At 45.8% G+C, this 57,353-nt stretch overlaps 2 protein-coding genes, 1 long non-coding RNA gene and 1 pseudogene across 4 annotated transcripts; 3 read left to right on the plus strand and 1 right to left on the minus strand.

Annotated features, from left to right (window-relative positions):
- The first annotated feature begins 2,082 nt into the window (after positions 1–2,082).
- On the plus strand, positions 2,083–10,685 carry LOC133905399 (acyl-CoA-binding domain-containing protein 4-like). Of its 2 annotated transcripts, none has more exons than XM_062347157.1 (17): positions 2,083–2,527; positions 3,038–3,128; positions 3,755–3,833; positions 3,928–4,086; positions 4,189–4,266; positions 4,382–4,486; positions 4,911–4,977; positions 5,070–5,131; positions 5,213–5,352; positions 5,553–5,679; positions 5,757–5,871; positions 6,021–6,109; positions 6,356–6,439; positions 9,195–9,548; positions 9,622–10,077; positions 10,179–10,238; positions 10,382–10,685. In XM_062347157.1, exons 2-17 carry the CDS (start codon positions 3,091–3,093, stop codon positions 10,454–10,456), a joined length of 2,088 nt encoding a protein of 695 aa, XP_062203141.1. In that variant the 5' UTR covers positions 2,083–2,527; positions 3,038–3,090; the 3' UTR covers positions 10,457–10,685. The 2 variants fall into 2 exon arrangements, with proteins under 2 accessions (XP_062203141.1, XP_062203142.1); XM_062347158.1 differs by having other exon boundaries at positions 2,083–2,400.
- A 1,714-nt stretch (positions 10,686–12,399) lies between these two features.
- LOC133904565 (golgin candidate 6-like) lies at positions 12,400–14,993 on the minus strand (annotated as a pseudogene).
- A 264-nt stretch (positions 14,994–15,257) lies between these two features.
- LOC133905135 (uncharacterized) lies at positions 15,258–17,004 on the plus strand. Its single transcript, XR_009907570.1, has 2 exons — positions 15,258–15,671; positions 16,045–17,004. It is a non-coding gene; the product is annotated as an uncharacterized LOC133905135 (long non-coding RNA).
- Positions 17,005–18,563: 1,559 nt separating this feature from the next.
- Positions 18,564–31,271, plus strand: LOC133904566 (probable nucleolar protein 5-2). The gene is made up of 8 exons (XM_062346050.1): positions 18,564–18,630; positions 18,871–18,986; positions 19,091–19,176; positions 19,773–19,935; positions 20,011–20,187; positions 20,617–20,829; positions 29,706–29,795; positions 30,767–31,271. The coding sequence occupies exons 1-8, from the start codon at positions 18,564–18,566 to the stop codon at positions 30,857–30,859; spliced, it is 1,005 nt and encodes a 334-aa protein (XP_062202034.1). The 3' UTR covers positions 30,860–31,271.
- The last annotated feature ends 26,082 nt before the right edge of the window (positions 31,272–57,353 follow it).

A 57,353-nucleotide genomic window follows, 5' to 3' on the forward strand; every position in this document is an offset into this window, starting at 1 on the left:
CACCACCTAAGAAGACTACAATTGTCAAGAAGAAGAAATGAGCTTCTGAATCTAGATGGTCAACATTTTATGCAGTGCTTTTGCTCTTTTGGTACCAACAAACATCTCTGGTTGTTTGATGTGTAATAGGCCATGTCAGTTAGCAAAGTTATAGTTTAGTTAAGTTAAAGTAGGTCAAGTGCTCCAGATGGATGACCTAAAGTTATAGTTTAGTTAAGTTAAAGTAGGTCAAGTGCTCCAGATGGATGACCTAAAATCTCAAGTTTCAGTATTCAGAATATGTATGGTATACTCTATACAAATCAATAAAATTGCCACTTTGAGACATTATGCACAATTTATCATCTTTTTACTATGTGTTATTCATTCCAGATCAATTGGAACACATGATTGCAGAAAACTTGGGTTGCATTTCAGTTCAAAACACCAGATACATGCATTTTAGTTCAAAAACGCCAGATACATGCATTTCAAAACTACCATTGTCATTACTACTTTAGTTGAAGTACTTTAGCTGAAGGCAAACCAACAACACCAAACCAAACAGCAACAACACACATAGCTACAATTGCTCTCATAATCCATGTAATTTCCTTTCCTAAACCTAACAGTGCCATTGCTATGGCTATCAAAGCTGACAGTTCTTCTTCATTTCTTTCCCTTTCTTCTTTTGCAACAAAATTGAAACACTTCCTCTGATCAACAAGTTTTTGCCCACAAAATGGCTCTATCATCGGCGCCTGTCGACGACCACCACAAGCATTTGCAGTACCACCAGCATTACCATTAAGCTCCCCAATCGCCTTCAGGTACTTCAAGTAGTCCTCTTCCTAGAGCCAAAAATCACAACCCGACCCATCCCTCTACACAAAAATGCAAGGAAGCTCAAATTCAATAACACACGGTGCTCAAAACCAACTTCAATTCGATAGCAAACAAACTAACCTTATGATTTTGGCAAGTGTAAAAGATTCGATCTAGATTCAAATCGGTGTCCGCCACCAGTTCCAACAACAGGAAGGACAAAAGATAGTGGGGAGATTTGCCTTGCCCCTACGCCTAACTGATGAGCTCGAATCCACGGCCATGGCATCGATCTTATTTGGGACGAAGGCGACGATGGTGGTACAACAGGAGGCGGCGGGTGAGAGGGTGAGTGAGAGAGTGAGACTGAGAGTGGGGATTAGGTTAGAGTATTGTGCAGAAGCCTAATACTTGAAGGGCTAATATGCAAAATGTATTTTCCTCTCCTGACGCCAAAACTCCGCTATTCTACATGGGCCTGCAGTGCACCACTTAAAAAATTTAACGGCCTAGAACTGAAAAAAAAATTATAGACCTATATGATGCAACAAACAAGTTCATGGCCGCTAATTCATTTTACTTAAAATCCAACTATGCCCAAATCTAAACTAAATCACTCTAACTCAAGTAATGACAACAATAGTACAGTGTACTCGGATCTTTACTCACCAACACGAGGCCTCGAGATGCGTGCTAACGGGCATGCGAGTAACCGACGAGGTTTCTCAACAGGCAGCCGGAGACTGCTCTAGCTAGCATCTGCACAGAAGATCCCAGGCTTGTGCATATGGTTGGTACAACTGCATGGCTGTATGCGTGCTCGGATAAGATTGATTGCGGCTGTCGACTTGCTACACTCCAGATCCTCACGGAAAACGCCGTGCCCGTTCTTGTCTCCATCGCAACCAAGCGATGACAACAAAAAAGCTTAGGTCAAAAAGTTCAGCCAAAAGATTATCATGCAACAAAACGAGCTTAAGCAATGAATGAATCAGTGTACTAGCGCCGGTCCGATTTACTTCTGTTAGGTCAACATCAATCTATTAAACGCATCTTTGACAAAAATTTTCTATTTACATATCGATAAAAAAAAACCCATAAAAGTATAGCCGGGATACTTTTGACAGTGTTGCGACATTGACGACTCAGATTCTTGGATGATAGTGTTTATTTCCATCAGAGGTGGTAAAAGAAGAAGGAACAGAAACAGGCTTTGCTGATTTCATTTTTTTCTGTAGTTCACTGCAGTCAAAGATGCATCATAGAAACCAAGAACACACACGCACAAAAAAAAGGGTAAGAAGTTGCAAATAATGCGTTCCTGGCTTCTCCATGGTCCACGGATAAGTGTATTCTGTGAAACAGTATGCAGCTGTAGTGAAGAGTAATCAACCAGCTCAGCTGGGCTGACAAGCTCACCTGTTCTTCCCCCAGCCAAGGAGGAAAAGGCTGCCTGCCGCCGCCGCCACCGCTGCAGATCACACTACCTTTTCACAACCTTTGTCCAGTCTCTCTTTCTCTCTCACACACACACGGCTGGAGGAATCAGAGAGCAGTGCTCTCTCTCCTCGGACCACACTGCATCTTCGGATCTTGGTGAGTGTAGCTGCTGCATCCTGAAAGGTGAAAGCCACCCCCGCTTCTGCCGTCCATCGTTTTCGCTGCAGATTTTGGCTGCGGCACCGCGGCTGCGTTCTCTGTTCCTCGTGCTCCCACCAAACAGGTGGTGCTCTTGCTCTCTAATTCTTCCTAGGATCGTTCTTATTATCCTTTTGATTCTTTTACCCTGGCATGTCTGGTGTTTCCCGGTTCTTTTAGGAAAAAAGGTGGGGAGCATTTTCTCTGAATCCTTTCCGCTTCATGTCTGAGAATTTGTTTTGTTGGCAAATGCCACTTCTTGGTAGCTAAAAATGCAAATTATAAAAATCAATTCTTGCTTTTCCTCCCAAACAAGAGGTGTGCTTTCTTGATGCTTCTTCCCATCCTTGCCCATTTACTTTCTCTTTCACTATCTTCTTGCTCTTTCATGGATGAGTTTTTCTTCCCTTTTGTGGTTTCCTGTTCTTCCTAAAAAAAATGCTAAAAGCTGGCATTTTGGGGAAGAATTTTTTCCCTGGATTTGTCTCCGCTTCTTGGTTTCAGTCCCCTATTTTCCGCCATGATTTGGTGTCTCCACCAACCCCCGGTACATGTTTTCGTTTCTTAACTGATTCTTGCATTGACTTGTTTCCAGGTGAGATGCTAATGTGCTGCCCGGTGGTTCGGTTCTGAGCAAAATTGGAGAATATGTTTGGTTTCTCACGGCGCCGGGTGAAGCTTGGAAGGTGAAAATTGTGCCGCAGATTTCCTCAATTTTAGTAGTGGTGTTCCATATTGTATACACCCAGTTCTTTGATTTCGTCATGTGATGCTTTTTTTCCCAAAAAAAAAAAAAAAAAAAAAAATCTCGGTACCTGCTGTGATGGAAATCCGATACGGGGAGCTTGTTAACGCGAAATTTGGTCTTGGGTACTTGAATATCAGTACAACATTTGAGTTTTGGCAGTTAAATAGCCCCTTCACCTGATTTGATTCATCAATCATGACCATTTGCTCAATATGGTTGCTTTAGTGCATTTACATGTTACGCACTTGTCCTTCAAGTTTTCTGGTGAGAATATTGTTCTTTTGGTCGACCGTTAAATGATTTGGTTTTACTGACGACCAAACTGTTATCTTCAGAATAGAAGTGTTGATAAAAATTGATGAAATACATTGCGCATTTATGAAGTCATAGAGCTTTATGAAGCCCGGTTAACATATAGATTCCACCTTATGCCAAATTTCTTGTTACTTTTGGTGCTAACCAATCCTACGTGGACATTTACTTTAGTTTCTCTCTCGGTTGTCTCGATTGTATTGTTCCCCTGAGAATTTGCTTTCATGAATTTGCCTTCTTCTTCTTTTACAGGTTGAAGGACCACTCAAGTGATCCTTTGAACGGCTCTAGGAGTCCTGCTCGCCTTGCGAAGCACCTCAGCCTGCCCAATGTGAGCCTTTGTCACCGAAGCAATTGTCTCTGGTATTGACCTTGCTGTATTTTGGACACATCTAGATGATTAGCTCTTGGATTTCTTTTTTCAGGGGGATGACGTGGTTACGACTTCAGTGAGCGGCCGTGCAGATGATCTTTCTTACCGCTGCTCGTCTGATACTTTTGATCTTGATGGCCGTGTTTTCAGTATCTCAGATAATTGGGCAGTGTTGTCCACGGAGGGAGACAAACCTATTCCTCGTTTCTATGTAATCTACCGAGAATATAACTATAATTAAGCCCATAAGCCCACAAATCTTTACAAAATTTCCACATATATAATTAACTCATCTTCAATTTTGATTAAACAGCATGCGGCAGCCATTGTAGGTAGCAAGATGGTAGTGTTTGGTGGTGATTCTGGTCATCACTTATTAGATGATACAAAGGTAGTGGGATTTGTTTTTTTCTGTTGTTCTTCGGATTTAGGAACTCTGCACTGAGAAGAATCATGTTATTTTTTCACCGATTAACTTTATGATTCTACTTTCTTATATTAACCAGATACTGAATTTAGAGAAGCTTACCTGGGATTCTGCAGTGCCTAAAGTTCGCCCATCGCCAAGTGGGCGAACTACGAAGTTGCCAGCCTGCAAAGGTCATTGTCTGGTATAATTCTTGTAAATCACTGTTGTCGTGTGGTTCTCATTACCTGAGTTACTTATATGGTCATTCTTTACAAGTAAAAGGTTTCCTTGTATGGCCGGTCTTAGTTCTTATTTACCTTTTTCAGTTAGTATTTCGGTATGCATTTCAGATTATCGGTCAAGATTTTCTTACATTACGAGTCACTTATGTTATGCTTTGCTGATAATTAAGTACTTGATGATATGTTTAACCTTGACTAGCACTTTTATTTCATCTGAAACTCAAAGTAATACAAGCTGGAACACCAGGCAGGGTTCTGTTATCCAAAGAAAACAAATATTGTCCGCAATGATATATTTTTGTATGCACTCTTTTTAATACTGGAAAAAATATTTGTACATGTGAAACGTGATAAAACAAGAAGCTTGCTTCTTTTGATCTGCAGGTTCCATGGGGAAATAGTGTCATTCTTCTCGGAGGTAAAACTGAACCTGCTTCTGATCGTTTATCAGGTTTGCAGGCGCTACATGATTCTCCAGAACACTTGTAATTATTTGTTGTCTGACTCTACCAGATAGTGATTATTCATTCTGTTCTTCTGCAGTGTGGACTTTCAATGTAGAAACGGAGATTTGGTCACTTGTTGAAGCCAAGGGTGATATTCCTGTAAGTTATTTGCTATTGAGAGCTATGATTTGGCAAAAATTCATGTGAGTTGACAGAATTGTCATGTGGTCCTGAGTCAAGGCAGCTCGAAGCGGCCACACGATTATCAGAGCTGGTGCTACACTGATACTTTTTGGCGGTGAGGACACAAAAGGGAAGAAACGCCATGACCTTCACATGTTTGATTTGAAGTCATCAACATGGCTTCCATTGAACTATAAGTAAGTCATCCTTCTGAAGAATCATGAACCACTAAGGAAGCATTCATTAAATATATTTGTCTATTAGACTTACAGATTTTGCTACCGGTCTATCTTTATCCCCAACTCTCAACAGTCCTCATCTAAACGCATCTTATTTTTTAATTCGTTGTTCAAATTTTAAATGTATTCTTGGTACTGATTAAAGCTCATTGTTGTAGAGGCGCCGGACCTTCTCCAAGATCCAACCATGTCGCTACACTGTATGATGATAGGATCCTTCTAATTTTTGGAGGCCACTCAAAATCCAAGACCCTTAATGACTTGTATTCTTTAGATTTTGAGACAGTAAGTTTTGTGTGGTTCGGTATGCCTCTGTAGGTTTTGCATGTAGCAGGTTACTTACAATTTTCTCTTCCTAATAGATGGTATGGTCAAGAGTGAAGACCCATGGTCCTCACCCATCACCTAGAGCAGGTTGCAGTGGAGCTCTGTGTGGAACTAAGTGGTATATAGCTGGTGGCGCAAGCAAGAAAAAACGTACGCATCAACCTCTCAACTTATAGATATAGTATTTGGAAAATGAGTTGGTTGTTTTTATTTCTCATGTGAAAAATACATGTATTGTTAGAATGATGACCTATCTTTGGTTCTTTTACACTTTCTAATAAGAAATAAAAAATTCTCAGGACATGCGGAAACCTGGGTCTTTGATGTTCTACAATCTAAGTGGTCTGTTTGTGTAGTACCTCCTAGTTCATCGATTACTACAAAGAAAGTAAGTCCATTTGGTTTTGACTCTCTTATTCAATTTTGATAGTATTCAAATACTTTATGGAGCAGATACTAAAACAGTGCAAACAAATGTTATCCCTCATGTTCGAATTCTTACTCATAACAGTCGGATAGATTATCTCTTCAAAAGCAAAACTTCTTGCCTTCTTTACGTATCCATTGTGCTAAGTATGATTCTAGTGTCGCATACTCTCACTACTTTCCATTTTACAAACAACTACTCATGCAGGGTTTCAGCATGGTTCCTTTCTACCACAGGGACAAGATTGCTCTTGTTGCTTTTGGAGGTAACAAAAAAGAGCCATGCAACAAGGTGAAATAATTGAACTTTTTAATAAGGACCGTTTTCTTGTGTCACTGCTAAACAACGGACTGTCATTTTGAACAATTTAATTTCTCATGGTCTCAAGGCTCTGAAAAAACAACTTTATCATTCCGGTGTTTGATATTCACTTCAGAATGTGGCTCCATTTCTCTTTTAAATAAATATAGTGGGAGCATTATGTTTTCCTCTTGCTACCTCACATGAACAACATCAGCAGCATTTGTCCCAAGCAAGTTGGGGTAAGTTAGAAATGAAACCGGTAAGATCCAACTAAAAAGATAATGAGAAAACAATAATAATAATAATAGCAAGAGTAATAGTAAAAAATAAAAGTAATAACAGTACAAGGAGATTGATGCATAAGTTATGGTTCTGACACGTGGATCGCTAACTTTCATGCGTTTCTATCCGTGGATAGTTCTTTGAGGATATTCTATTTCTTCAAGTCTCTTTACATACTCCTCCCATATTATGTTTGGTCGACTCCTGACTCTCTTTACATTATCAGCGTGTCACAGTATCCCGTTATATACTGGTGACTCTGGAGGCCTCCATTGGATATGTCCAAACCATCTCAACCGATGTTGGATAAGCTTTTCTTCAATTAGCGCTACCCCTACCATATCACATATATCATTATTTCAGATTTGATCTTTTCTTGTATGGCCACAAATCTGTCGTAACATACGCATCTCTGCTACACTTAATTGTTAGACATGTCACCTTTTTGTTGGCTAACATTCGGCACCATACCACATCACGAGTCGAATCACCATCATATAGAACTTACCTTTCAGCTTTTACAGCATCCTCTTGTCACAGAGGATGCTAGAAGCTTGGCGCCGTTTCAACCATCTGACTTTGATTCTATGACTAACATCTTCATCGATATCACAATCCTTCTAGAGCATCAATCCTAAATATCGAAAGGTATCCTTCTTGGGGGCCTCTCCACCGAGACTAACATCTTCTCTCTTGTGCCTAGTAGCACCGAAATCGTACTTTACATACTCGGTTTTGGTCCTACTAAATCTAAAATCTTCCGATTCTATAGTATATCTCCACAACTCTAATTTCCTATTAACTCCTATCATACTCTCATCAACTAGCAGCACATCGTTAGCAAAGAATATAGACCAAGGGATATCTCCCTGAATGTCCCTTGTGATCTCATCCAACACCAAAACAAATAAATAAGGGCTTAAAGCTGACCCTTGATGTAGTTCTATTTTAAGCGGAAAATCATCGGTGACACCTTCACTTGCCCGAACACTTGTCACAATGTTATTGTACATATCCTTGATGAGGGTAATGTACTTTGTTGGAACTTCCGTTTCTCCAAGGCCCACCACATGTCTTTAGCTTCACCCATGCTTCCTTTGGTCACCCCAAACACCTCTAAAGCCACCTTCCTAACGCAAGTTGTCATCTTCATTCAAATGTCATTTGCATTCTTTCTTTCATGTCGTTTGCATTCTTTCTTTTCTCACAAGGGCCCTCGTTAATAACCTTCTCCTTAAAATTTTGTATCGCCTCTCCTTTGAGCTTCCACCACTTCATTCTTGCGATTTTGGAGCCCTTGTCCCGTCGAACACGTATGCGGAAGCGAAAGTCAGCCACCACAACAAACTTATGTTGAGGTACAACATACTCTACAGGTATCACCTTACAATATAAGCAAGCATGTCTATCCTCTCTTCTTGCAAGAACAAAATCAATCTGGCTAGAGTGGTGGCCACTACTAAAGATCGCTAAATGGGATTGCCTCTTTTTAAAGAAGGTGTTAGCCATTATCAGGTCATAGGCAACAACGAAGTTCAAGACATCCTCTCCCTCTTGGTTCCTACCGCCAACCCAAAGCCCCCATGCACCCTCTCGAACCTTACATTAGATGTACCTACATGGCCATTAAGGTCTCCTCCTTTGAAGAGCTTCTCGCTAATAGGCACAATATTAACCATGTCATCCAGGTCTTCCTAGAATTGTCTCTTAGCGCTCTCATTGTGACCTACTTGAGGGGCATACGTGCTAATAACGTTCAAAACCAAATCCCCAACTACCAGCTTAACAAGGATAGTCCTATCTCCATGCCTCTTGACGTCGACCACTCCGTTATTGAGGCTCTTGTCGATCAAGATGCCAACTCCATTTCTACCCGCGGTCCCCTTGTACCATAGCTTGAAGCCAATATTCTCCGCCTCCTTCGCCTTCTATCCCTTTCATTTAGTTTCCTGGGCGCATAGAATATTTACACGTTTCTTAACTGTTCTATCAACTAACTCTCGTAGCTTACCAATTAGAGACCCCACATTCCAACTACTTGGCTCGGCTAGCTTCCTTACCCTTTGCATTCGTCGAGACAAATGCGAAGACCTTTGCTCATTTTTCATTACACCCGGGCGCCAATGTAAGGATGCGACGACCCGATTCTTACTCACTTGTCACTGTATCTAGATCAAGATACAGCGTGTCACTAAGGGGGTGACAGCCCGGCCCTTGCCCATTTAATACCACACCCGGGTTCAGATATGGTGTGTCGCTAAGAGGGTTACTCCCCAACAGATTTCTTTTGGGTTTCATCTTCATAAGAGTGGCTGGGTTTTTTACGTTAGCTCGCCAAGCCTATCACAACCCTTCTCTTTAACCCTGGCTTGGGACCGACTATGTTGGTACAAAATCGTTTTGAAGGTTGAAGCTTTCATTTTAACTTGAATGGTATCACTAACCATATGACCTTGTGCAGGTTGAAGTATTAGTGGTGCTGCAAAATGAGCATTCTTTTAGTTGGCGATCTGCCCCAGATTCAGACCGTGTGCTGTATGAATATTCTCCGAGCAACAAGGAGCTTGCTGATCATCTCAACAAATGTTCCCCCTTGTACTCTAACAGTTCCGTGGCAAGGCATAGTCTCACTTCCGTGATAGAAAACCCAGCTAGAAGGGAAGCCCTCTCTGAGTCTTCGCTGAAGCACCCAAATTTGGGCACTTCTGTCCATGGGCAGTTGCATCAGGTACAAAAGTTCAGCTTAGCTCAGAAACCAATCGACGATGACAGATACGACGATGCCGATGACTCTTCTTCATGTCAAGAAAGCACTGTAAGTATGGCACCTGCAAGTCATCGGATGAACGTATTCTTTATTTCATCGCATAATAGATTGTTTCTTACAGCCGAAAGAGCATCGGGGCAAAAGGATGGGAACCGATATTCATCAGATTGACATGGCCGGAATTTTAGCCAGAAAGGCAGAAAATCCGGTGACCGGAGGATCAAGTGCGAGAAGGATAGCCAGATGCTCTTCAGACGTCAGCCAGAGCCATCTGTACAGCACAAAGATAGCAGACTTGGTCAGAAGGAACGCCGCGCTCGAAGAACAGCTTGAGACCGCACTGGCAAGCAAAGACCAGCTAGAGAAGAACTTGTCTTGGGTCATTCGCAGCAGGGAAGAGCTGGAAAAGAGGCTTGCCGGTAAGGATAAGGAAGCTGAGATGCTGAAGGAGAAGATAGCAGGCTTAGAGTCGGCGCAGGAAGAGTCAAACAACCTCTCCAACACAGTTCACACTGACAATGTGCGCCTTGAGCGTGAAGTGGCCTTCTTGAAAGCCGTCACGGATGAGACCCACAAGGCAAGGAATCAACTCGATTACCTCTAATAGAAAATGAGAAAATACACAAACAAAATAGAAGAATTAGTTGTGTTTATATTGAGTGAGTTTTGTTCATGTAGGAGCTGCATTCCACTCGCAGAGTTTTGGCGGGAGAACAGTCGCGCGCATTCCAGCTCCAGGTATGAGACCTATTTATATTTGCTTAAAGGTTAAACAATTTATTTTTGCAGACATGATTTCTGATTTATTTTTTTCTCTCTCTATTAACCGATGATTGCTGGAAACTCTAACAAACCAAATATCTGTCCATGCCCTTTGCCAGGTTGAAGTGTTCCATCTCAAGCAAAGGCTGCAAATTCTAGAGGGAAGATCAGGAACGCCCACAAAACAACCATAATCTTTAGTGGCCATATCTTTACATTTCTGGACAGCAATTGTTGCGAGTTTGTAAATCGATTTCGCCGTGAGTGTCATGTGACAATAGGTTTCGATGTGTTGATGTTGATCTGTAATTTGCGGAGATATCATAAATTGTAAGTAGGTGATGGATTGAGCGCAAGCTTATACTTGATCTTTCAAATGTACTTGTATGAAGGTTACTTAATAAGGTATTACTGTCACACATAGGTGGTATATGTTACAGATATATATTGCATCTAGGTAATATCTCCGTGTTATAAGGGGTCTTTACATATTGTATATATGTATATGTATGTATCGGTCTATGGTCTCTATAGAATATAAGTTAATATTTCTAACATAATATTAGAGCTAGGTTTTCTTTGAGACGTAGCAACTTCTTCCAACCCTAGCTCACTTGTTGCCCGTTTCTCTCTTCCCACCGGCTGCTCTCTACTGTCGTTGGCTTCTTCCCTTTGTCGGCCAACTTTCTCCCATCCACCTTGCTTGTCTGACTTGGTCACCCTTAGTTGGATCAGCCCGCCTCACCTGTCGGATTTGGTTCGTTGTGCTGCTCCCTTGCCCGGGCTTGCCATCGCTGAATCTTACCGACCTGCCTCTTCCCTAGGCTGTGCAACGACCCGTTGCTGCCGCCGCCGTTCTGTGGCCATCGAGTCTCCATCTTCTATTGCCACCAGGTTGTCGTCATCCCCAGGCCGCCGACCACGTCATCCCGCCATTGTTTGCCTCTCACCACCCATTCTTTGTTTCCATCTAACAAAGTCGCACCGGTTTTTTTTATAGAAAAAAGTACCATGTCTTGTTTATCAGCACCGTTTCAATTTCTCGTTGCTTGGTGCTTATCGATGGTGCCAACTATCGGGAGTGCTCTGTGATGATACTCCTTGCCTGCCTTCACCTGTTCTTCTAATAGAGCTTATGAAGCTTTCCGTCGATAAAGCAGCTACTGAAGTCGTCATTGATGCCTATAATAAGGTTGTCTCAGCCTAATAGGATGCCTTAGAGCTGTATCGAGATTAGTTGTCTAATTATGCTCATTGGATGGATGATGATGTTCATGCAACATCCATTTTGGTTGCTAGTGTTGAGCCCGTATTATTCCTCCGAGATTGTTGAGTTTTCTATAGTCTTTCATATGTTAACTCACCTTAGTCAAAATTATGAGTTGTCTGGAAATGCTCTAACTATCTGTTCACTAGGAGTAGTCTCTTCAACAGGATAATGCCACTGTTAATGTGTTCTACGCTCAGATGTTGGGAGTGTAGCGTTAGGACTCTCTTTGCGTTGTTGGTTGCCACTCCTGTAAGTGATGTTTGGACCTGCTTGTTGAAAAGATTTTTTTGTCGCCTCTATGAGTTCTTGACTCGTCTTCATCTCGAGTTTAAGCAGCGTCGTGCTCAGCTGCTTGCATATCATCCTCATGTCACTTGTGGAGGCTCTTATGGAGATGCATTTAGAGAAGACTCGTCTGTATTGTTCTAGACTACTGCCAATTCACTCAGTGCTAGTCGCTCGTCCACCTACTACGCCTCTGTCTTTGTCTACACTGCCACCTGCTCCTCATATCACTTCTTCACCTTCTGCAGCCTCCTCAGGGGGTGTTGGTCACCCTCACTATACCTACTGCAGCAAAGGAATGGCATGTTGAAACGAACTGCTATCAGAAGAAGCACCTTCGACAACCCTCTAATGCTTCTACCTCAACTACTTCGACTAACACTCAGCAGAAGATTATGATGCTTCTACCTCAACTACTTCGACTAACACTCAGCAGAAGATTATGATACTGCTTCGACATCTAGTTACTACTTCTGCCTCGTCAATTTTTGCATCACGGCAACACAAATTATCATTCTGGGCTGCATATACGTGTAAAGTATTTGTTACTTGATTAAATTCAAGGTTAGTGCTGCCTCCGAAAAACTGGTAAGAAAAATGTTGATGTTAATGTGTGAAAAGAATGGTGCATTACTAGGTGCAAATATGCAATCCGGCACTGTCACAAACTATGCTCCAACACTAGCCTTAAACATTATAAAATTGGCTCACCTACTTGGCTAGATATAATGTATTCAGAAAATCAAATTCAACCAGGAGTTTAGTAAAATCCTTCACAAATAACTTAAAAAAGGAATGATACTTTTGTCTACACATTATCCACTGTACATTTGTCATCACAACATCATGACCCAACATGAGGGTGGATCCGCATATTACACCAGGAGGCATTACTCTTCATCATCTTCATCTTCATCTTCGTCGTCGGCATCTGGTATGGCAGTGTCATCGCCAATACCTTGCAGCAGGGTATCCACGTCTTCACCGAGCTCTGCCAGCCTTGCGCTCAGCTTCTCAACCTTACTTTGTTCCTGGCCAAGGCAGACGAGCAGATCATTCAGTTCCACTTCGCTGTCCTTCTCGGCCTCTTCCTTAGCTTGTGCTTTTGTTGCTTCCACGTCAGGATAGGGTGCATTGCCTCCCTGCCGGAAGGTTTTCACCTCAGCATCTAAGCGGTAGTTGGCCTGCTCTAGACTGTTGTACGCGTCTGACAAGCTCTTGAGATCAGACTCCAATTTTACTGCTAGGTTTCTCTGGTTGGTGGCTTCAGCTTCAATCTGAGCCTTTTCAGATTTGAGTGCCTCTTATCTGTCGTTTCGATCCCTCAAGTTCTTGTCTGAGGGCTTCAATATGGACCCTTTCTCGGCCACTGATTGGTTTCTGGGAAGTATCTGCAGTGTTACCACCACCTCACCAAGTCTTCTGCTAACATTGCATTTCGGGCCAGCAAGTCCTGAAAAACACAATTAACAGTATCATTGTTAGCTTCTTCCTTTATCAGGTAGAGCAGTGTCAGAAAACCACAAGCAACAACAGCCACCCAGCTACCCCAGCTCCGAACAGTTTCAGAAATCCGTCAATCTAGAAACTAGGATTTATGGTCATTTACACCAAGATGGTACTACCAATGGGTTGTTCACAAGTAGTCTTGCAGACAACCATGTTATCCAAAATATTGTCTAAAAAAGGGAGAAGTATTTATATTTTCTGAGTCTACTGAATTTGCAGGAGCCAATGCCCAATTACGTAGCCAATTATCCACCTTACCGTGAAACAGGGTCCTCTGGTAATGGAGTACTAGACAACCCAACCTCAGCACTGGCCAGAACATTGGTCGATGGTACAATAGTGTCTAAGAGGCACGCTCTACCAAATGGGAAGTATAGGATTAAGTTTTTTTTATAACACTAGGATATATAACATACTGAATAACCTAGTTTAAGAACAATCACTTGCCGATGAGATCATGCCAAAAGATCCTTTTTATTAAAAAAATTGATGTTAATAAACTATAAACTATTGTTGGGTGTCCCAAAACAGTTCTGTCAATTCATTTTCTGGCAATGAGAGGACATTGCTTCTTATCTTGAAACTTTTAAAGTAATTCGACAAATTGGAAACTTTTGAGAGGGCAATAAGTGGAAACTAACCTGCATCTCATTGCATTGTTTCTCTACAAATGACTTCAATCGCCTGATATACTCTCCATCAACCTCCCCATTTTTCTGCTCCAACTCAGCAGGCAGAACTGCAGCTGCGGTTTTTGTCCTACTAAATACATCCATTATGTTTTCTCTAATATCAGCTTCAAGCTTACTAAGGAAATTAATGAATTGTGAATCAAGAATTTCTGAGAGGACAGGATGCTGATCGCCTTTGTTTGTTTCTTCCTCTTCAATCTCTTGGAAATCTGACATGCTATTTGCACTTGATCGGGAAAGCAGCTTGCGGTGCTGCTGCCCCAACGATGGATGTGCCAAGGTTTTCCGCAATTCATCAAACCTCAAAAAGTATTTAGTGAGGCCAATCTTTTGACTTATAGCATCTTCAACAGCAAAGGCATCATGGCCATTCTCACATTGTAAAGGACGCAAGCACCTAGAACAACAGCAGCCAATCCACGGACACAAGCAGTGTATCGTTTACTTGAAGCAAGCTCTATTATATAGTTCATATGTACTGCTCACCATTTGAACAATCCACAAGCAATGTGATGAGTAGTCGGAGAATAACAGGCTGGACATATGATTCTTCTGGTTGAGTGCTTTGGTCATTTTCTCCTTCTGTTGAAGCTGCAATGGACAAACATGTAACAATCCGATGCAGTAGTGGCTCAGTGCGTCCCAAGGATGGTGCAGGCTTCTCAAACTGAATTTGCAATACCTGAAAAAAAAATGATTAGAAACACTTCTATCATATGTTATACAGGCAGGAGATCTAAAAGAAATATGCAGATGAGACACCCTATTAAAGCTTGCCTTATGGTAACCATAGTACCATACAATTGGCAAAAACAGGCATTGAAGCCCATAGTCCACACGCCGATGCTTGGTGGGGCTGGAGAGGGGAAGGGGGAGGCGGTGGAGGGGAGGAAGACGATGATTTGGTGACCATGGGCAGAGGTGGAGGCGTGGGAGAAGAGGGGGCGTGGCGGCAGGGTTGGGTGTAATACCAATTTATTTTGAGAAAAAAAGAAGGGAGAGTTGACCCAATATTGACTTTGTGATCTGTGGCTCGTATGGACGATCGGAGACCGTGGTTGCGTTCATCTCGTCGAGACGAACCCATTTTGCTATTCATATATCCGTTCCGGGTATTTTGTGACCCGTAGCGAGCCCAATAAATTTAGACCGTTCGTTGTTTTGAAAAAAAAAGAAAAGAAAGAAAGATAAGTACTGGGCCATCCAGACTCTTCGCTCACCTTCGCGTTCTCTCTCTCTCGCTCGTTTTTCTCTCTCACTCGCGACTCTCTCTCTCTGTGTAGTGCGCCGGCCCGTGCTGCGCGCCGGACCGTCGCCGTCGAGCCGGCCGCCGCCGCCGTGCACGCGCCGCCGTGCTGCGCGCCGTCGCGCCTGCCGTGCGCGCCGTGCGTTGCCGAGCTGCCGTCGTCGCTGCTGCTGCTGCCGCCGTGCGCCGCTCCGCGCCGGGCTGCTGCCGCAGTGCGCCGCTCCGCGCCGGACTGCCGCCGTCGGCTGCTGCTCTCCCTCTCTCTCTGTGTTCCGACGGGAAGCAGCTAGCCGGCCGAAGCAAGCAGCACGGGAGAAGAAAGCCAGGAAGAAGAAGAAAAAAAGGAAAAGTTGGAAATTTCGGATTTTCGTCGGATTCGTCGTCAATCTTTCGAAGGCGATCTTTCGGTAATTTTTGGACGATTGTGGTTTGATTTAAATAAAATCAATCAATTCCTGTCGTATTATTTCATGTGATCAATAGTCTGTTTCGTTTCAATAATTGTTATTGATTCGAAGATACGATATCCGAGTCGAAGTATTCTTTTCGTTCATCGGAGCAACGTCTAATTAGTGAGAGCTTTGGTTCGACTCTGAATTGGAAATAGTGTATTATTTCATGTGATACAGTTTTCTGTATAGTTTTCTGAAATATAGGCGTACCGGTGGCGTTGACGTTATTCTTTTTCGGGAATTGGCTTAGGTGCTTTTGGCGTATTAGCGTGTGTCCTCTTCTTTTTTGTCGTTGTGGCATCTTTGTATTAATGGTGTGTTTGTTCAGGTGGTGCGACCTCACGTCACGACTAGTGCTCGGCTTCATCGTCGGTAAAGGCAAGTGATTGTAGTGAATGGCTACGCTTTAACCTCTTACTGGATTGCCTACATTCCTTAATTACAATGCATTCATCTAATCTGAATAGCTGATGATGAGATGGTTACTATGTTGTTTACGTTTCTAGAAGTTTACTCGATGATGGATTTATGAAGTGCAGTAAGCACGATATGCCATTATGCAGTTGTTCATTATTGTTTAATGCAATGTTTTATTTCGAAGTCTCAAGCATATTCCGGGAGTTATGATAGTATGCTTGAAGCACGTCATACATATTCATCTCATGCATTGGAAGTTTGTCGCCGTCTTCTGGCCGCGACTGTACCGGTACAGTACCGTATGTTACCCGAGAAGGGGTACGGTGCACACCCTTACGTTGCCCGAGGAGGGGTAAGGGTGAGGAGAGCATGTCATGTGCATGGTTATGTCTTCTTATGAAATTCAATGGGTTATTTGCATCAAATCTTATTTCCTTTAATTAGCTTGTATATAGATATATATGCAGCTCTGAAGGCTTATACCAACCGAATGTTAAATGATTAATGTTATCGTTGGACTTGCTTAGTCATAATTGTTTCTCCTAGTGTTGGCGGTCTGTTTCATTACTAGTTTCTATTTAGAATTGTTAGCACATTCATCTGTGGCTAATAGCTTTTGCAAAGTACCTTTCACTTGCTGAGATTTTCGAATGTCACCCGTGCTTTCTTTCCAGGTCCCTTTTGAGGTGTCAATCGCTTGCGGGGTGGGTAGCTACACGTCGCCTGCACGTTTACCTTCTCTCTTGATGCCCTGTTAGATATTGTCTTTTGCTCTGTAATGTATATAATGAGTTTGATGGTGGTTCAGTTGTTTGGTCGAGGCTTGTACCTCGTTGCCAGGATCTTTATTTTGCTAGTGTGATATTCTATATCTGTTTTGTCTGGTGTTGTTGCCTGTTATACCTCCACTTTTAGGGGAGGTGCTGCTAAAATTTTTCCTTTAGCTTTCGGCAGATTTTGTAGGTTGGCCTAAGTGACCCTCCGGACTTGTTTTGGTCCCCGGGGTGTTACATTGGGTGCCTGCGGGGCGGGCGCGGAGGCATCGTCGGTGATCTCGCCCTCCTCCATGTCGTCCTCCTCCAGCTTGTGGCCCCAGGAACCCGCGGATGCAGGCCTCGTCTCGGTCTCCTCAGCCATGGCGGTGTCGTGGAGCAGAGACAATCGCGATTAGGTGGGTGGGTAGAAACGGGGCCGGTGCGATTAGTGGCGTGAAGGAGGGTCAAATGCAGGCTTTTCGCATGAAAGCACGCCAGCTCTGCGTGTGGACAAGCGTGGACAGGTGGGGCCGCCGCCCATACATGCTGTTAGATGAAAATTATGCAACAGATCAAATGCCACAAAATTGATTTGGGTAGATAATTGATAGGTGAGAATTTTTTTTGGAAAAACTCGTGCTTTATAGTATAGATGAAAGCACACCGTCTCCGCGTGTGGATGGACGTGGATGTGTGTGGACAGGTGGGGCTGCCGCCCATGCATGCTGTTGGATGGAAATTGTGCAACAGATCCAATGTCGTAAAATTGATTTGGGTAGATAATCAATGGGTGAGAAATATTTTTGGAAAAACTTGTGCTTTATAGTATAGAAAAGCATGCTGCCTCCGCGTGTGGACGTGCGTCGATGGGTGGAGCCACCGCCCATGCATGCTGCTGGATGGAAATTGTGCAACGGATCCAATGCCGCAAAATTGATTTGGATATATAATTGATGGGTGAGAAATATTTTTGAAAAAACTCGTGCTTTATAGTATAGAAGAAGAATAAATTCCGAAATTGGAATTCCTGCAAACTATACTCAAGCTTGAGCCTAATGGGCTGGGTTGCCTAGATACAGGTGCGAAACTTTCCTTCCAATCTCCCACAATAGGTCGTGACATCCCTGTCTGGACTCGTAGTAGGTTGGATAACTACTGATGCTCCGTATCAATACTATCTACTAATGGTGGTGGGATCCGCGAGCTCTTAGAGCCCCTGCTACTGCAGCTACTCTATTAGTGGCCCTAGGAATGTATATGTACCTATATACATATAGGTATGTATACATGTATATATATACTACATTTTTTTTTGGAATTCTATAAAAATATACAAATGAATATTAGTTATATTAATAAATTGACTGAAAAAATCTAAAATGCAAAGAAAAATATCTAAAACTCAAAAAATATGAAACAAACTTTTTAGTTAGTATTACTTTTACCTACATGTTAAAATTATGTATATGCATAAAAGTACTATTGTTTTCTCTATAATTAATTGAATGTGTTTAACATTAATGATTTCATAAATAAATATTAAAATATATAAAATTTATGAACCTAATTTTTTAAATCTTTTTTATCGTCCTCTATACAGCAAATCGAATTCGGGATCTGGACCTTTGCCCTCGATAGGAGGTGAAGGAGGAGGAGAAGGTGACCTTTGTACTCGATGGCGTCGCTGCTGGAGGAGGAGACGGCCTCGGAATCGGATGCGGGGAGTTGGAACGTCGGTCTAGGTGAGCTCCCGCCCCCCAAATCCAACCTCTATCGGCGTGTTAGGGTTCGGGGATTGGTGGAGCCCTGGATTATGGGAGGGCCGTTGTCTTCTCCGGAGCCGCGGGTCGGCACAAGGCGAAGGAGATTTGTAGTTAGGCTGCCTTGGCGGATCTGGTGGGGGCGAGGACCTTTAGCCTCTGATCCACCAACTGTATGCGTTTTAACTTGGTAATTCTGCTTGCTTGAATGCTGTTTGCCAGGTGCCAAGTTGGGGCATGGTGGAGAGATCTTCATCTTGGTGCTGTTTGAGACGCCCTCTGGCTTTGCAATTTTGGTTTATGATGGAGTCAAGCTCTTTCTACCAGGTGCCATCCAGGTACTTGTTTGATTATTCCACTTCCTTTGCTTTACTCATGTGCTTGTTTGCTCTTCTAGTCTTTGTCATCGACCTAATTTTTCTATATTCTCTATGCCGTGCAGGATATCTGGGCAGACTTCATCAAGGATTATATGACAAAACAAGTTAGCACTCCTCTCTTTCATTCTGATGATTGTTATTTCTTTATGTTGCTTGTTGCCAATTTAAACTGAGCAGCGATCTTGCATCATTCATGTTTGCCACTTTTATTTGTTCTTTGCATTGAATGAAGAAATATGAACACAAGCTCATTTGGTCATTAGCTGTTTACTAATTCCAAACCTAATTTTTTCTCCATAAAGTTGTTAGGAAAGCATGTAGCATGATCCTGTTACGCGTATCCATATGCATGCCCATAAACTATTTTCGTAAAATGTCACCATGGATGCAAAGAGATCTAAAGAATCGATTGGCACAGGTTGATACCTACGGGGTATTGGCATGCACCAAACTTTTGACTAGTAACTCCTAGCTAGGGATGATTGAGGCCTGACATGGTAATGGTACTACTACCAAAGAATGCCACTATGGTCTGTTTTCAACACACATTGCATTAGCTTAGCTCATCAACTTATTCTGAGTTACACTGCAATAAGCGAGGACTTGAACAGGCTATATCTTTACAATTAAGGCATATATAACTGAACTAGCCCCATGCAGTCATGATTCTGATAAGTGGCATGATATTTGACTAATTGTTTCTTTTCCCCTTAACATGCTTGTCATTGTTCATTTCTTTAATAGGCTATTTGGCTTAAAGATTTTCAAACTTGACAAGGCCAGCGCCATTAAGCTTGATACTGGTGTTGACAAAAAGCTTGCTTCGATGATCGAAAAGTGCATAAAACCTGGACAGAAACTAGCTGTTGGAAAACGTGAATACCAAGATATCATTGAAAAGAACTTGGTAAGTGTTACGCTCCCTTGTTTGCTTACGTATGTGAACAATTTTGAGCACCAATTTTTCTGCAGATTATTTCAGGGAATATCCTGCCTGTGTAATGAAGCTGTGATGGAGGTGATGTGGGGCCTGAAGAATCTTATGTGGTATTTAGTGCCTGATGAAAAATCAGAGCTGACTAAGGAGGATTGCCTCCCGATGAGTGAAGGAATGAAAATTGTCCTGAATCGCCATGGCTTTGATGTCAAACCAGACATGGTGAGCTCATCGCCTCCTTTCCCGACATGAAATGCTTTGTGCTTTATTGCACCCTATGCACTTAGGAGCCCTTAATTTTTACCCCCTCCGTGTGTAAATGTATGACGTCCTAGAATACGTGCAGTCTAAGTTTTCTAACTTTGACCATTGATTTAAGTAAAACAATTTTGGTTGGTCATATGCATGTAGTATCATTCGATTTGTCATGGAAAGTATTTTCATAATCAATATTTTCATAAATTTTTTATTACTTTTTTCATATAAAAAGTAGCGGTCAAAGTTGCATATTGGAGATCTGTCGATGTCCAAAATGTCATACATTTACGAACGGAGGCAGTACTGTCTTATTTGGATGCAATATTTTGACAGAAGTTTTTGCCTTTTGCATGTTTTTTCTATTAGTGATGTAGCAATGCTCCTTGTATCCAGGTTAATAAATGTATTGTTGAGGCGACAGGCATGGTGTACGAGTGTGATTTTTGTGTGGTCAAACATTCCGAATCGTTGCACGGTTCTGGTGAACACCTTAAGAAGATATCCGACATTAAATTTGAGGATTGGGATTTACTGAAACTTGCAACCGCTCTCATGATGGTATGTTACCCACATGGTGAAGTAATTGTAGCTGGCAATCCTCAAAAGGTAAATCATAATATTTTGCAAATGTGTTCTCAGCTTCTTGTTGTGTATTTGACGGAAACTTGTCATTCAAGTAATAATGGGCCAAAGTGTGTTTCTTTCAGTTGTTTGGAGATGACTATTCAAAGTTGGTGGAGGATGCACCTAAATATAAAGATATTGATTTAAATTAACAATTTCATACTAATCACACTAAAATGATTGGTCGAATGTACAAAGCTATAAACTGAATCTATTATAGGGCCATTAATTATTATTAATATAACTGATTAACCAGTATTAGTATGTATTATTAGTTTCTGATTTCCTCTTATATCTTGAAGGATTGTGATGAATATTGTAGAAAATTCAGAGGAGAAAATAGAACAAACATATGTATGGAACACGAACTAATCCAAAATAGTATAGTGTCAGACTAAATCACACTATTCTAAAATTAGTGCTTGCCAAAATCGAAGCCATAATTGTCTTGTACTAACATTTGCATCAGTTCTAGAGTTATATTAAGTACCAAATTGTAACATCTGGCAATGACAATAATAGGGAGGAAACACAACTCTATCTTATGTGAACGAATAGTAAATCAAGGAGGCGTGTGCGACATGCAAGCATGTGGAGTTATTGTTGGTAGACAATTATTCAAAATATGTCCTTGATTTCTCGAGCTGTATTCTTGCCCAGATCACACTTTCTGTTGCGGTCATCTCCACACTCTATATGTTCCCCATACAGGATTTGAATTTGTGCAAGCTTTAATATAGATGGATTCATTAGTTTCACATTTTATGTAATTAATCCATTTGTAAAGATACACATCACACTAAACTTGGAAAAGTTTCCATTTGAAACCTCCAATTAATCTAGAGTAGATGGTCAGATTCCAAATAGCTCCTCTACAGGAGTTGCCAAGCTGATGAGAGCTTTTAAGCACATATTAGTAAGAAAGAATTTTCTCTTATGCACTTTTCAGTTGCAAAGGTTTAGGATGATCACTATATTTTAACTGTATAAATTAGTATTGTTATTGGTTATGAACTGGATCTTTCACTGGTTACAATAATCACTACCTATAGGAAGAAGAACACACTAATTCAACTGGACATTATGCTGCACTCAATTGATAAATAGCGTTTGCTTCACATGGGTCTATAGGCAGGAGAATACAATTAAATTCGTAAAAAAAAAAACTAAAGGAAACAAAGTGACTCTTACAACAATCATTTGTTCCTACCTGAGATGAAAACCAGCAGAATGCCGAGGCATATATATGAGCTTGATTCCATCATTTTTACTATTAACGTATTGGATGTGATAATAACACTTTAAGCTTCTTACAGTGATTAATATATATGTAGATACTAGTTTTATTCTCTATACCTTTTGATGTACTACATAGCAAAGAAACATTGCATTTTTATGCTAGACTACTGCAGTTTCAGAGTATTGCTGAGAAGCTTTTAGGAAAGATCAGTGTAACAAGACCCAGCTCTTTCATTAGTGCCTACAACCGTCAATGGTGGCATCAAAGTCATACTAGTGCAAAAACACCAGATCATCTCACGTATTGATTACAAAAGTTTCTGGTTTTGTTTGTTCTGTGAGATATGCATATTACCCATACCTTCTAAACCTATATGCAGGTTCCAGGGCACTAACCACACTGCTCTTTACAAAAACATTTCACCAAAATGACTAAAAATCCATGGAGATAGAGGCTTTTCTCTACTGTGTACCAGTACTATAATAGTATTGCAGAGTCTACAACATTGAGCACTTATGGCAATGTAAATATAGGATTATGAGCAACTAACAACTTAGTTAAGATACTAAACAAAGCACCTTAAGGATCTTGGAGGTCCGCGTCCTTTTGGCGCTGCGCTTGCAGGTCCTCATCGCTGTCGAGGCTGGCCCTGGTGGGCTCATGCTTCTTCTGCTTGTGCATCTCCCGGGCGGCGCAAGAAATCCCCAGGCAGCACGGAGCCACCGAGCGAGCGACTCACTGGGCGGGGAAGCGGCCAAGCACCTCGCTGTACACCTCGAGCGCCCAAGGTCGGTGGAGGCCTGCAGGGCCCGAGCGCGTCACGTCCAGTCCTCAATGGCGAGGTACACCACGACCGTTAAGGCTGGTGTTGTCGCGCACCCGGGCTTTGCGACAAGGCTCCTCATGGACGGCACCATGCCGGACATGTGTTCGACAAGCTGACAGTTTCCATCCGCATGAACACGGTCAATGACCGCCATCCGCACTGAACACGTCCAGCTCCTCCTACAACTTCCCACCTTAACTCCACGTTTCCATGGCAACCGCCGAAAGAGGTTATCCCCTTAACACTACAAAAAGGTTCTGCCTTTTCCTTTCATTTGCTGCTATTAACCTCTCTCATCCTCATACGCCTCCCACCACCCCCACGCGGAGGCGATATCGAGGCGGCGCGCCGACGCCGCCCTCCTCGGCGTTGCACCTCCTCCCTTGAACCTCGGCCCGACCGCATCCCCCTCCAGGGTCCGGGAGGCGCAGACCTCCTCGGTCGCGGGGATAGAAGGTATGGCGAACTCTGCAGCCACGATCGCGCTGCGCTCAGTGCTGCGGCATCTCCCTCTTCTCCTTCTCTGCATGTCACCGGTGTGCCCCTCTCTGTCGCAGCAACCTTCCTCCCAGCAAGGCCCCGTGCCGTCCTTCATCTTCGGCTGGCTCGGCCACAAGTCGGCATTTCGGGTCGGCGACATGCACCAGCATTTTCTCATCGTTGTCCTTCTCGGTGTCAGTGAACGGTAAGAAATGCAACAACTCCTGTATCACTGACGTTGCCACGCACCTCGGTGGCGACCCTGCTGCCTGGAACATCACCTTCGTTCCCCTTCGTACCAGGGACTTCGTGGCGCTCGTCGTGGAGGAGCGGTTCGGCGTCGGCCACTCGTCGCTCACGTTCACGGTCACCGAGGCCGGCGTGCACCCATCTGCGTCCCGGGTGTCTTGGATGTTCTACAGCAGGTACGTCGCGAGGTCGAAGGCGTTCGTGTCGGCCTCCCCCAGGGACGCCTTCGGCAACGGCATCGCGCGCAGCGATGAGACTGGCTACTTCATGGTGTCAGGCTCTTATGTAAACGGGTTGGCCGTGGAGTTCTTGGATTTCTAGTACAATGGATGGACAGAAGATGGATGCCTCAGTCTTGAGTTCGAGCCAACTGTTGCATGGGACTTCTTGGTGCATGTTTATGGGGATAACATGGAGCTTCATGATTCGCCGCTGCTGCTGACAGTGAATCCAGGTTAGAGAATACTTGAATACTCAAAATAGCTTTTGAAACTAAATACATTTGGCAAATCTAATGTGGGAACAGAACAAATTACCTGATATAACAGATACCCGATGTTCAACATACATGGCTCAAATGATATGAAATATTTCAAAAGCTATTTTGAGTATTCAAGTATTCTCTAACATGGATTCACTGTCAGCAGCAGCGGCGAATCACGAAGCTCCATGTTATCCCCATAAACATGCACCAAGAAGTCCCATGCAACAGTTGGCTCGAACTCAAGACTAAGGCGTCCATCTTCTGTCCATCCATTGTACTGGAAATGCAAGAACTTCACGGCCGACCCGTTTACATAAGAGCCTGACACCCTGAAGTAGCCAGTCTCGTCACTACGCGCGATGTCGTTGCTGAAGGCGTCCCTTAGGGAGACCGACACGAACGCCTTCGACCCCGTGACGTGCCCGCTGCAGAACATTGAGGACACCCGGGACACGGACGGGTGCACGCCGGCCTCGGTGACCGTGAACGTGAGCGACGAGTGGCCGACGCCGAACCGCTCCTCCGCGACGAGCGCCACGAAGTCCCCGGCACGAAGGGGAACGAAGGTGATGTTCCAGGCGGCAGGGTCGCCGCCGAGGTGCATGGCGATGTCGGTGATATAGGAGTTGTTGCCCTTCTTATCGTTCACTGACACCATGGCACTAATGAAAGAGTTGGGTCTTGTTACACTGATCTTTCCTAGAAGCTTCTCAGCAATACCCTGAAACTGCAGTAGTCTAGCATGAAAATGCAATGTTTCTTTGCTATGTAGTACATCAAAAGGCATAGAGAATGAAACTAGTATCTACATATATATTAATCACTGTAAGCAGCTTAAAGTGTTATTATCACATCCAATACGTTAATAGTAAAAATGATGGAATCAAGCTCATATATATGCCTCGGTAATCTGCTGGTTTTCATCTCAATTAGGAACAAATGATTGTTGTAAGAGTCACTTTGTTTCCTTCAGTTTTTTTTTGTTGTGAATTTAATTGTGTTCTCCTGCCTATAGACCCATGTGAAGCAAAAGCTATTTATCAATTGAGTGCAGCATAATGTCCAGTTGAATTAGTGTGTTCTTCTTCCTATAGGTAGTGATTATTGTAACCAGTGGAAGATCCAGTTGATGACCAATAACAATACTAATTTATACAGTTAAAATATAGTGATCATCCTAATTGAGTTAAGGTGGGAAGTTGTAGGAGGAGCTGGACGTGTTCAGTGCAGATGGCGGTCATTGACCGTGTTCATGCGGATGGAAACTGTCAGCTTGTCGAACACATGTCCGGCATGGTGCCGTCCATGAGGAGCCTTGTCGCAAAGCCCGGGTGCGCGACAACACCAGCCTTAACGGTCGTGGTGTACCTCGCCATTGAGGACTGGACGTGACGCGCTCGGGCCCTGCAGGCCTCCACCGACCTTGGGCGCTCGAGGTGTACAGCGAGGTGCTTGGCCGCTTCCCCGCCCAGTGAGTCGCTCGCTCGGTGGCTCCGTGCTGCCTGGGGATTTCTTGCGCCGCCCGGGAGATGCACAAGCAGAAGAAGCATGAGCCCACCAGGGCCAGCCTCGACAGCGACGAGGACCTGCAAGCGCAGCGCCAAAAGGATGCGGACCTCCAAGATCCTTAAGGTGCTTTGTTTAGTATCTTAACTAAGTTGTTAGTTGCTCATAATCCTATATTTACATTGCCATAAGTGCTCAATGTTGTAGACTCTACAATACTATTATAGTACTGGTACACAGTAGAGAAAAGCCTCTATCTCCATGGATTTTTAGTCATTTTGGTGAAATGTTTTTGTAAAGAGCAGTGTGGTTAGTGCCCTGGAACCTGCATATAGGTTTAGAAGGTATGGGTAATATGCATATCTCACAGAACAAACAAAACCAGAAACTTTTGTAATCAATACGTGAGATGATCTGGTGTTTTTGCACTAGTATGACTTTGATGCCACCATTGACGGTTGTAGGCACTAATGAAAGAGCTGGGTCTTGTTACACTGATCTTTCCTAAAAGCTTCTCAGCAATACTCTGAAACTGCAGTAGTCTAGCATAAAAATGCAATGTTTCTTTGCTATGTAGTACATCAAAAGGTATAGAGAATGAAACTAGTATCTACATATATATTAATCACTGTAAGAAGCTTAAAGTGTTATTATCACATCCAATACGTTAATAGTAAAAATGATGGAATCAAGCTCATATATATGCCTCGGCATTCTGCTGGTTTTCATCTCAGGTAGGAACAAATGATTGTTGTAAGAGTCACTTTGTTTTCTTTAGTTTTTTTTTTTACGAATTTAATTGTATTCTCCTGCCTATAGATCCATGTGAAGCAAACGCTATTTATCAATTGAGTGCAGCATAATGTCCAGTTGAATTAGTGTGTTCTTCTTCCTATAGGTAGTGATTATTATAACCAGTGGAAGATCCAGTTGATGACCAATAACAATACTAATTTATACAGTTAAAATATAGTGATCATCCTAAACCTTTGAAAACTGAAAAGTGCATAAGAGAAAATTCTTTCTTACTAATATGTGCTTAGAAGCTCTCATCAGCTTGGCAACTCCTGCAGAGAAGCTATTTGGAATATGACCATCTACTCTGGATTAATTGGAGGTTTCAAATGGAAACTTTTCCAGGTTTAGTGTGATGTGTATCTTTACAAATGGATTAATTACATAAAATGTGAAACTAATGAATCCGTCTATCTTAAAGCTTGCACAAATTCAAATCCTATATGGGGAACATACAGAGTGTGGAGATGACCGCAGCAGAAAGTGTGATCTGGGCAAGAATACAGCTCGAGAAATCAAGGATAGATGTTTGAATAATTGTCTACCAACAATAACTGCCACCTGAATTCTTTCTTATGCATATATGACCAACAATAACTCCACATGCTTGCATGTCGCACACACCTCCTTGATTTACTATTCGTTCACATAAGATAGAGTTGTGTTTCCTCCCTGCTATTGTCATTGCCAGATGTTACAATTTGGTACTTAACTAGAAAATATGGCTCGGCGTTCCCTCGCCTGATAACCCGCATTATGTCTGTCAACATGGAACTCAGGTATGTTGATCCAATAGAAATGGGAAAGTAGTTAACAATTGTTCACTATTTACTCATATCAGAATACATTGCTAGCGTCACTCGAGTTTTCAGGTTCTCTTTTCTTTTACATGCTATTGCCAGATTTAGTAATAACTTCTTGTATGTATATGTGAGAAGAGAAGTTCGATTGAATATAACCAAAATACTGTAAGCAGGAGATCCCTCTGCTGACCATAATACCATGAACAAAACAATATTTGAACAGAGTCATGGAACGATCTAAGTTCCTGTGTGTGTGTGCTCTCAGTCTTTGAGTAATAAGCTGATCAACACATGCATATATTAAAGTGGTGTCGCTAAGCAGGTGGATACCAGATCATCAGACACAGTTATGAAGCTCAAAGAGAAGGGGGCATCAAGGAACAGTAAGGTTCCCAGTACTGATGGATAAATTAATTAGAGGCCAAAAAGATATTAGAGTAGATAAGCATATTGTTCACATAGGTAATAATACATAGATGAAACTATATAGAACGTTGTTTAAAATGATGAGATAGTAGTGATCAAGGACCACTTCTCCATTCTGAAATGGTGGAAAGAAAGAAACTACTTCAAGGATTTAGCATTATTTCCAAGTTCAAAAGCACTGAGAATTTCAGGGATCTCAATTTTGTACTTTCACCAATGAACAGGAGGTTAAAGCAATTGTTGATATTTAGCACTGGGATCAACAACCTGAAAGCTTAAAATAGAGGATTGCTTGTCACCAACATCCCACAAGTGTTTAATGCTCAGCAATGTAATGAAGTTTGTAAGAAATTAATGCAAAATATGATGCTATGAATGCAGTAAATCATTTGTTCAAGTACGTGAGTTAGACCATAAGGCCAACTCCAGCGGAAGTTATCCAGTGCTACAGTACCCCGTAAAGTACTGTAGCATTGGAAATCGATCTCCAGCAGATACCCATCCGGCGCTACAGTGCCGCACAGTACTGTTTACAGGTTGCGGAGAGAGAGTACGGGTCTGTGTAGCAGTACTGTTCATAGTGGCGGACAGTGGTTCCAGAGGGGAGTAACACTGTAGCAGTACTGTTCATATAGGCTGACAGCGGGACCGGAGAGAGAAAAGGAGTAGTAGAAGGTAGGAAATATAGTACCTGCTGGAGATGAAAAAATAAGGGATGTTGTAATAGCATTTTTTAGGATGAAAATTTGAGGTAGCTGCTGGAGATGGACTAAGTGTTTACGAATAGCATTGTTAGTTACCATAATAAAGGCTAGTTCACCAGTAAATTAGATGTCCTCCAAACTGCTTGAATTACTGTTGAAGTTGCTACAGCTATAAGAAACAGCACCATATATAGTAGAAAACTGTAATATAGGTAGTGAAATAATTGTTGTGGTCTGGTGCTTCATAAAATTTTACATATAATCTAAGAGCTAAAACCTGTAACACTTTCAAAGGGCATAGACTGAGATCACTAAACGTGACTATAAAAGGCAACCTTGTTTAATTTTTGTGGTCTGGTGCTTCATAACGTATTACATATAATCCAAGAGCTAAAACCTACAACACTTTCAAAGGGCATAGACTGAGAGCGACATAGCTTCCTTTGCAAGAACAAATTCAGTCCTCTCCACACCCATAAAAATAGAGTAGTGAAATCTAATTGTAGTGGTAGGTTCAATATGCATTTGCCAAGTGACTACCGCACACGCAGCGCGCTTCTCTCTCATAGCCTCTTATTTCGATACCATACAAATTTAATATTACGTTGAAGGAGTACTGATTACGCTGTTGTATGAACACACTTGTCCATGAAAAGTCAATGATTTATTGGACCTAGGTTTTGGTTTCTGACAGATTGGTTAGTGACTTAGTTAAGGAGAACAATGAGAGGCATGCCAAGAAGGATAACAATGTCACAAAGTTCCCACTAAGTCACTCAAAAATAATCGTCGTGAAGAACCGCAAGGAAGCATTGTTCACCCCCAGACCATCAGTTGCATGCTAAACTTTATCTTTACTGTGGCCTCATGTATAGACCATGGTCCATGAATGCATTTTATTTTCTTAGTCATTATTCGAGTGTCCTCTAATCAACTCAAACTGTCATATTTCACTACAAACAATACTGGCACTCAAAAGGAAATAGTATTAAATGTGATTTCGTTTTATTTTGTAAGTAGTACATTAACTATAGTCAGTATTGAGCAGCCGTAACTAAACATCAGAAACTACTATGACTTATGCACTACTGGTAGGTAATACCTCTAGATCAGCTGAAGTACATGGTAACCATAGTTCGCACCATGATAATCCTTGCAAAGGGAAGTACGGTTATCGTAGCAGCGAAATCTCTTCGTGGCAAGATGCTCTTTGGTCTTCTTCCAATAATGGTAAAACTGAAGGGATAAAAGTCGCATGATTTTCAGTTCATCCCTGGTCATCAACCATCGCTCATTACTGTTATAAGACTTGGACAATGTCAGAGATACACCGTGAACATTGCAGATGATATCGTCAGATCAGCTCCTACATCAGTACCATATTAAGGATGAGTTGTGCTTCAAAACTCACTACCTGCATAAAAATCACCATAAGGTAAATCTTTTTTTTGTTGCATAAAAAATAGAGCAAGTCATAGTTTTCAGACACCAATCTTTGATTCTTGGATGCTCACCTTAGCTTGTCGATATAGGTACCATTCCCCCTTGATGTATCACTCACATCAAATGAAATTAAGTATTCAGAGCATTGGGCCTACAGTATTTGCTTGTAGCAAGTAGGAATGTCCATCATCAGCTAATGTTATTAGAAAAACATTGCTCCGTCTACTGTGCGCACATGTTAGGTAGGAAAAATTAGACATGTTGTAACAGTTATATGCTATTGGCACAGCTAATTAAAATGGAATTTTCATGTTGTTCTTGTTTTCTTGGTATAGCTTACCAATCATGGTCAACACTGTTCTTAGTGGCACCTGCAGAATGAAAATAATATCAGCTTGCAAATAGAAATATGAACAAAGTTGAAGTATACTTTGTTCAATTTTATAGGATTAAAGCATTTCAGCCTGTATTAAAGAATGACAACATTTTCCACAATTATAATCAGAAAGCAACATAACCAAAGTATAATTGGCTCTATGGTAATTTATACACTATCTAAAAGGTCAGAAAGCAGGAAAAATAAGACCTATGGTCTCTGGTAACATGTATATTATATTATTGGCAAGGCTTATCAAATATGGAACTTTCATATTGATTTATTCCAGGATCTTTTGTGGGCACACAATTGCTACCAAGAGGACTCATCCTGTAGATCCCCTTGAAAATAATCTTTGACAAGGGGAAAGCATTTTAGTAAGTTGTTTGATCAGATCCTTTTGTTCTGGGATAAGTAGCCTAGGCATTTCCTCTCATAGCTGGCATTGTCTCAAACACCTTAGGGGCAAGACAGATATGAGTTATTTGTGTGCAGCTAATAGTCACAACAGAAGAAGAAATCGATGACTACATAGACAAAATCATCTAACACATCTTATCATTCTTCTTTTGTTGTTGCGAATGAAGGCTAGAACATTCACGGAGATAAAGAAAAGATGGACAGTTGGCTCACCTAGATTGGTACCAAGAGTCATGTCGTCCTTTTCCAATTCGCATTAATGGCGACTGAGCGGCTAGAGGGAGGTGGAGGTGGAGTGAGGTGGTGCACCACGGCACAGTTAGAGAGTGCAGCTGCGGAGAAAAAGGCACACCTCGTTCAGCGCTCCACCCCTAAGCGCCTCCATGTCCTCCGGCCGCTTGCCGTTGTCTCTTCCTCATCTGCCTGTGTTGCCACAGGCCATCTGCTCGCTCTAGACATGGCTGCTGTGCCTCCATGTCCTCCGGCTGCTGCCTTGCGTGGGGAAGCCATGATCAGGACCCTGGCTTCCGTCATCCGCCGCTGCTGTGGGTTCTGCTTGGATTCGCCATGCGTTGTGCGCCCTCTCCAGCGATGGCGGCAGGGGAAGCGGAGGCGACTTGCAACAGGCAGCTGATGCAAGCGGCATGGTTTGGATCGATGGAGGCGGCGGAGGGGTGTGGAGATGCGTGGGCAGGTGGCGGCGCGTGGCAGTTGCTGGAAGCTCGCGAGAAGGGAGCGTCAGAAGAAGCAGACCAGAGGAGGTCAAGGCAGCATATGCGCACGAGGGAGAAGTAGCGGGGCGGGAGAGGCTGGCAGCGACGGAGACGGCCATCGCCCTTCAAGGAGAACACAATACAGGTGGATAGCGGCCATCGTGCGAACTGACGCGGATACCGCCAGCGCAGGGGAGCCCAGAAGAGGTGCGCGGCGCGGAAGACGATTGGAGCACAGTGCCGCCTCCGCTATTCACGCCCGCTTTCTTCGACTCCATGCTCCATTGAATCGAGGCTCGTACGAGGTTGCGCATCATCGGCACAGGGAGCGCGGGGTGTAGCAAGGGACAATGAGGTGGCGGGACGGGGAGGAGATGGTGGCGATGCAAGGCCACCGGTGGTGAGGCGGCGGTGGCGGTGGGAGGGAGGAGGTGGTGGCCGCGGGAAAAGAGGATCGAAGCGGGGCACCGGACCGCGAGGAACGGGAGAAGAGTCCAGAGAACGCTCGACACCATAGGTGGTGCTATGGCTCACGATGCTCGGACGGCACATATTTGCTTGAGCACAGATCCGATGGCTGGCGGAATTGCTGGTGACGTGGCTCAATGTCGGCTGAGTAATCTTACGCGAATTAGGTAGTAGAGATATAACTCTAGAACTGATGCAAATGTACTAAACTGATGCAAATGTTAGTACAAGGTAATTATGGCTTCGATTTTGGCGAGCACTAATTTTAGAATAGTATAATTTAGTCTGACACTATACTATTTTGGATTAGTTCGTGTTCTATACATGTGTTGTTTTATTTTCTCCTCTGAATTTTCTATAATATTCATCACAATCTTTCAAGATATAAGAGGAAATCATAAACTAATAGTATATACTAATACTGGTTAATCAATTATATTAATAATAATTAATGGCTCTATAATAGATTTAGTTTATAGTTTTGTACATTCGACCAATCATTTTAGTGTGGTCAGTATGAAATTGTTAATTTAAATCAACTATGTACAATCTTTTTTACATGAAAGGTGCAACACGATGTTAAATACATTATGCTGTTATAGTTGAAGTTGGAATTGCTTATTATACATAATAGATTTGTGCATGTATGTACCACTTGATCAAATTGCATTGATTCAGCGTATAATGTCTTAAACTTGCAATACAACATTCAGTAACTGGCAGGTTCGATGACTAGCTGACGATGCTTTACTTCCTAGAGCTGTCTCAGCTGCTTAGAAGCTTTTGTGCAACTTAGAAGCTCGCCAAGTTATCATAGGCTCCACCACCAACAGAAAAGCCCTTTGCATCAAGACGAGTTTAGCAAACAGATATAAAGCCCTTTGCATCAAGGCGAGTTTAGCAAACAGATGTAATATTTTTCACTTCAAAATCGTAACACATTGTACTACTGCTTAACTAAACTCCAATATTTAGTTCGCTGGTTCTTATTAACAAAGATATGACGGACGTGATGTATAGATGGAAGTAGCACATATATGATCAAAGCGATTGTTAAAATAACAATTATTTAATATTTTTCCCCTTTCAAATATATGTATATATATACACACACATAACATCTTTCTGTTTGACAGATACAGCTTGAAAAGAAGTATTCAACAGATAAACTTGATTTTTGTCCTTACTTTCCATCCTTATTTCTGTTTGACAGGTAAATTTTCTGAAGATAATTGTAATATCTATTTATTTTCCATCCTTACTTTCCATACTAATAATGCATTCGTGTTTCTTAAATATTGTACTGTTTTTCTATAGAGAATTAATTTGGAAAAAAAATGAGAACTACTAAAAGAAGCAGATCAAACTTTGGAATTTGGTAATATATCTACGGAAAACAATGTAACCAGAGAAAATAGAAACAAATGACGAATTATAAATATCAGAAAAAGGATATAATATCTAAATACACATCAAAGTATGGTCGAATCTCTCATGAATATATCCAGTATTTAAATAACAGCTCTAAAAATTGATCATATTATAGTCCTCCAAAATACAGTTGCCAATACTGCGATGCTATATTCTAGTATGAAGAAAGAGTTAAACACGAGTCTAAATTCAGAAGATCAAACATCGTTTACAATCTGTGTTGCAAATGAGAAAAAGTACGTGTTTCAGCATTTAAAGAACCACCAATATTCCTTGCAGATTTAATTAATTACAATGGTAATACCCGCTGTAAGAATTTTTTACAAAAAATTAGACAATACAATAGCTTATTTGCTTTTACATCCATAGGTGTTAATATAGACAAAACAATAAATGAAGGGAACGGACCTTATGTTTTTCGAATAAATGGGCAAATACACCATCGTATTGGCTCCTTATTACCAGATAAAGATAAGATACCACAGTTTGCACAACTTTATATATAAGATACTGAGAATGAGATAAATAATAGAATACGAGCTATCCAAAAAGAAGATCCTAAAGCTACAGATCTGGACCGTGATATTATAAAATGACTTATACAAATGTTAGATGAATACAACCTATTAGTAAAACAGTTTAAGCATGCAAGGGATTTACTCGAAGAACATAACGGGATAGATGTAAGCATTTGAATAATAAGATCTAACAAAAATGGTTCAACACAGTATGAGACATCTAACAACGACGAGCTAGAGTTACTTATAATTGGTGACATTTCTACAAAAATTATAAAAGAGAGATCATGGTGGATTAAAACATATTTCGATATTACATCCTGTATTAATGGCATTACAATATCCTCTGTTATTCCCATACGGAGAACTAAGTTACCACCTTGGTATTTACTACTACAATGATAAAATGGGAAAACAAAAAAACAAAAACAAAATAGGGTAACAATGCAAGATTATTATATATATCATATGCACTATAAAAACAATCAGCACGATCCATATCTATGCTACGGACGCTTATCAAAGCAAATAATAGTTGATACGCGTGCTTGTATAGGCGAAGACAGACTGTGATTCATAAGCAACAATCAAGATAAACTCAGAGTTGAGTATCTACAAGGTATAGTTGATGCTGTAAAAAAAGGTTTCGTACATGGTACTGACATAGGCAAAAGAGTAATATTACCATCAAGCCATATAGGCTGCAGATGATATATGATACAAAATTAACATGACAGTATAGCTATATGTTGTGTCTATGGACCATCAGATTTTTTTTTATAACTTTCACATGTAACCCCAAATGGCTTGAGATATTAAAAAGTTTAGAACCCGGGCAACAACCATATGATAGAGCTGATATAATAGTACGTGCATTCCATATGAAACTAGAAGAGTTATTAAGTGATATACGTTCAGGTTTGATATTTGGACCCTAAAAACCCTAACCCTAAACCCTAAAAACTCTAAACCCTAAACTGTAAACGTCGGGTTTAACAGCTAGTTGATGCTTGATCACCACTCTAGGGACCCTAGGCATATCGGACGGTTGCTATGCAAACTCGTCTTGGTTTGCATGGAGGAAGGTTATGATCCCGAGTTCCTATTTGGGGTCAAGATTGGCCCCAATCGTAACCGTCTTGGATGGTTCAAATGGGTTGAGGGGTACTGACTTGACGCAACCACCAGTCTTCTTGTTGTTGATGTTGTCATTGTTCTTGTCTTTGGCGTCGTCAGACTCAGAAGTGCCAGCAAGACTTACGAGCCTGGAATCTTTGGCCTCGACGACACCTTGGTGCTTTTGACGCTTAGATTTTGGGTCCTTGGGAGTGATGGTCACTCGACTGAAGTGTTCGACCATATCTAGGCTTTGCTTGTCACATTTGACCGTTGCGCGCCGATGGCCTCCTTAGGACCCGGGATCTTAGTGAACCACCGCCATGAACTTGCCCAGCATTGGGCGACCTAGGATCACATTGTACACTGTCTCGAAGTCCGTGACACCAAAGGTCAGCTTTTTTGTGCGGAAGTTGTCGAGCGTGCTAAACGTGACCGGCAGCTCGATCTGGCCGAGAGGCGTGGTCGATGAGTTGGGTGTTATGCTGTAAGCTTGGTCGTAAGCTTTGACCTTTGAATTCCCATCTTGTCCAAGATTTTGGAGAAAATGAGGTTGAGTGAACTACCACCATCGACCAGAGTTTGGGAGACTTTGATGTTGAGTAAGGTCGGCTGAACCACGACCGGGTATCGACCAGGATGTGATGTTGCGACTAGATGGTCGGTTTGATCAAAGGTGATCGACTGTTCCGACCACTTGAGATACCGAGTGGGTCTAGTTAGGGCCAAGTTGATTTCTCGCTCGACTGCCTTGTACTGTCTTTTAGACTCATACGTGGCAGATCCTCCAAAGATGTGCACCAAGCTATGGTCAACCTCATGAAACTAGGGCTCGTTACCCTCCACGTTTGACTTAGCCTGCTTATTGCCACGCTCAGTGTTCGCCTTGATCTTTTCATCAAGCTTCTTCTTGAACATATAGCACTCGTCGAAGTTGTGCTGGTTGCTTCGATGGATGGGACACCATTTTCCGCCACCTCGATGAAGGCCTTTGTTGTCCCCAATGTTGTGCGATTTTCTCTTGACGACCGCAGCTATAGTCATATCGGGACCCTTACGCTTGTCACTGGGTTTGGCCTTCTTTCCTTCGCTCTTTGAGGACTCAGTTTTGTCCTTACCAGATTGAAGGTTTTCAGCACGCACCTGCGCTTCCGCTCATTTTGCGCACTTGTTAGCCAACTCAAAAAGCTCTTTGACCGTACGGATCTTCCAAGTAGCCATCTTTCCACGTAAATCCGTGTCCTGAACACCTTGTTTGAAAGCGATAATTACCGACTCATCAGAGATGTCCGGGATTGTATTACGCTTATCGCTGAACTGGCGGATAAAATCTTAAAGAGATTCATTGTCGCCTTGGTGTAGTTGGTGGAGGTTGTTTTCCGTTCCTAGGCGCTCGAATGTGCCTTGGAAATTGGCTATGAACAGAGCCTTAAGTTTTTCCCATGAACTAATCGAGTTGGGCGACACGTTTAGCAATTAGGACCTTCCGGGTCCATCAAGGGTGGTTAACAGGTAATTGGCCATTACTCGATTGTCACCACTGACTATTCGAATAACAGTGTTGTAGATCTGCAACCACTCATTGGGATGGATTTTCCCGTCATATTTCTGGATCGGGCCCGCTTTGAACTTCTCAGGCCACCAAATTGATTGAAGTTCATGCACGAAAGCCTCGCAACCCCCGTCGAACTCTTCAGGAGGAGGTGGTGGGGGACTATCACGCCTGGCTCTTCGAGCAGGGGAGTCATGTCGACCATCTCATCCTATAGATCTATGGTCATAGTAGCGACGATCATCTTGACGGCGTTCTTCATAATGGTTTTCGATCACCGTCCGTAGATCATGCCGATTGTGAGGAATACGATTCCTCGGATCTTCCTGATTTCTGCACCTATGGATAGGGTAGCTACAATTTGGCCCACAGTGTCGTGTTCGGGCTTGACCACATGAGTTTCCTGTCTGAGATTCCTCTACTCGAGAGCGTTCCTGCCTGTGGCTCCTCAAGCCGAGACCGTACCAACTGGGGGGGGCCTAGAATTGCTGGGATTATTTGCTCGAGCAACTTGGATCTGGGCTGCATCGAGTAAGATCTTGACTTGATTGACTATAGGAGTTAGTGGATTCACCAGATCCAACTCTGGAAGAGATCTGACAATCAGGTGAGCTCCTTGTATGTTAGCGTCCGGAGTACTGAATACGTTGCTACCGAGGCTCAGTGGCAGTCGAGCCGATGAAGCTTTACGGTGATTCTTCAGTGGGAGCTTCTCCGTTGAGCCGTGGGTCGTCACGGGTGGAGGCACACCCACCGGAAGTCGTCGGGAGAGGCCAGGAGGCATCTGCCCTCTCGTGGTTCGCCAGTGGAGGGTCGTGTTGAGTGCATGTAAGGCTCCAGCTGCGGATGTTTCTGGTGGTTACTTGGTGCCGCCGGTATCGTTAGTAGCGATAGCTGTCACTGGATCTTTGGGAATTTCTACGCCGTTGTCGACCACGACCTTTAGATCTATCGCCATTAGGTCAGCCAATGGGAGGTTGTTGCTTCTAGCCATATACACGAATCGATATGTTCGGCTGTTCTGGCTAGCGTTAGAATCACCGTCGCCACCCTCCTCATTGTCGGTGTCCATGCAGTGGAGAACATTAGGCTCCACAGGATCCCACTTGAGATGTCCCACCTCGCGGTACGCATCCACTGGTCTGGATTCGAGGGTATCGGTGTGGATCAGTCCACCTTGACCATCCCAACGGAAAACTATAGTTCCGAAGATGATTTCTGAGTCAACGAGAGGAGACTTAAAGCTGTCTGCTGTTGACTCGAAGTGGTCATAGAAGCCATTGTCGGAGAATCCAACGTAAACGTGAGCCTGAGACATGATTAATCCTGCAAAATAGAAGAAGGCCCCTACCTGGCACGCCAACTGTCGAAGATTAGTTCCTGATAATATGTCTGTAAATTAACTGGGTACCTTCAACTGCAGGGATTAATCACGAGATGAGACAATCGATGTATACAAGTTTGGGCCTCCAATTGGAGTAATACGCTACGTCCTGTGGGGGTGTTGCGGTCGTATATTGATGATCTCGAGTACAAGTAATGTGGCTAAAACTATTACAAAGAGTAGATAGGATCTAATATAACCTAGGGCTAAAGTCACCGAATATCTTCTCTGCTAGGGTCTTGATGCTTGACTCGAGTTCTCTCGCGTGTTTCGTGTTGTTGTCTTTCGTGTTGTCCCCTTCAGCCTTTCCGCCTTATATAGGGGTGTGGTACCGACTCCTATCTAGCCGTAGTCGATAGAGAGTTGTCTTCCTTGACGTCCAAGTAGATAAATCTGTTTTGAATACTAATCGTATTGGGTTGGGTAACCAATCTAAACCTTCTTGATATGTACTTCCTTAATTCCGGGTATATCAGGTGCCGTTAATTCAGTTCTGTGATATCTGAAGCTCCCTAATATGTGTTGCACATACCCTGTTTGTATATGATACACTCCTTATACGCATATACCCTATATTTAGATATTCGACAAGATGCAGTTATATTGATTCAGCATTAAGAAATCAAACTGACAATCTTAATCTTATTGCAGCGTTTCTTGAGCACAGTGGACAATAGACAACTGTTTTCAAATACTTTTTCCAGATCTCTTACCCTTGAAAAAGCATATTACTCAATCTTGTAAAGAGTAACAACTTAAGCTACCTGACTTCACGAGATAATCATCAAATTATACCTGAAATTGTATCTGTACATTAAGTTATAATCTTTGCAAGTGTTCTTTCACTTGTACACATAAATTTCCTCAGCACAAAGGTCACAAGAATTTCATTATGCAAAAATAAAGAGCACATGAACGAGAAAAAGAATATCTGATCTACACAAACCAGATTTAGACATCAGAGAAGAATGTACCATCATACTAAGGCACAGAACTTTGCAGTCTTGAGAAGTAACAAAGCAATGATGCAGAAATAAAAAAAAAAGAAAGTGTACTCAGTTTAAACTGTGTTCTACCAAAATATGTTAACCAAAAATATATGCCAGAGAGGGTGAATAAGATCAACTCAAATGATTTCCTGGATCAAGAAAAAGTTAAAACATGGTTCCGTTATAGAATTTATGAGCGACCTAAATTACCTATGTGTCTGCCCAACGATAAAGCCGATCACACTCAACTTGAGAGGGATGGAAGGTCGAGATAGACCGTACGTGCGTAACACATTGCGGAGTTGCATTTTCAGGCAGCTAGTACATATAATCATATTAAAGAAAGCTCTTTTCTGTATTGCTTTTGTTTTACGCACGAGGCAAAGAAAGCAGCATTTGTAATTGTACCACTACCAGCGATGGACACTTGTACTAATGATGTTGCCAAAACAACATAACATGCACCCAGAATGTTGTAACCTATCATGTAACTTCTCTTCAGATTCACTATTATTTTCATAGCCACAAAACCAACCATGGAATGGAACAAAACAGTAGTACCTTTGAGCTTCTCGAAGACCCATTTTGCCTTCTCCTCCACTGTGCTCGAGAAACGCTGCAATAAGATTAAGATTGTCAGTTTGATTTCTTAACGCTGAATCAAACGAACTGTATCTTGTCGAATATCTAACTATGGAGTATATACGTATAAGGAGTATATCACACACAAACAGGGTATGTGCAACACATATTAGGGAGCATCAGATATCACGGAACCGAATCAACGGCACCTGATATACCCGGAATCAAGGAAGTACTTATCAAGAAGATTTAGATTGGTTACCCAACCCGATACGATCAGTATTCAAAATAGATTTATCTACTTGAACGTCAAGGAAGACAACTCTCTATCGACTACGGCTGGATAGGAGTCGATATCTCATCCCTATATAAGGCGGAAAGGCTAAAGGGGACAACACGAAAGACAACAACACAAAACACGCGAGAGAACTCGAGGCAAGCATCAAGACCCTAGTAGAGAAGATATTCGGCGACTTTAGCCCTAGGTTATATTAGATCCGATCTACTCTTTGTAATAGTTTTAGCCACATTGTTTGTACTCGATATCATCAATATATGGCAGCAACACCCCCACAGGATGTAGGGTATTACTCCAATCGGAGGCTCGAACCTGTATACATCGATTGTCTCATCTCGTGATTAATCCCTATACTTGAAGGTACCCAATCAATTTACGGACATATTGTCAGGAACTAATCTTCTACAATTGGCGTGTCAGGTAGGAGCCTTCTTCTATTTTGCAGGATTAATCATGTCTCAGGCTCACGTTTACGTTGGATTCTCCGACAACGGCTTTTACGACCACTTCGAGTCGACGGCGGATAGCTTTGAGTCTCCTCTCGTCGACTCAGAAATCATCTTCGAAACTATGGTTTTCCGTTGGGATGGTCAAGGTGGACTGATCCACACCAATACCCTCGAATCCAGACCAGTGGATGCGTACCACGAGGTGGGACATCTCGAGTGGGATCCCATGGAGCCTAATGTTCTCCACTGCATGGACACCGACAGCGACGAGGGTGGCGATGGTGATTAAAATGGTAGCCAGAACAGCCGAATAGATCGATTCGTGTATATGGCTAGAAGCAACGACCTCCCATCAGCTGACCTAATGGCGATAGATCCAAAGGTCGTAGTTGACAACGACGCGGAAATTCTCAAAGATCCGACGACAGCTATCGCTACCAATGGTACCGGTGCCAAGTTACTACCAGAAACATCCGCAGCTAGAGCTTTACGTGCACTTGACACAACCCTACACCGACGAACCATGGGAGGGTAGATGCCTCCTGGCCTCTCCCGACGACTTCCGGTGGGTGCGCCTCTGCCCGTGACGACCCACGGCTCAAGGGAGAAGCTCCCTCTGAACAGTCACCATGAAGCTTCATCAGCTCAACTGCCACCGAGCCTCAGTAGCGACATATTCAGTACTCCAGACGCTAATGTACAGAAGCTCACATGATTGTCAGATCTCTTCCAGAGTTGGATCCGGTGAATCTACTAACTCCTATGGTCAATCAAGTCAAGATCCTACTCAATGCAGCCAGATCCAAGTTGCTCGAGCAAACAATCCCAGCAATTTCAGCCCCCCTTAGTCGGTACGGTAGCCACGAGCGGGAACGCTCTTGAGTAGAGGAATCTCAGATGGGAAGCTCAGGTGGTTGAGCCTAAACACGACACTGTGGGCCAAACTGTAGCTTCCCTATCCATATGCGCAGAAATCAAGAAAATCTGAGGAATCGTATTCCTCACAATCGGCATGATCTACGGACGGTGATCGAAAACCATCATGAAGAACGCCGTCAAGATGATCGCCGCTACTATGACCGTAGATCTACAAGATGAGATGGTCGCCATGACTCCCCTGTTCGAAGAGCTAGGCGTGATAGTCCCTCCCCCCCCCACCTCCTCCTGAAGAGTTCGACGGGGGCTTCGAGGCTTTCGTGCATGAACTTCAATCAATTTGGTGGCCCGAGAAGTTCAAAGCGGGCCTGACCCAGAAATGTGACGGAAAAATTAATCCCAATGAGTGGTTGCAGATCTACAACACTGTTATTCGAGCAGCCAGTGGTGACAATCGAGTAATGGTCAATTACCTGTTAACCACCCTTGATGGACCCGTAAGGTCCTGGTTGCTAAACGTGCCGCCCAACTCGATCAGTTCGTGGGCAGAACTTAAGACTCTGTTCATAGCTAATTTCTAAGGCACATTCGAGCGCCCAGGAATGGAGAATGACCACCACCAACTACACCAAGACGACAATGAATCTCTTCGAGATTTTATCCGTCGGTTCAACGACAAGCATAATACAATCCCGGACATCTCTGATGAGTCGGTAATTATCGCTTTCAAACGAGATGTTCAGGACAAGGATTTACGTGGAAAGATGGCTACTCGGAAGATCCGTACAGTCAAAGAGCTTTTCGAGTTGGCCAACAAGTGCGCAAAACGAGTGGAAGCACAGGTGCGCGCTAAAAACCTTCAATCTGGCAAGGACAAAACCGAGTCCTCGAAGAGCGGAGGAAAGAAGACCAAACCCAGTGACAAGTGCAAGGGTCCCGATATGACTATAGCTGCGATCGACAGGAGCAAATCGCGTAACATTGGGGACAACAAAGGCCTTAGTTGAGGTGGCGGAAAATGGTGTCCCATCCATCGGAGCAACCAGCACGACTTCGATGAGTGCTATGTGTTCAAGAAGAAGCTTGATGAAAAGATCAAGGCGAACGCTGAGCGTGGCAATAAGCAGGCTAAGTCAAACATCGAGGGTAACGAGGTCCAGTTCAATGAGGCTAACCACAGCTTGGCGCACATCTTCGAAGGATCCACCATGTACGAGTCCAAAAGGCAGTACAAGGCGATCGAGCGAGAAGTCAACTTGGCCCTAACTGGGCCCACTCGGTATCTCAAGGTCGGAATAGTCGATCACCTTTGATCAAACCGACCATCCGGTCACGATACCACATCCTAGTTGTAACACCCTGATTTTCAGAATTTACAACCTTTTAAAAAATTTCAAGATTATTGAATAGCTTCACCAGTAGAATAGGTTTAAAACCTATTTTCTTAATCAATCAATAAGTATAGGTTATATTATTTTGTGTGCATTGCATGCTAAGTTTTGATAGGAGCTAGGTAAATGCATTAGAGTTCTTTTTCTTTTTGGCGTTTTGAGTGAAAAAATATTGAAAAGATTTTTACAAAACTCAGTAGTGAATAAGTTAAGGATCTTAATGGTTGGAATTCAAAATCTTTGAATTCATCATCTATTCAATCCTTGATTATACCTAATCCTTCTCTAATTCAATTCAAATCTTATCCAAATCCTTGTATAAAGCAAATCTCTCCTCTTTCCCAAATTCAACCCAAATCCAAATTCAAATTCGTTATCTACTCCTATTCTTGTTTAATCTCATTTTTCGTTTCTCTCAAATTCACTCAAAGCTCAATTCAAATTCAAACTCTATTCAAATTTCTCTACAAAAGTTTCTTTTATAAACCCTAGATTTACCTAAAGTGTCTTTGGGCTTAATCTTACTCAATTCCAAATCCTTAGTCAAGTCTTCTAGATGGCCGAACAAAGGATCCACGAAATCTGTAAATTTTCACGGAGTCCTAGACAACCTCATCTTCCTTTGAAGTTTCGGAGTTCGAAACGGCCTCAAATGCAAATCTTGACATACCAAAGTTGTAGGTCTCGTCGAGAGCTTCGATTTGAAACTATGGAAGTACTCTTTTGGATAATGGAGCTAAGAGTTATGTCCCTCGAAATCAGTGCTGTGCAAATAAGTCCGAGTTCAAACAGTTTATCTTGTGGTGTATTTTTGGAAATCAAGATGAAGTTTTCAGAAGTTCCAATGACTACCAAAGTTGTATATATTCTCGAGTTCTACAATTTAGAATCAAGAAACGTCCAATTTGGAGTCTAGATGATGGAGATATTATCCTCGGAATAGAGAGCTGCGAAAAAGGAAATCGTAACCGACTCGAACTCGAATCCGATTCGTGTTCGGTTTGGACTCCACCTCAACCAGCCGCCCCTAGCCCTATAAATATGAGTTCCACGCCCTCTCCTACCCCTATTCCACCAAACCCTGTCCGTGCGCCGCCGTACAACGGAGCCGCCGCCGCCGCCTGTGATGCGCTACCTCGTCATCTTCTCCACGAATCCTCCTTCCTCGACCACCAAAGCAAGGTGAGGACCCCTTCTTCTCCTCCCTTACTACTGTTTTAGCATCATACTAAGTCCCTAGCCTCGGCAAAAGCCTGATCTACACTGCCACGGTCGTCGCCGTCACGGACAGTCGCGCTGTAGCCGATTGGCATCGACGTTCCTGACCGACTAGAGGGCAAATCCCCAGGCCCTTTCACCGGCGCATGTCCTATGATGTTCCCCATGCCCTCACCAACCAGATCGGCCAGTAGAGTAGCCAAACCACCGTAGTCAAGGTTGACATACCTGTTGTCTGGTTTCTGGACACGTTCTGCTCGCGCACTGGATTTGTATTCGCGTTCCCCGTCAATCCGAAAACTGTATGGATGCACCAATTGCGTCACGGCGTGTCCCATGGAGTCTTCTACGTGACCCTGAGCCCATCCACATTTGTGCAACGACACAACCAGGACGCCATTGCCAACCACAGCACATCACAGCCATCACCCGTCTCATCTCTGCTGATCGTTCTTCCTCTCAGTGGATGATCTACCCAAAACTATGACGTAGCATTGTGTTCCTGGGATATACGAACATCTCTGTTCAAACAGTTTCTCAAATTTCATAGCCAATCTCCTGAAACACGAGCATCTTCGTTCCTGCATCTGTTCGCGGTCACCAGCAAACCTAGAAGCAGTCATCGCTGTTTTGCCACTACCTTTGATGACCCCTTCCAAAACTAACCATACCACTGAGTTAGTCTTTTCGCGTTCTACGCTATGCTTCCCTCATTTCACTAAAACACCACTGAAGCCCTACATCAATGTCTGTGGCCACGTGCCCGGTCGCTGTCTTCGCTGAAACCTGAACCACCACCGCCACATAGAGTCACCAGTAGTATCCTTAATCTAGAAGCGCAACCTTCAGCCTTTTGATCCATCATAGGTGGTTGATACTAGACATCAGCGTATCCCTTCTTTAATCCAAGATGGTACTTGCATAGCATGCCAAGTCAGCACCGCATCGTCCTCCTTAGTTTAGTCAGCCCTATACTTTTTTAATCTTGCGCAATGATGTTGTCAAGCCTGATATAGTGATTGTACAATAAACTCTTTTCCCATAGGAAGATAACTTCAGTAAACTAGTCTTTCCTTTTAGTCTAATCCATCTTCCGAAAGCCCGTTCTCTTTTCATCTTAACTCCGATTTAGGCGATTTTTGCTTCTAAATGTTTCTAAAATCATTTGTATCCAACCATAGTGTTTTTTTAAAGTGTTTTAATAATGTTTGGTATGTTGTTCTTAATGTTTTCCTTTGTGTTGTTTGTCGGTGGTTCTCGCGATTAGTCGATAACGTTCTGGAGCAGTTCGAGGGACTTCAAGACCAAGATTTCGACAACTCTGAGCAGCATTGGGTAAAAGGCAAGTGTCCTTGATCATCTTGAACCTATGTTTTTAAATGTTTTATTTTACAAAGTTGCATACAGTGTCTATCAATATAATGGGTAGTCACCTATGTTAGTGTTTTTCCTAGATTTTTCCCTTATCATCCCTTGGAACCTAAGTGGTTTATGGTTAGGTGTCTTTTATAGGTAGATTGCTTAGCCATGCTTTTGGGATATTGGGAAGTGTCATAATCTTGACTAATGAACATATGCAATATTGGTGGTTAATTTGTTAATGGTCTAGCAACATAGAACCTTAGGCCTTGAGCAAAGTAGTTTTGATGGTTGTCATGGTTATGATATTAGTTTAGTGTTTGCTCAAATAATCTAAGTAAGGACCTGTTTATGGAGCGACAACCCAAGAAATATTGTACCAATCACGAGATCTGGTATGGGACATACCTAACCTATTAATTAGTGATTTTTAGTTTTGTACGTACCAAATGGAAGAGCGGATGCTAGGCTCTGAAGCTGCCCAGGGCATTTGATGCAGATGCTTGAAGGACAACTTTAGTGTTTGGTTAGTATTTTTACTGTGGTAACTCACTAGTGATTCCATCAGTGTACTCTTATGTAGTCTTAATGACCGCATTGCTCTCTGTGTGTGGGTTACTATGTCTGTCTTTGAATTGGCGAGAGTTGTCATTCCCTACTCTGTAGGGGAATACTACTCTCCTGTCATCCTTTCAGTATCTACACACATTTGGTAGTTCAATGGTTCAGTCTGCCTAAGAATTTCTTTATTGGAAGTTTTTTTTTGCTTTGCCACTACAACATATTCAGACATTAGACTTCATGTCTATCGGAGGATTAACTCCTGTCGCAGGGATCCCGAGAGACCCCTTTTTAGAGATTCGGCCGGGAGGATGATCCTGAATAAGTTCGTCGGAGAAACAAATGGGAATGAATGCAACGGCCGGTGGTGGGGGTGTGGCCTAGTGCAAAAAGGAGTAAATGCACCGGAGTTTAGACAGGTTCGGGCTGCACGGGGGCGTAATACCCTACTCCTGTATGGATGCTATAAGTGTCCTGAGGAAGTCCCTCAAGGATGTTACTGGTCACAAGAATAATGGCCTATCTAAGAGCTTGGAGCTCCTTGTTCTTCGGTTGGAACTGGGCTCAGCCTTCCTCACAGTGTTCCTTTTGTGCTGTGTTCTTCACTTGGTCTCTCGGTCTCTGCTTTTCTTGTCGTCGATCGGTCGATCTTAGAGCTCCAGCCTCAGGGTGGGTCGATCTTGGATTTTGGATCTTGGATCTTGGATTTTTTTTGATCTTTTGCTTCTGTGCTGCCGGCGGCTTTAAGTACCCGCCGGCCGAGACATGCCCTGAACGGAAAGAAGGGGGCACGAGTTCCAAGGCACCATGAATGGAAAGGGCGTCATCATTTCTTCTGGGTGAAATGACCAGAGGTGGAAAATGCGTCGCACGCCCAGTCGTCCGTCACCATAAATGCCCTTGCAACGGGCGCCGTGGAGAGGGCCCACCGGGCAGCCGCAGAGCAACCCGGCGTGCCTGTCCTGTCTTGTTCCCCTGCCACAGCAGCGCGGTAGACGGAACGCTTTGATCCTTACGACGTTATCCCGAGACGAGCCGGATGGCACGGGACGGGACCCGTGCAATTAATGACCCCACGCCTCTCTGCCAGAATATGGCAGGAACTGACGCTGAGCGCGGCGGACGGGAGCAGTTGGAGATGTCAGGCCACGCACACTCATTAAATGCGGCCTCGAGCCTTTGACCGGTTGACACCTCGACGGTGGGTCCCTCGGGGGCCTTCCTGGGTCGTCGGAGTACCGAGTGCTCGGGGGTACTGTTTACATCCCCGAGCACTCTCTCCCGAGAATGCCTTTCCTTGTCCCCGAGGAGCCGAGTGCTCGGGAGTACTGTTTACCTCCCTGAGCACTCTCTCCCGAGAATGCCTTTCCTTGTCCCCGGGGAGCCGAGTGCTTGGGGGTACTGTTTACCTCCCGAGCACTCTTGCACGGACCTTCGGGGAACCGAGTGCTCGGGGGCTGCCACGTGCAGCCCCGAGCACTCTCTCCCGGAACTTAGCTCTTCTGAACGTCGGGGGACTAGGGTGCTCGGGGGTGACCGTACACCTCCCCGAGCACTTTCTTTCCAGTACTTAGACTTCGTGGATCATCAGGGAACTGGGGGACTCAGGGGCCACCGACCATGGCCCCGAGCACCTTCTCTCGGGACTTGACCTTTTCTCATCCTACAGGAGAGACCTCGCAGGATGGCGCCATGTGGCGGGTGGCTGGCCTGGCCTCGGGATTCGGGGACCCCCGGTTCCTGATACACCGACAGTAGCCCCCGGGCCCATTGACAGGCGATGGGCCAGAGACTGCGGATGGGCCCTTCGTCGCGAACGAGGCCGAAGCCGGCGTGGACGCCACGTGGCAAGCTTTCAGAAAGGTGGCCCCTTCGGTCCGGGCCTTTGGTACGGCACAACGGGGGAGCCGAATGGACACGCGTCCACACAACTCCCAAAGGGTGTGATAGCGGGACGGGCGACGCGTGATGACGGGGCAGGCGGCACGCGTGGCAGTCACGCCAAACGAGGAAAATACGCCTGGCAACCGCTGACACCGCACGATCTGTGGGAGACTCATCTGGCGGTTGCGTCGATCGAGGAAAAAATGTCCCGCCGAGTGTGCTGTGGCAGGAGACGTTTGAATTCCCTGAGGTATAAAAGGAGAAGGGGAGCGAACCGCCCCCTCTTTACGCCATCTTGCGATCCAGCCCTTGCCTTCTTCTCGCTCTTGAGCCCTTAGAATCTCCCTAGGTGATCAGAGCACTTCTTCCTCCCCACCGTCCAGACCATCTCCCCCTCCGACGAAATGCCGAGAGCTGGAGGAAGCCGCCGTGACAGGACTCCGGACGGCGTGCTGCCGGAGTCTCACCTGACGAACGAAGAGGCGGTGGGGAAGATCAGGAAGTTGTTGGTTCCCGAGGGCCAGCAGGGGGCCCTAGTGGTGACGCCGGTGAGCTTCCCGCCGGTGATGACCCGCCCGGGGCGCATCGTCCTGTTCACCTCTTTCGTGGTGGCCGGGCTGGTGCCACTGTTCTCCACGTTTTTTCTTCAAATCCTCGACACCTACGGAATTCAGCTGGTGCACCTAAGCCCCAATTCGGTCATCATCCTGGCGGTCTTCGCCCACTTCTGCGAGATATTCGTGGGGGTGGCGCCGTCGGTGACACTCTTCTGGCATTTCTTCGCGCTGCGATCTGCCGGGAAGAAGAGGGACTACTCCACCGCGGACGTCGCGGGCTGCTGCAACTTCCGGTTGCGGGACGGCCTAGGGGAGCGATACATCCCCCAGGTGCTGCGAAGCAAGTGGGAGGAATGGCGGCGTGATTGGTTCTACGTCGACGTCGACCCCCACGAACGTCTCACCCTGCCGGAGGTGGTGGCGGAGCCCCAGAAGGTAACCTGGGAGGTACCGCCGCCGTCGGATGCGCGGCTGGAGCCAGTCTTTGAACGCATCGGGTTCTGCGCGACGCAGGGCTCACCTCAATGATGGTGTGGCGGACTTCTTGCGCCGCCGCTTGGCGCCCCGGTGGGAGCGGGCCTGGCCCTGCTGGCTCTACACCGGGCCTGAGGACATCACCCGGACCCAAATCGGTGACGACTGGGACCTGGGCACGGCGGAGTTGAAGGGCATGCTCCGGGTGGTGACCGAGGTGGATGAGATGAGCCAGGCGAAGCTCCCGTGGAAAGAAATGGCGCTCTGCACCAATCCTGAGCGGGTGGCGATCCAGGCGAAGCTGCCGGAGTTCGACGCCCAAGGGTTGGTCGATCGGCCGAGGTGCCAGAGTCCCGAGACCGCTGAGATCCCTGGGTTGGAGGAGGCGACCGACGAGGAGGCCGCAAGCGGTCCAGCGCGGACTGGTGGCCCGGGCGCCGCGAGTGGCGAGCCGCGGGCCAGCAGTGGGGCCGCTGCGGGTAGCAGCCGCCGCACCGGAGGAGGAGGCACCGCCGGCAGTGGAGCGGCGCCGGCGCAGGAAGACCGGGGGAAGCACCCCTGGCTCTCCACTCCTGCGCCGGAGTCACCGTCGCCATCGGCGGGGGCGGCATTTGCGGTTCTGGAACCGCGCCTTGTTTGGATGGGGCCCGATCCGGCGCCCGGAGACCACGCGGCGCCCCCGCAGAACCCCTAGCGGAAGAGGAGGAGGGAGGACTCCGGGCCGGTGCCATCAATCCCGGAGTTCAGGATTCCAGCAGCACGATGGCAGTACCGAAGACCCACGACCGCGTAAGTCTTGCCCTTCAATCTTTCTTGGGCGTGCTTTGCCCGAACCAAGTTCTAGATTTCGATTTTGATCTCCGTCCTTCTTCTGCAGGCCGCCTACGGGTGCCACAGAAGTCCAGGGGCGGCCAGAGGCGCTGAGGCCGGCGCCAGCCCCCGAGCCGAGCACGCCCGAACCGAGCGCTCTGGCAGGGCCAGGGCCGACGGACACGGCGGCGGAGCCGGAGCCAGCGGACGCGGTGGTAGAGCCGGAGCCAGTGGACGCGGCGGCGATGCTGGAGCCGGCGGACACGACGGCCGAGAAGGGGCCAGCGGATGCGGTGGCCGAGACAGAGACGCAGCCACCGCCCGAGCGTCCGGTGCCGTCCGAGCCCACCCTAATCGCGCCGAGCGCAGGGCTGGCGACCGCGTGGCAATTTTTGGGGACCCCGAGCCCCCCGGGGAAGGCTCGTAGGGGGCCCAGCGCCTAGCCGCCGCCCAGCCAACCCGCCGAACCTCTCCCGGTCGTGCTTAAGAGCGCTCGGGAGGTGATCGGGCAGCTGGAGGCAGCCGTGGCGGAGGAAAGGGCGCAGCGGGAGGCGGAGCGCGCCGCGCTGGCCACGGAGAGGGCGCAGCTCACCGTGGCTTGGCACGTTTTCAACTCCCGCGTTGCCGCGGTGCGCGCCGTCAACGAGGACGAGAGGCGCGCCATCGAAGAAGGGCGGAAGGCCCTGGATGAGGCCCGCGCGGAGGCCACGCGGGAGCAGAGGACTCTAGAGGACACCCGTGCAGTGGTTGCGCGGGAGCGGGAAGACGCCACCCGCCTGGTCGAGGCGTCGAAGCAGCAGGCTGCCGAGGCCCTTGTCAGGGAGAGGCAGGCGCAGGAGCGGGAAGAGGTGGCGGCGAACCGCGAGAGGGCAATGGAGGCCCTCCGGGGCGATCTAGCTCGCCAGAAAGGCGAAGTCGACCGGACCGGCGCCGTGCTCCAGCACTGGACGGCGGAACTCCAGGACATCGATAGGGAACTCCAACGCCGGGAGGAGGACATCGCGATCCGGGAGACTGACGCCGAGATAACGGCGGAGGACTTGGGCGCCCGGGAGGACTTGCTAGCCCGTCGGGAGTCGGAGGCTGCCGAGGCGGCGGCGGTCGTTGCTACTAGGGAGGAGCGGATCGCCAAGTCCGAGGCGGAGCTGGTCGCACGCAAGCAAGCCCTGTCTGAGCTGGCGGGGCAGGTGAAGTTGGCCATCGGCCATGCGCCCAGCACCGGTTCTGCGGGCGCGGTCGGGGGCGAGGGGCTCGAGGAGCGGCTGTGGCTTGCGAAGGAGGAGCTCTAGGCCGCCTCGGTCGCACGGGCCAGCTTGCAGCTGATGCTGGAGGACACCCTTCGGCGGATGCAGCGGTCCGTGGCGGCGGCCAGGCTCGGGCAACTCATCGTGGAGACGAAGGGGGGAGGCCCTGGCCGGTACGCTCTAGGCTTCCAGCAGGTCTGCGAGCGCCTCAAGGCGCTGCCCTGGGCCGTCTAGGAACTCGCAGCCCGGGAAGGGCGTGGCTTGGCCCAAGCAGTGGCCGAACACGTCCTGGCTTGCTACCGGAGCCGAGACATGAACTTCCCGCTGGAGCCAGCTCAGGAAGGGGTGGTTGAAGCCGAGGAGGAGGCCGCCCGGGAGGCAGTTCGGAGCACCGCCACCACGGTGGCGGTCGGCTTCAAGCGGGAGGTGTCGCCGCCCCCAGCCCCGAGGAGCAGCCACGAAGGCTCCGACTCCGACTCCGGCTAGGCTTTTTGCAGTAGTTTTTTCTTCTTTTCTTCTTGACTTGATGTAAATATGGGAGTGATCCCTCAGAACAGCTACCCTTCTTTTGTGAATATAATGGAAGCCTTTCTTTGGGGTCGCAACTCCGGTTTTCTTCTGAGTGCTTGATGTTGTTTCTGATGTTTTTACTTGATGCCCCGATGAGTACTCAGTCGGACCGACCCCGACCTTTCCTGCCCCGAGAACGATATCGCTCCGACCATCCTTCTGGGCGCGTTCAGCCACCGAGCCCTCGCGAGTCCGCAACGGCTAAGTCAAAAGACAAAGGCACGAACTTCCTTGCTCGGGAGATAGGTCGATCCAGCACGGAGCACGCCATGACCGGTCAACACTTTTTCGCCTTGCGACCACTCAGACAGCAGACTGGAGACGTGCGTAGGCGGGAACGCGACCAAGAGTCCCCACGGTTTGGTGGTCCCGGGCCTAGGACGGACCGGACCGAGCACCGACAGCCCGTCCCTGAGGCCTAGGCTCTGGACTACTCGAGCGGCTCGAGCGAAAGGATTACCCAGGGCGCCCAGGAACTCGGTAGTGCTCGGGGCCCTAAAAGCGGACCGAACACCACGACCACCATGAAAGACTTCGATCAGACATCACCGCACGTACGGTACACCTTTCTACGGACCGTTATGTCGTTCTAGGAAAAAGTGGACACACGGTAGGGTTTTGTGCGCGAGGAGACCATCTCACCGAGCGGATTAGAATACGAGGGCCCCCGAGGACGACTCGGAAACAAAATATTATTGAATGCAAATTCATCTGAATTTAACCACTCACCGGACAGTTGTCAGCCTTTCAGCCAACCGACCCAGGAACGGCATGCGCTCCGAGCTCGGGGTGCCTGGGAACTTGGTTCCCACAGCCGGGGTGCCCGAGCATCAGGGGGCGTGTGAGGTGCCCGGGGTCAAGCGATCTCGACCACTCATGCTTGAGCGGTAGGACCACCCGAGGACCCTTGGGGCCGAGCAGCGACCTAGGCACTGAGGCCCTCGCGGTCGAGCTACTTTTGCTTTGATTGTCGATCTACGACTTAAGAGAAAATAGAGAATTTCTTTGCTTGGTGCGCTCTGTTAGTGCGGTACTCGTTATAGACTGCTCTCGTTTTCGACCCGAGACCTCTCGAATACCCGGACCGGCGGACAAGAGCGGACAGAGGCGTAACCCAGAGGTCCTATGGTTTGGTGGTGCCCGGGTATGACAGACCAGACCGAGCACCGACAGCCCGCCCCTGGGGCCTATGCTCCAGACTACTCGAGCAGCTCGAGCGATAGGATTACCCGAGAACCCCAGGGACTCGATAGTGCCCGGGAGCCTGCCACGACACCGAACACCACAGCCTACCACATCGGACGTAAGCCAGCAGCAACTGTCCGCGCGCATACCGATCGGGATTCTTTTATCAGCGGGGAAAAAGAGAGAGCGAACTTTTCTCGCACAATCGAGCATCTCACCAGACAGATTAAACATATGGAATCCAAAGAAAAGGAAATGACATTTGACATAAGGATTGCTCATTGAAATACATACTGAATTGACAATCTTTTTACAAGGTTGGGTGACTTACCCAGCTAGTGGTAGCCCCCGGTCAACTTGGGCGAAGGGGAAGCCCCCGGCCTGGTTGACCTAAGCCGCGAGCATGGCCATCTACGGGTAGAACTTGCGCAGGTGCTCGATGTTCCACGGGTTGGGGAGCGGTTTCCCATCTTCTGCAGCCAGCCGGAAGGAGCCTTCTCGCGGGACTCCGATCACGGTAAAGGGGCCTTCCCACATAGGGGACAGCTTATTCCTTCCTTCGCGTGACTGGACGCGTCGGAGAACTAGATCCCCCACCTCGAGAGACCGGGCCCGGATGTGGCGCTGATGATAGCGTCGCAGGCTTTGCTGGTAGCGGGTTGCCCGGACGGTGGCACAGTGCCGACGCTCTTCCAAATAGTCGACGTCGTTGCGCCTCTGTTGCTCCTGTTCGCCTTCAGAGTAGGCATGCACCCGAGGGGAGCCTAGAGTGAGCTCGGAGGGGAGGACCGCCTCAGCGCCGTACACGAGGAAGAAAGGAGTCTCCCCGGTGGCGCGGCTTGGTGTGGTCCGGTTTGCCCATAGCACGGCAGGCAACTCGTCAACCCATCCCTTCCCGTGCTTTGCGAGCACATCATAGGTCCGGGTTTTGAGCCCTTTCAGTATCTCCGCGTTGGCGCGCTCGACCTGCCCGTTGCTCCGAGGATGAGCGACGGAGGTGAAGCAGAGCTTGATGCCGAGGTCTTCGCAGTAGTCCCCGAACATGGCACTTGTGAACTGAGTGCCGTTGTCGGTGATGATCCGGTTTGGGACACCAAAGTGACCGGTGATGTTGCGGATTAACTGGAGTGCCGTGTTCTTGGCCACCTTGATGACTGGGACCGCCTCCGGCCACTTGGTGAACTTATCGATGGCGACGTAGAGGTATTCATAGCCCCCGATTGCTCAGGGGAATGGACCCAGAATGTCCAGCCCCCAGACCGCGAAAGGCCATGACAGGGGGATGGTGTGAAGAGCCTGAGCTGGCTGGTGAATCTGCTTTGCATGGAACTGGCACACCCTGTAGCGCCGAACCAGCTCGGAAGCATCCTGGAGAGCTGTAGGCCAGTAGAAACCTTGCCGGACGGCCTTCCCGACCAGCGTGCGGAACGATGCATGGCCACCGCACTCTGAAAGTGCATCTAGCCCCTATGTGTGGTTTTGGTAATTAATGACAATACATATAGACTAACAATGTTGTTGAGATTGTTAGTAGGTTGTTCAATAGGTGATGCATGGAGAAGAGACATGCATGAACTCTAGGTGAATGGGAAGATTGAAAGTACATCAAGATGAATGAGCTCTAGGTGATGCTCGGATGTGATGCATGGAGGAGAAATATGCATCTAAATAAATGAGCTTTTAGTGATGCTCATAAGAAGAAGAAGAAGCTCAATAAGATTAGCAATAAGCTTGAATGCTAAGTTACTTGTGGAGATCAAGTAACTAAAGGTATGACTTGTTAATAGAATTTTATGGACTAACCCGTGTGCCATGTGTTTAATAATGAGTGGGGTTAGGTTCTATATGAAGATTGACAATATGCATGAAGGCTAATAAGTTACTTGTGGAGATCAAGTAACTTAAGGTATAAATGTTGTCATTTATGTTTTATGGACTAACCCATGTGATTTGTGCTTGAGAGTGAGTTGGGGTTAGGATCCATAAAAAGGCATAAGTTGAATTGAAATCATATATGCCAAGAGTGAAGAACAAGAGTGGACTCCATATATGAAAAAGTGAATTCCTTGAAGATGTCGAATACAAAGTGGTTTTCTATGGCAAGACGGTGAAGGGCAAGCAAGACTCGGCTGCGATGGACCATCCGTGGTGAAGGGCAAGAAAATGGCTTGGCGCCGAAGGACCAAGGCGGTGGTGAAGAGCGAGTGAAGGCTTTGCGCCGATGGACCGTGCAAGGCCATGGGAAGCTATGGATGATTCACATCAATCATATGAAGAAGAAGAGATGGAGTAAAGAATATATGGAAGTTGGCAACCCTCAAGGTTTGAAAGAAAAAGAAGCGGTACTTGAAAGTTTTCAAATGCTCAAAGTGGTTCAAACGAGTTTTATCTTTGAATTTGAGTATAGGTATGCCGCACTATTAAGAGGGATGCAACGTGAGCTAATTGTCGTGTCTCAGTGCTCAAGAGTTTCCAACCAAACCCAAAGTGAGAGTTTGTTGTTAAGAGTCCGGAGCGGAAAGTGGGGAAGTGTCCAAAATGGGTTTTGGAGTGTTCCTAATTTTATCCTTTGTGTTTTAGGTCATGAATTCAGTTGGGATGTGTAGCCCTCTGAATAAGCTTTCCATAGAGTCCAAAATCGTCGAAATCGGACTCCGGAATCAAAAGTTATCGCCGTTTTTCGGAGGTCAGCTGTGCTGTGGCCGGAGACTCCGGTATAGGTCGGATACTCCGGTACCTGGAAAGGCCGGAGACTCCGGTGAAGTCCGGATACTCGGGTACCTGGAGTGGCCGGAGACTCCGGGAAGTCTCCGGGGCTGTTTTCTGGGTTAAGTGCCGACCGGAGACTCCGGTGTAGGCCGGATACTCCGGTAAAAGTCCAGAAAAGTGCGTAACGGCTAGTTCTGACACATTCTGTGACCGTTCTGACGCCGTATTTGGATTTAGGGCCGGATACTCCGGTGTTCACCGGATACTCCGGCCAGTTCTGTCAAAAACAGTAACGGCTAGTTGTTTGGAGTGAGCTATTTATACCCCACTCACCCCATCCTTTGGGGCTGCTGGAAGGGCACGAAAAGAACACATTTCTAGAGCCAAAAGAACCTCTCCCACTCCATTCTAGTGTGTGATTTGAGAAGAAAAGAGAGTTGGGTTGAGAGATTGGAAGATTGAGTGCAAGTGAGCAAAATCCAATCTTGAGCACTTTAGTTCTCGGCAAGAAGTTCATCGTCGTGTTTGTTACTCTTGGAGGTGAAGCCTCCTAGGCGGCTAGGCGTCGCCGACGAGCACCCAAGGTTGTGGGTTGCCGCGGAAGTTTGTGAAGGGCTCGATTTCGCCTCCGCAAGGGAAGAAATCAAGAGTGGATCGAGGAAAGAGGTTGAAAGAGACCCGGCTCGTTGGAGCTTCCTCAACGGAGACGTAGGATTCACGGTGGTGAATCCGAACTTCGGGAAACAAATCTTTGTGTCTCCTCTCTTGTTTCTTTACTTTTAAGTTCTTGCTCAAATCGTTGCGTATATTGCTCGATCTACTTGTTTGTGTGTATTTGAGTGTAGGTTCTTCGTGGATCTACTTGGAATCATCTCCGGAAACACACGACATCACTTGGTTTGAGCTAGAACTCTCCACTCATTAATTTTATTCAGTTTCGGGCTCTGTTCTGTACAAAAACCGGAGAATCCGGACTTTACCGGAGTTTCCGAACCTGTACACACCGGAGTATCCGGACTACACCGGAGTCTCCGGTGAACAGTGTTTTCAGGCATATGAACAGTATTTTCAGCCTTTTTCAATTTAAGTTTTATTGCATATCTCTTGCTAGAATTGAGTAATTTTTGTCACCTTAGGATTGTAATTTTCACACTTATTTAGGGTGATTGTGCACTAGTTGAGCCTAGCATATTTAGGTTTTTCTCTTGTGAAAAACTCGTTAGTTTATATTCCGCTGCAAGTTTAGGCCAACAGTAGAAAGGGTCGAATTTTTGTAAAAACGTCTATTCACCCCCCCCCTCTAGGCGACATCATTGTCCTTTCACACTCGCCCTCATGGATCTCAGCGAGAAGCTCGCCGCCTTCTGCCTGGGTGATGCATTTCAGGAGGATGCCTCCTGCGCTACGCCGGTAGAGATCCCCATCTACTATGGCATAGCGTTTGGACTGCCGAGCAACTCTTTCGGCAGACGTCTCATCTCCGGGGAGGAACTTTTCCCTCAAGTACCCTCGGATCTCGTCCATCCACGAGGCATCTTGAGAACAATCAGCAAGCACAGCGCACTAGCCGGACGGCGGCACCCTGACGGGGCTTCCCACTGAGGGCGCCGCCGGGGTCCCCTGAATTGAGTTCAAGGTTTCCCCTTCGTCCTGTTCGGCAGGCAGGACGGAAGGCCGTGTGAGTCTTTCTTCAAAGACTCCGGCAGGGACGCGTGCACAGGAGGAGGCCAGGCGGGAGAGGTCGTCGGCCAAAGCGTTGTCGCGGCGAGGGATGTACCACAGCTCCAGGCCGTCGAAGCGCTTCTCCAGCTTCCTGACTGTCGCCACGTACGCCGCCATTTGAGGATCCGTGCACTGGTACTCTTTGGATACCTGGTTGATCACCAGCTGGGAGTCTCACTTGACCAGGAGGCGACGAATCCCGAGGCCCACCGCGGCTCGGAGGCCAACGATGAGACCTTCATATTCCGCCATGTTGTTGGATGCGCTGAACTGCAGCTGCACAACGTACCGGAGTTCTTCACCCGTTGGGGAGGTGAGAACCACTCCGGGCCCCGCACCTTTCAGCGAGAGGGAACCGTCGAAATGCATGACCCAGTATCCGGGCGCATTGTGCCCGGGATATGTAGAGATCTCTTCTGGGACGGCCTCGGGGACGGGCGTCCACTCTGCCACGAAGTCAGAGAGCGCCTGGCTTTTGATCGCCTAACGGCTGACAAAGTGCAGGTCGAACTCCGCCAACTCCACCGCCCACTTGACAACACGCCCAGTGCCTTCTCGGTTCCGGAGGATGGGTCCCAGTGGGTAGGTGGTAACCACCGAGACCTTGTGCTCCTGGAAGTAGTGGCGCAGCTTCCGGGAAGCGATGAGCACGGCGTAGAGTAGCTTCTGAGCTTGGGGGTACCTTGTTTTGGCC

Source organism: Phragmites australis, chromosome 22, assembly GCF_958298935.1.
Source record: "Phragmites australis chromosome 22, lpPhrAust1.1, whole genome shotgun sequence".
NCBI classification, from domain to species: domain Eukaryota; kingdom Viridiplantae; phylum Streptophyta; class Magnoliopsida; order Poales; family Poaceae; genus Phragmites; species Phragmites australis.

Bases quoted from the DNA above. Each gene is read 5' to 3' on its own strand.
- LOC133905399 (XM_062347157.1), top strand. From the start codon at position 3,091: ATGTTTGGTTTCTCACGGCGCCGGGTGAAGCTTGGAAG. The intron at 5,353-5,552 runs GTAAGTCATCCT...TCATTGTTGTAG, and splicing joins TGGCTTCCATTGAACTATAA to AGGCGCCGGACCTTCTCCAA. The intron at 10,078-10,178 runs GCAAGGAATCAA...TTGTTCATGTAG, and splicing joins TCACGGATGAGACCCACAAG to GAGCTGCATTCCACTCGCAG.
- LOC133904566 (XM_062346050.1), top strand. From the start codon at position 18,564: ATGGCGTCGCTGCTGGAGGAGGAGACGGCCTCGGAATCGGATGCGGGG. The intron at 18,631-18,870 runs GTGAGCTCCCGC...GCTGTTTGCCAG, and splicing joins GAGTTGGAACGTCGGTCTAG to GTGCCAAGTTGGGGCATGGT. The intron at 19,177-19,772 runs GTTGCTTGTTGC...TTTCTTTAATAG, and splicing joins GATGATTGTTATTTCTTTAT to GCTATTTGGCTTAAAGATTT.